The sequence below is a fragment of the Rhamphochromis longiceps genome, linkage group LG20, assembly GCF_057381845.1.
Source record: "Rhamphochromis longiceps isolate RC_006_pf linkage group LG20, R_longiceps_female_GT1.1, whole genome shotgun sequence".
NCBI classification, from domain to species: domain Eukaryota; kingdom Metazoa; phylum Chordata; class Actinopteri; order Cichliformes; family Cichlidae; genus Rhamphochromis; species Rhamphochromis longiceps.
In genome coordinates, this window is record NC_140576.1 from 14,602,032 (window position 1) to 14,674,120 (window position 72,089).

The window sequence follows — 72,089 nt, forward strand, 5'->3', positions numbered from 1 at the left end:
CATCTCTTATTCAGCCTTGTAGGAGTTAGAACTTTTTATTTTCTTACTTTGAGTTAGCAGCAAAGATTTACACTGATCCCACGCTTAACCTAGCCAGCAACAGCCAGCAGCCGGTTAGGGATATCTTAGCTTGCATTCCCTATACAACTGAAAGTTATTCTTACTCTGTTAAATAACCTATAAATCATTAGTAAAATATTAACTAACAGGCCAGTGATTAACCATTTATAAAGGGTCTCTTATTAGTTTCAATAGGAAATGTATTCTTTTTTAATATTTATTTTAATTTGTACAGAAATCTAGCTTACATGCTAACAGGCTAGCCTGGCCTTTTGTCAAGCTAAGGTAAATGACTGCCGTTTGTCGATTTCGCTCAGCTGGCCCACTTCAATCAAGTTTGTAAAACTATACATTGTTTAAAAGCATACTTTAAATATAGTAACATTTTTATGACGATATCCAGAGCAATAGAGAAAAACTTAGCTTCTGTATTATTAATAGTGGAAGGGTGGCTTCTTGAATAACTACTGCTGCAGACTTCACCATCAGAGTCCAGAAAAATTGGTTTCATGCTCTTACTGTGATTTATAAAAAAAAAAAAACAACAACAAAGTGTAGGTTAATGGATTAGTCACTTTGATGTGTCTTAGTTTGTATTTATTTATGGTTTGTCCTTGTCCCCTAGCTGGTTGTGGTAAATGACGGGTTTTCCCTTTAACATTGTAGCCTCTTTACCTTACAAAATAAAGCACCTCGGAGTTTATTGCTAGTTTATGAATAAAACGAATAGAGATAGTTGATAACCAGACAGGACAATTTAATTTTTGAAAATCCAACCTTGTTTTAAACAAGAGTGAAAGAGCTCTAATATTTTCATCGGGGCTCAAGATCCTCTGCAGCTACAGGGAACTTGTATGCAAACCCCAGTCTGTGCCTTAGCACATCACATGTACAGGTCTGTGTACTTTCATCTGCAAACCAGGTGAACTGCACAAACCAGCAGGCTTTTGATACGGTCCACCAAGAAGTATGTCAGGTTAACGCCACTAAGCCTGAGGCTATTAAAAAACAATGAACACAAGTGCTTGACAGTTTATTCATGCATATATACACTGTGCTGTTATACATTAGCAGTTGTTTAAATGATGTGCATGCTTCTCAGCTAAACAGTTGGGATGCATTGTTGTTCTCTCTAAACATGTTCCCAAATTCACAGCTGATACCTGAGGGAGTTTGTGTAAATGCGAGTACAGTAACTTCATGTTTTTACCAGACTACAGGACAGGATGTTGTGTCAAAAGTCTTTCCACCAATACCCGCCCTGCGTTCTTCTCCTCCCTCATTCATTTCCTCCTTCAGTGCCTCGCCACAATGAGTCATGAGTCTTGGCATTACCGATTCAACCCTCTCTACCATACCCTCTCTCCTCCATTTTCTGTAGCCTTCTTTTTTCCCCTCCAGTGCCTCTTGGCCTCATAACTGTCATGGAAACATGCAGAAATAAAACACAGCGGTCCCATCACCATCTTTGAAATGCCAAATCGATGCCAGCTGAAGAGCTCTACCAAGTTGCAAAGCACATAGGGACTGAAGTGCTATGTGGCAATGTTGCCATGGTATTGTGAGTTGCTGTGGTTGTCACGCTGGTGAATCTGTTAAGCGACAAATACAAACTAAAGAGGGAACTCCTGTTGGGCTCTGTGTACGTCATATGACAGCAGTGAAATCATAGTTCTCATATAGTATCAGCAGATTATGAATCACGTAGGATGTCGATTTAATCAACAGGAGTGAGTCACAGTTTTCTCTCAGACCGTCTGGAAGTAAACTGAATTTCAGTAAATTCCAACATGAATTATGAAACTTTGTTGGGATGCCGTATGACTTGAATCATTTTATTTATTTAAAACACTGGAAAACCGACAGAAGGAAAATCCTCATTTTCAGTGGTTCCATGTGACTAAATACAACAACAAAATCAAACAGCAGTATAAGGAAACTGTATCAAGTTGGTACAATTTTCACTATAAGTGACTGAGTGGGGTCATGCACAATCACATCATTCTGTGTTGCTGCAGGCTGACAAACACCTGCCTCCTTCCAAAGCTTTTTCAGCATCATAGGTTTGATTTTATTTAAATTTTCCAGTTTTAACCACCAAATGTTTTGCGTGATACCTTGACTAAAAGAACTAGGGTGTCGACAGTTATTGAGTTTTTCTACAGCAAATATTCTTAACATTATACACCTGCCCACGTGATGTTTTCCTTATGTTTTCCTTTCCTTTCCTTTGGTGTTAAATTGATTAGCATACCATCATTTAATAAAAATCATGCATGAGGAAGGATTCCTGTATAACACATGGTGATGTTGTAGGCATTTATTTGTTTGTTAAAAGGTAAAAAATGCAAAATTGCACGCACTGACACTAAGACAAATCAATAAATATAACAGAGACAATTTAATGGTTTGATAGCTGTTAGCATTCTTCTAAAAACTGGCTAAGTAAAGTTATTCATGAAGGATACTTAAAGCTTTGTTAAAGCACATTCCCGATACATGGTGCATATTAAATGATGTTTTTACATGCATCTTTATTATCTTTTTGATGAGATACTAAACTGTATCAGATCAACTGAAAGGGATCAGTCTTCATGTTCTGTCCACACTCAAAAAAGTATTTACACCCAAAATACTGACTTTAAATATAAGTGGATTACTTTTCCATGTGAGATTGTTACATAAGGACCGTGTAAAATGTTAAATTTAACGGAATCTGGTCCAAAAAACAAAAAAAACTTTCTTTGTAAAAATGATGTTTACAGCTTTCCTGTAATCACTTTAAAACTGCTCCTCAGTTTCACTCCTACTCCCTTTGAGTAGCTATAATTTGATCAGTGTCCTCTTCATCAGAGTGGGCTGATTTTAGCACTGCTCTTTCTTCAATCACATGACACCTGAAACAAAGAGGATTCTTCTATTTCCGCTTTGTGTAGTCTTCCACTGAGATAAATGAGACAAAGGCACAGAATGTCAGCATCAGCAGATACCTGTTTGCAATAAAACCTCACAGAGAGGGTGATCATAAGGCTTCCATCTCTTCCCATATTGGTAAAGCACTGTAATTGCAACACGTTTATCTGATTTTGAGTTTTATATACTTAACGAAAAGATGGTTTCAGTCTACGCCTGTCATTCACACCGTCCACCTAAGCCAGATGTAATGATGCTTTCATCATCACCAGCACATGCTTGAAGTTTTTTTCACCATCCGTCATTAAAACATCAACAACCTGAGACTGACCATGTGTCTGCCAGCTAATCACATGCCTTTGAGGCAGCTGATTTTCTGGTTTGACTGGGACTAAGGCATTCACCGGGATGAATGAGAACACAGAGAGGTGGACCTTCACACCAACACTTACAACATATCAAAGGACCCGTTGCTGTCACATCAACCCGCAGCTCTCACAAGGTGTGTCTAAGTGTGTCACAAGCTACTTTGGTGTGTGGGCGTGTGTGGGCAGGTACAGAGTCTGTCATGTTGATGGGTGTAACACTCTCGCCCCTATGTGCCTCTTGACCTTAAAGGACACACAGGGTGGAGGAGAAACTTACTCATCCTGCAAGATCTTAAAAGATGGACAAATTACAGGGTGAACTTGTGACTTGTCACCGAAATGCATTAAGTACAGTTACACCACTAAAAGCATTAAAAGTCAAATTTAACAACTGCGTAACTCTTTTGGGTTTTGGATTTTTGGCTTTTTCAGAATTTTAACTGAAGGATTTGTCTTCACTCTTAATGCACACCAGTCCTTCCTGACAGGATACCCTGCACTCGCCCTGCACTTTGAACCACCCTTTGTGTTTTCAGGGAACATTGTTTTCCAATTGAACCTTCTATACCATAAATTGTTAAACAGGACCCTTCCTGTCAGACTGCACAAACCTGTTTGTTTCACTTGAGTTCCCTCTGGAAAAGTCGGGGGGTGGGGGGGTCTTAACACAACTAAAGAAAGGGGCCTCTGAAGTTTGCAGCACAAGCCTGCTAAGCAATAAATGTTTAAGTATGTCAGCTGTATGTTTTAACCAGTGTTTGCAGACCGATTCGATAGGTATGCACAGTAAGAAACTAGTGACAAAGTGCACAGACTCATCAAAGGATGCAGATCAAGAGAGTCTGAGGGTCAGGCAGGGAAACCACCAATGTAACAATATTAACAATGTTTCAGTTCTACTTAGGTGAACCACAATATAAAGTGTCAGGACTGTAGGACATACTGCAAACCTTCACACAATAATCTGTTGCACAATTAAACCAGTATTTTCCATGTTATAACTTGTAATAATAGATATAACGCTAACTCTAACCCACAAATCCTGACTTTGGCAAAAACTTGTCAGAGTCATTTTTCTTGGAAAAAGTGTCAACACATGCAGTTTTCTTCACAGTAATGTAATGGCAACAAGCATGCATGCTATGTAGTTTGTAATGTGCATGTAATGCTAATCCTTCATTAGAAAGCAACCAGTTAGTACAAGATTTAAATGTTAAAGTTGTCCTCTTCTGCCATTTGTTTGTTTCAGAATATGACCAAAGTTTTAAATATTGATACATGCTCAGGATTCACTCATTTGTGCATGGTAGAACTGGTGCACATGGTAAAATGCACAAATGTAGATTGATTCGTAGCTATGAAATCGTTTACCTCAGTGTGGAGGAGTTGGGGATTTGCCCCTTCCTGAGCTTGGTTCTTTTTTTTTAATCCCCCTGTCGTCAAGTACCAGATCAGTGGATAACACGAAGAGAATGGATGGAAGGATGGATGAACCTCCAATCTTCTGATATGAGGATGAGCTACATTACCAACAAAGCTGCAGTTCCCTCATAATCCAGTATGTCACCTTGATTAAAGTAATTAATGTTGATGTTAATGTTAATGATGTTAATTTTGCACCAATTTTAGTTGAATAGTTAAGGCTGAAGAAATGTGGAGTTATGCTATCCCCAATCAAACGACCTCTTAAAGAGGTCCATTAATCTTTGTCATTCACAGTGCAGTTGCAACACAAAATAATTTATTTGCCACACATAGGCATAAAGGCATAAGCGTGCTGCGTTGTGTGCCAAACGCAAATAGGAACAAAAACCACACCTACTGCTGGTTAGAGGTTGGAGCAAGCCAAATATCATTGATAAATACCCTGTCTAACAGGTGTGAAAAGGCTGAATGAGTGGGGAGCATGTAAATACAACATGAAAGAGTCCCATCAGACACAATACGTTCTTTATGCATTGCTGATTTTTTTTTTAATGAAATTTGAAACTCAGATGGTGATCAGGGCCTTTAGGTCATGGAAGGACTAGAAAAAAATAAAATAGTGAGCAACTATAAAAATAGATAACTGGGATTAGGATTTTGCCCATTCTGTTTGTTATTCTCCCCTTTTGGGTTGATATTAAAATGGGAGAAGGAACGAGGGACTGGCAGCAGTAGGTGCATGTAGCCTACGACAAGCTACATCTGTTGTGTAGTTAGCCAGAGTGAAACAGGTTAGTGCTGTAGCTTTCAGTGTATACAGGTGCAGTAGAAGCACTGCTCTGCTCCCTCACAGTAAATCCTTCTACAGCCCCAGAATCATCCTCCATACCAGGCTTTGACCTATTATTTCAAGCGTGCCAGTCATTCCTTCTCAAACACGAGTTTGGATTCCGAGTTCTGTTTGTGATTCCTGCATGACAACTCGGTGGTTACCAGGGTAATGCTCAGGCAGGTAATCACTAACACCTGTTGAAAGCTGAAAACAGGCTGACTCTTAAATTCTTCTTCAAATAGATGCACAGTGAAAATTTAACCAGAATTAAAACTAAGCCCTCCACCACACACACACACACACACACACCCTGTCCAGTGCACCAGCAGGTCTGTCCAGATTTGGATATGGTGGATAGTCAAAATAGTGTATAAACAGTACTAACACAAAAATAGCATACAAACGGAGATACGATAGATTGCCTTCTTTTTTACTATCCAATAAGCAAACAAACAAAACAGGTTTAAGAAACAGATTAAGTGATATGTTTTTGGGCCATATTTGGCATCATGCAGTATTACAGTGTAATAACATAACTAGTTTTAAAAAAAGAATTCTGGGTTTCTTTGACATTGGTTGTATATCATTATTGTCATTTTGTGCACGTAGTCAGTTTTTGTGTCTTTGTAGCTGCTTTAAGCCTCTTTGAAGTTAGCTGCTTCTTTTTGTCGTCAATCATTGTCTTTGTAGTTATTTTGTGTCATTTTGTAGCTCTCTTGAGTTTCTTTTTGCATCTCTTTCTTATCATTTTGCTCATCTGTAGGTTTTTTTAGTCATCATTTTTTCCTGTTTTCAGTTGTTTGCATGCCTTGGTTAAAACCCCATTAGTCACAACTGTGATTACAGGGAAAGTGTAGTGCTCTATTACAGATATGAAATATGAACATTCCTACTGGCAAAGAAAATACATGTTGGTAATTCAGTAACTTTATACTAGCCCTTGAGTTTTTAGGCTTAAACATCTATTGAGACACTACTGATGTGCCTCACTGCACAGCAGAACATACTCCTGTGTTATTTTTATAACTCTCTCACAGCCGTTTGAACAAATTAAATAAAGCTTGGACAGAAAAACTGAGGAGGAGAAGGGGAGGAGAGAAGTAAGAAACCCAACATGTTCCATGGAAAAACCTGGTCCTACTCAACTCAGTGGCCTTGTGCCCAGTTTACTATTGCCCACAGAAAACTGGATGGCTTATTTGAGTTTCTGTCTCTTTCGCTCTTCTTCCTCCCTTTTTGAACAGCAGAATTTCCTGATTTATAAAACAAAGGCTTAATTTTATTTGCAGCGTGTGTGTAGAAACCTTTTCCTCTTATTTATATCAGTCGGATATGCATCTGTCTGCTGTTTCTATCCACACACACACACGCTTGCACACACACAGACCACATGTTCCTCTGATGTGTGTCCTCGTGTGATCTCTGTATTGCCCCACCCACCACCCTTACCCCCACCCAACGCCACACCCACAATCGCTATGGCAACGGGGTTTACCACAGCGTAGTGATGACTTTGTCAGATGTATATGTGACTGCCATGGAAATAGTGTGGTTGCCATGGGTACGGAGATACACAGAAGCATACAATGTGTAATTGCACACTGTATGGAACTTGGGTATTTGTGGAAACTGCAGCATGTGTCACAGACAGTTGCAGTCTCCCGTGTTCCTGTCAATTTACTGGACTCATTCACGTAGACCTCATGCTAATGTACCGAGGGTCATTCCTTAAGCCTGACTGTTCACTGCTTCTTTTTTTTTTTAGAAAAATCGAAACTGAGAGATAAACCCAAACAGTCCCCACAGACTGTGGAACAATGCAAAAATAAATAAACTTTGACAGGGCTGCAAAATGGAAACGGAAGTCTATGGATGCTTTTTTCTTTTCTTTTCTTTCTTTCTTTCTTTCTTTTTTTTTGCAAGGACCCAATTAAGAATCCCTCGGGGTTTTTTGTTTTTTTTCCAAACTAAGTGTAAGTAGCCAAAACTGCTTGTGATAAATCTGTTTCCAATCATAGTGCTGCTTACAATAGTCTCCCTTGTTTTTACTTGTGTGGTTTCAGTTACTCACATGGAATGGACAGATTTGTAAGTCAGACATGAAGATTTTCAGTGATTAAAGCCAATGAATGATCTGTCTTTTGTAACAGTCAAGAGTAGCGAGCAGGCTTCAGTCAAAGCTGTAAACCTCGTTCTCTGAGGGTAAGAGTGTGGGCACGTGGTCTGTCTATATGATGGAAACAGTATAAAGGAAGGATAGCTAAGTGTTATGCAACTTGGTATTATTACCTTTTCATAGGACCTTTTTGTTAATCCGTTTTTTATTTATCTATATTTTAAGCTAAGTTTGAAATTGTCACACAGTCGCACCAATGTGTCAAGGCATTTAAGCCTTCACTTATCAAATTTAATGTTTTGTATATAATATATAAAGATAAATAATGTATAAGCACAGGGACTTTTTATATTATATTCAATTTATTTACTGGCTATGATCAGGGTCTAGTGTAAATTAAGAGAAGAGACCAACAAGCTGTGGTGTTTGTGAAGGAGGGGGGAGGTAATTCAGGAAATTCACTAAAACCTGCAGGGTTATATATAGTTGTCAAAATGCCTTTGAACAACTGTTATATATAATCAAGTCATCTATAAAGCTTTAAATGGTACATTTTAATTCATTTTTATATTGGCAAATATCAGAGGAGAAGTGTGGGAAGAAAAACAAAAGAAAACAGACAGCAGCTGAATCTCTTTTTCATTTCACTTACTTTTATTTTGATATGTCTCTCTGAAATTACACTCCATTTACAACCTTTGGTTTACATATTTACCAGCTGACACAACAACAACTCTGTTTCCGTTTCAGGATGTTTTAGAATAACATGCCGTCCGAGTTTTCACCGACAGAATTATCTAAACTTCCAAGGCTATGACTCAATAAGCTGACTGCATGACTGTGTGATAAAGGATTTTTTTTAGTGTCTGGGTAATTCAAGCTGGAGCCTCCGGCTTTATAACAGCACAATAAAATATCGAATAAAAAATTGTATTATGAGGCAGGATCAAACATTGTACACAGCGTATATAAACACATGATACACCTGATTTAATTCACTCACTGACTACTTCTGTGTCAGTGTCTGTCTGTGTCTTTGGCTCTGCGGCTATAACACAGATACTAAAGCAGGCTGCCCTGGAATACCTCACATTCTTAAAAAAACCAAAGATGCCGCATCAGTTCAGGAGTGCAATGAGGAACATGCTTCATGGTGTTGTGCATTATAAATTCATCATACTTTCAGCAATGCATTATACTTTAACACCTTAGAGAGAAAATTCAGTGCAAACAACCACGAACTGCAGTTTCTACCTTTTATAGACAGACCACACAGCACTCTCTTGTTTAAGACTCTTAGTTGTTGGCATGGCTACAAATATCAGTAAGACTGTTAATGAGGTTTTGATACTTCGGACAGGGAACTATACATGCTGGTTTCACTCGGCTCACCACACAACCTTTATGTGTCCAGTTAAATAACCAAGGCCTATGATGACCAACTATAACTGCTTTGACTACTTCGTAGGGCGCACTCGCTGATAAATTGATTACTTACTTGGATGGAATGAATGGTTTAGCAACAGAAGACACGGCCAAGCCAAAGGTCAGTTTGGTTTGACGACAGCAACAGCTTCATGTTGATGTAGGAGGTGTGATAATGCTACTTTACCTTAGCCACAGAGACCTCAAACATTTGAAACTCGACAGCTTTGTGGCAGTAACTCTGATAACTACCGTTTTTTTTTTTTGGTTATTTTTTGTTTGTTGTTGTTGTTGTTGTTGTTGTTGTTGTTGTTGTTGTTGTTGTTTTTTGGGGGGTGGGGGGCATGGGTTGCTTTTTGTACTTTGCTGCAAATCCTGTACATGTTTTGCTTTGGTACTGAAAGTGCAACTCTCCCTTGCATCATAAACTGAAATATGACCATCTCTATGGAGCCCCAGAACAATGCCTACAGTGTGTCTGAAAGGCCAGAGCTTTACATCCAAAAAGGCTCAGCGGTGCTGAAAATCAGCGTGGAAAAGGAAAGTAACAGGAAAAACATTGGCGTCAAGCCTGGAAAAGAGACTGTTTTGGGCTCCTGTGGGAATTCTCAGCAAAGGGTATTAGAGCCTGGTAGCGATAAATGACACTTACCCCAACAAGTGGTATTTATCAGGCTGATAAAACTCCAACTGTAGCTCATCCTCATGTCACAGCACAATGACAAAATGTTATAGAGGTTTGGTGAAACCTATGGATGGAAGAACAGGAATGCGTGTTCACATATGAGAAAAGTACGTACAAGTTGGAGTAGTTCGATGCAACACTAATGAACAAAAATAATGTGCTTCCAAGCCAGCCGGGTATCATGTTTCCATCAGTGCCAGTTGGAGCTGGATTTAATGAATACCCGTGATCTCCAGCAGAGTTATTGGAGGGATTAATATTGACTGTACACTTTATCACTGACGGCAAAAGCCAGATGTTACTGTGTGTTGGTAAGTTTTTAGTCCAGTACCGAGGGGGCTTGGAGAAACCAGCCCTCTTTCAGATTCTTGTAACTACTTCTTTTCTACGGCAGTCTAAAAGCGTGCAAATGACTCATCTTGTTTGATGTTGCACTATACTCAGTAATTTCGTGCAAAAAGCAACCTGACCTCAATATCATTTCCTGATTTAAAGTTGCCATGTTGCACAAACAGTTCCACAAACCATACTACCATCCTCCTCAGAAATGCCCTTAAAGGAACACCGTCACTCATACAGAGCGCATCTGAAACATTTGCTAGTTTATGACGTGTCACAGTTACATAGATATCGGTCACTATCTGCAGCTGTCAAAACGCAGATAAAAAAGGAAGCGAGCCGCTACAGTGTGTTTCTAGGGAGACCGTAGCAACACACAAGGAGTGAAACGTCTTCCTCTTCACCTACTTTAGCTCCACCTCTTTCACTTCCGTCTCGCAACCCATCGCGTGATAAATACCAGTATATTCACTTTCAAACTAAAAACCACAGAGGAATGGTTAAACCATTATCCATGTCCTTTGTCTTATGTTTTATCCTGCTGGCTTCATTGATTTATCGCTTTCTTAAGTCTAATATTTACAACAGTGTGACTATGAGTCACTCCAGCAAGTCCATGTCATCACCTACAGTAGCTCTGTGTTGCCTGTCCCCAATGCAAAACAAAAAACCATCCAAAATTTAGTTTTAATGTTAAGTAGTAAAGTGAATTTCAGCAAGCATTATCTGCATCACATAAATCCATTCCTTGAGCCTTCATTAATACGCAACAAGCAAGAATGCAGTTTAATTATAACAGCCTGTTTAGTACAAAGAAAGGGATTAGCGTCAGAACAAGTTGTGTGAGACAAGGATGTACCGGTAACAGCCAAGGATTTTGTGTAACATTACTCTCCAGGCAGCCTTCACTGGGTTGCTGAGCTCAGGTGGATTTTTTTTCACTTACTTTTATGTGAGGTTGGATTAACTGGGTGGGTCTGTCACAGGCGAATGGGTGTATGAGTGGGAAACATGAAAATATACCTAGCATGTCAGAGTCGGGGGTTTTCAGGCGTGCCTTTTCTTGTCTTACTTGTCTTATTTTCTATCCCTTCTTCTGTCATTAAATAAACCATTAAAAAAAAGCTCTGTGTGTGTGTGTGTGTGTGTGTGTGTGTGTGTGTGTGTGTGTGTGTGTGTGTGTGTGTGTGTGTGTGTGTGTGTGTGTGTGTGTGCAGCTTCAGTCCTTGTTTGCTTTGGCCTTAAACTAGGCAGCTGGGTGTGTCTGTGCCTGTGTTTAAACACACAACAAAGTGTATGATATCCTCAGCATGATTGCACTGTTTAACCTGAGCCTACTCTAATGTTTGGCTGCTGATTGAAGCCCTCTTCACGCTGGTGTAATGTGGGTAATTTAGGTTTAAAGACCAAATCAAGGCCACCTAATGTAGATGGCATGGGTGAGAAAGGAGTTACAAAACAATTTGACCGTGTCTTATCTTTTGTACTTTGCAGGCAGCGTCACCTCCATTGAAATGCCCTGATTTTAACCAAAATTAGGACATTTATTAATTAGGACATTTATTTCCTATGCTCATTTCTCTAATCATGCATGTTGCATGCATTTCCAACATTTGCATAGTGTAGAAGCTTTAAAGCAGGCACTAGGTTGTCTGCCAGTATGAGAAGCTGGATCGTGATTAGATCAGTCTAACAGACACGAGACAGATAGGCTACATTTATCCACTACACAAAGCTGTCTAAAGTACAAAATATTTGCCCCAAATTGAATCAAATTAAAAGTAATTGAATACTTTTTTCAAACTAAAAAAGGCCTGAAGAGCTTTAGAGAGACCTGCAGTCTGTAACGGCTGGTCATGAGTTTTTCCTTAGAAAAGTGAAACAAAGGACATCCTCACACTTCTCATTATTTGTAGCACAATATTGTTATCAAACGCTAGTTTAACAATACCTTGAGCAGAATATTGTTAAACTAGCGTTTGATATTGTTATCAAACGCTAGTTTAACAATATTGTTCAATCAGGCTTCTTTTTTGCAAGTTTGAGACAATGGCTTGTGTTCATGAATGATAATTGCCATGGAAGCAAGACTCTTAATTTACCTGGGGATAATGTAGCCTACTTTTTAGGCTTAATTAAATCAGCTTTTATTTGTTTAGCTGTCATTAAACTAATCTAAGAGGAAAGACTAGCCTGAAATGTTTCTGTTTTCTTTTACCTTCCTTTGTAAATTCCTAAAAGTTACCTACATACAATACACAACTTTACTACAGTCACAAAGCCACAAACACTGGACACATAATGTTTGGATTATGACTTACTATGTAATACACTGTAACACTGTAACTAAATCAAGAGTTTGAAAAAATAAGGTACTGTCAGCTGTTTGGTTGACTTTATACTGTTATGATAGTGTTCTTTATGTGTCTCTATAAACAGTTCATTAATAAAAAAATATTTAAGTCAGTGCTATTAAATATGATCTGTACAGATGAGACTATCTTACACATACATTAGTTTACAAATTTAGTTTATATGTTTTTGTAATTGTATTTTGCAAAATACATAATCTAAAATACACAGATTCATAATGTAAATGGAAGGGTCGGTGTAGCTAACAGGAAGAAAAATAAAACATATTAAGATTTATATAAAGACCAGCGGTGACCTTGAGCAGGAATATAAAAGTAAAGGCTCATTATGATTAAGTATGCTTGAAAGAGTAAGACTGGTCCTGGATTAAAAAGCTAAAAACTTCAAACAGCAAATAGAAAACATCTAAAGCTAAAAGTGCCTTAAAAAAGACGCAAGTGCTGACTCTGTGAATTTTTCCTGTGGTTAAGACTGCAAAGGAATGTAGAGTGGGCCTGTGATGATCCATGGGGGGAAAAGGCAAGATGCTCGATTGTGACAATGTGGATGTGCAGTCTTCTAAAACTACAAAGATTGAGTATCAGGTTGCTGAGGCATTCTTTGTGACAGGCGCTCCTCCCTGACAGAGCAGATAACAGCTAAAAGAGAAAAAACATGACAAAAAGGTCAAGGAGAGCTCGGAGTCTGTTCACCATAAAAGCACAAAGCTGCAGAGGGGCATTCAGGGGAAACAGAGAGTGAGGCTTTATTTCAGGTATGTGCTTCAAAGTCAGCAGCAAATAATTCAGTCCAAAACATAACTATTGCATAACTCTGAGGACGATTGTGTTTGCTTGATGCAGTGTGAGGAATTTAACATGACTGTATGGAAAGCTAAAGACTTTCCAAGTGACAGCTGGAAAATCGGACATTTAATAGGTGATTTTACAGTTTTTTCTGATTGCTTAAGCACATTTTTTGTAACTATTGGCTAATTTTGCAAAACTCTTCACACAAATAAGAAAACCTGTCACCCAATAATCAAAACATTGTAGTTCTCTTGCAAAAGCAAACACAGCTAGATTAACTCTTCACACCTTCGTAAAAATGGTGTTTCCATATCAAACAGTACACACAAGCCATCATCTACTAAGCACACAATGCGCCAACTGCACACTGATGGTATGAATACAAAACACATCTGGCTTTTGCTTTCTCTGTGCACAAGGTAGGCTATGTCAGTTTGAGCTCATACTTCTGTCATAGATCCATAAGCATAGAGGGATCCAAACTTCAAGTACTGGTGTTTATTCACACACATCAAAACAAACACAAGTGTTCATTTCCAAGTATAGGATTATTTGCAATCGCCATAATGACTATATGGGTTACTTGGTCTGCAGTGAACATGCTTCCTCTGCCCCAGCATCTGGTCATCTAGCAATTCTGTAAAGTAACAATTTCAGTATTTTTACATCAATGGTATTGGTGTGTTTCTCATTGGCATATGGCAGTGCTACAAATCTTTGTGCGAAGTGACTGTACTAACCGATTCTCATTTCAAGATGTCCTTATGATGCTTGCTACAGTGTAGCGGCTCGAGTTAGGCTGGACCCGTTGGCCAGCTACCCTCAGGGTCATTCCACGGTTGATTACATGGTCCACTATTGTAGCTCTGATGTCATCAGCAATTCTATTTCTTACTCTTCCTTCCCTTCCTCTCCCCCCCTCCTCATCTTCCTCTCCCCCCTCCTCGTCTTCCTCTTGCTCCTCCTTGTCCTTGTCGTCCTCTTCATCCTACTTCTTCACCTCCACGTCCTCTTCCTCGGCCTCCTCTACTTCTCACTCTTTCTGCTCCCTCCATTGTACTCCGCACACACAGCTTACCTGTATTATAGTGCTTAGGCTGATTGCAAAGTGAACTAATTATCTAAAAAAGTTTTCACATGTGAAAGTGTGCCAGACAGTTGGCAAATTAGTGTTAATGATAGCTATACATGTGTATACTTTTGCTAGGAGTGTGTTGGAAATTTGGTAATTTAGTGTTGTGCAGTGAATTGTGCCTACAGTTTTGCAAAGTGTGTGTTACAAAATTGCAAACTGAGTGCAAAGCAGTTTTTGTGCTTTTAGTTTTGCAAACTCAGTGAGTGGTTTTGCTATAAGTCTGAATAGTTTTAGAGATTGTGCTACAGGAATCACAGTTAGGGTTTAAGCATTCAGAAAAAACTGTAATTCACTTTGTGATACATAATATATACCGCCTGGTATAATAAAGGCGATCGGCGACATAAACAGAGGGGAGAATGGTAATCCGACAGCTACTGTCCTCATGCTAAGGTGTGTCACTTTGTCATAGGTATAGTAAGAAGATGAACACCAGCAATCTGTGTGTGCAGCGGTAGCTGTCTCAAACCGTAAGCGTTAGGCCTTCGGAGTGTTTGCCGCAAAGAGCTGAATGATTTTTTTTACCCTCTATGATCCCGGCTTTATCATTCAAACATCGGAATTCAGTCAGTATTTGGAAAACACTGCCGGCACTTTCCCAGGCATTAAAAAACGTACAGCATTCATCTCCAAAAACATAACTTGAAATGTGGTTATGCAATTACACTTTTAACACCTTCCAAAGTAAGCCAAATTGTACGTTGGCACGATGAGCGGAGAACAATAAAAGAGAAACACAATGGCGCAGTTAAACAGCAGGCACTCACGGAAGGGAAATAAAGCTTACGTGACTCACTCCCTCATGGCTACTTTTTGGTGAGGAAGAGAAAAAAGAACTGGCAGGGAAAAAAAATCAAGTGAACATCTCCAAATCTAAGCCTCAAATCTGCATCTGTGCTTCCTGTCCTGACCACGAATGACTCATAAAGGGCTATTATATGTGGAACGGATAATGTTCTGAGCCTGCCCTCTGCACCAATGTTTGCACACTTTGGCAGTGGGCTTATGCACCAATTAAAGTGAGCCCCCAAACTAAATCTAAACGTTAGAATGGACACAGTAAGCTGAATGAGCGTGCTCCAAAATTCTCCCAAATATGCAAATAAACCAAGTTTACTGGCAATTGACTGTTTACACTCTACCTCTCTGTGCAGTAGCTGGGAACAGCATACAAGGAGCCCAAAGAGGCACCAAAGAGTCTTTGTTCAAAATTTGGTTTACTGCAGAGAGGGGAACTTGCCCGTGTGAAAGGCAGGTATGATGGCAGAGGATCGGAATGCAGCAAAATGGGCAAATGGAGCAAAGGAAGACAAGAAATGGGTGTAAATGTTGCCAGGAATGGAAGGGCGTTACTGCTGAAGGGTGAAGGAGTGCAGATAAGGAAAGGAAGGCGATTTGCAGAACGGCAGGAGAGATTGGTATGGCAACAAGACGCTGGTGAGTGATGGGCATGGAAGGTGGAAAGAAAAGCTTTCTTAGATAACAAGTACTAGAAGAAACAACTGCCTTCCACCAAGGTCAAGCAAAGTATAGTCATTTTAAAAGTGAAGTATAGTCATTTTAAAATAGCATGTTGTTGTTAGCTTGGGAACAAATAGAATTAAAGGTGTAATTGGGCATTTAGGGTTATACACCCTACCTCTGAAAGACTTCATGTGAAAAACAGAATAACTGGGTTGGGGATGTAACATCAGGAATGCCCATCTGTTGCAGTCCTAATGAATGTGCAGACATTTAATCACATTTTATTTAATTCACACTTCCTTTTACATTGGTAAGAATTTAAAAAAAGCTATCCTAGTTGGTTTAATCTTTGGCTTAAAGTAAGCACTCCTCCATATCTCCGTCCATATTTACCACAGATATGAGAGTGGTTTCAATCGTCACGTCTACCACTCTGCAAAGTAGGAGTGGCATGGGCGGCGGGGGTGGGGGGCTGTGTCAAAATGCTGGATTTTTTTTTTCGTTTGAAGTAAAGGGGCTGCCACAGAGTGCCACAAGCAGAAAGTAGTTAAAAGAGAGCAGCAGAGTAGGAAGTGTGGTAGGCAGAGAGAGCGAGAGCGAGCACTAAGCACGTCACAAACTGTCTCTCATGCAAACAGTGAGGTGGATAATACAAGCATGGGATTATGGGATAAGCACTGGGAGTGGAATAAAGTAAAAGTGTGATAGAAAAAAAGCGAGTCTGAGCCAAACAAGACCGTCAGTGTGGAGGAAGAGCCTGATTTATGGGTTTCGGGGAAGAATGTGAGGTGTCCAATTCCTCACTTGCCTTCTGTCTGCAACCCATAATCCTGCTCTGAGAAGCTTGCTGAAAAGGAGGTACTGTATCCTGAAGGGACTTGCCAAATTAACTTTCTGCCTACAGGGTCAAAGCTTCGGACAGAAAAGCACAGGTACCTTTGAAAACTGTTTTTTTGGGATCTCTAGGATGTATTTGCCCTTGAAGGCCTGTGTTGGTGGAGTGCATTCATGTCATAATTGCACAACATAAAGTGAGATTTTAGGTGATTAAACACGTTTATGTCACTGACAAATTAGGATTTGTCAGGTTTTATTAGCGGATTCTGCCTTTAATAATCAAACAAAAGCACCAACGACAGTCTGTTACTCATGTAATTGATTCTATTGTCCTGATTATTATTGTTTTTGTTTTCATATTATGTTTTGTCAATTATTACATAAATATGAGCTACCACACCTGGTTCAGTTACTTAGTTACTCTTTTACTCAGACATGTGGAGTGAATCATGAGTGGCCTGACCCAGAATGAGAGTGGCTGTCAGGGAGTGGTCTGTACGATGTGCTAGAGAGCACATAGTGTTAGGGGATGTCAGTTTGTTACAACAAGCAAACTGTCTTTGAAGTCAGTCCCATTCTTTTAACTTCACATGTGCAAATCCCACACTCAAGCATGCATGCACCTAAGGTCACATGCACACACACAACAGTGCTTGACCAGACTAATACAAGAAAGCAATGTTGTCCTCTTCTCCGCCCAGTTAGTCGAGGTCTGCGTGTATAACCTGCCACATCCGGTCACACTGGCTGAAATTAGACACACCCACACATTTAGGTTTGTTGCTATTCTGCATGAATTGTGTCAACACTGAATTACCAGCAACAGAAAATATGTGGCTGCGCATGTTTTTGGGACCTTTTCTAGAACCCTGTCGGGACAGTCCTGATGTAAGACTTCATTTTGTGGGTCCTAGGGTTAGGGGCGTGGCCTGAACAGAAATTAGTTTAAGCGACTCCATGTTCATGACACTGTTATGTTAAGTTAAGCATTAACATTTAAATTAGCCTTAAAGACCCAAAAGTCTGTGCTAACAAGGACAGCTCCTGTGTTTGTGAATGTGTATATTAATTGAGAGTCAGAGAAATGATTTTCCCTTTGCTTTCTTGAAGACTTGTGTTGGCAAAAAATGTGGTTTCTACAATTTCCATTAGATTTTTACAGTAGTTATTGCCAATAATAATTAAATAAATAACAAAATATCACAGACCAAAACTCCCTCTTGTGTCACACTGTTGATTTCAAACTAAATTTACTGTGGGTTCATGTCTGGGGAGCGATCATGTTGTCCATCACAGCACATTTGATTCAATCTTCAGGGGTGATGTAGCACTGGATACCTTTGTTAACGGGATCAGTGTTGAGGCAGAAATTTCAAATAACAAAAGAGTCTTCGAAGATTTACAGCCAGGAAAAAGACACCACCAACACTCTGGTCCATTATTAAATGGTTTTTGTTACAAAACTTTAAATGCAGTTAATGCTCTTATTATTTTACAAGTAAAAAATATCATGATTTAAGGCTCCTCAGAGTCACCAGCTAAGCTCCCACATTTTTATTATCATCAGTGCAGTCAGAATAAAGTTAGTGGAGAAGTGAAGTGAGTGAAGTCTCACTGCTCTCATACATATCAAGACAACCAGAACCAACCAGCACAAAATACAGCATAAAGACGGGAAATACACACAGTGTAACGTTGAAACAAAACAATGATGCAAAAGGGATATCTAAGCATGAACAAAAAGAACAGAAGGGGAAATAAATGACAACTGAAAAAGAGCGAAATTAGACCATATACACAGGTGAACTTGGTGAGGCAGACACGCACAAAACAGGAAAACCGGAGGACATACAAACAGCTGAGGTAAATGAATAAAGTCAGTACCAAAATAAATGTAAGGCGAAAACAGGGAAGTCAGGGAAACGGACACGCAGACAAAACAGAAGGAGACAAAAACACGGAAACTCAGGGACACAAAACTCAAACACTAGACAGGAAACAAAGACAAATGATGAACGCTGAATATTTATGTTTGTGTCAGACAGATGAAATCCCTGTTTGTTTGGTTTTAGAAGTAAAACTATGTTTTAAAGTATTAGGCGATACGGTCTCTCAATCACACCACCACACAGTACTGACCCACACATATAGTTCTTACACACACACACACACTGGACATTCTGGACATTGTTTTCACTTCATCACTTAAATCACTTTAAGCATATTTTCACTGCACAAGACATAATGTGGATTGCACAACACTGGTCACTATATTCTTCATTTCCGGTTAATACTTGTACAGCTGCTGTTATTGTGTATATATTTATTTATATTTCTTCATACATTCTTATATAGTTCTATATTGTGTATTGTGTATTTTGTTGTACAGTTATTTTATTTTCAACTTTAATTTATATATTTTATCTTATTCTTTCCCAGTTAAATTTACCCTTCATTCTAATTTGTGTTGTACAGTTATTTCATTTTTAACCTTAATTTATATTTTATTCCTTCCTAGTTAAATTGACCCTTTTTAATTTTTCATATTTATTTCCTATCTTATTCATAGCCTTTTTTTTTCTTTAGGTCATGAGCAGTTGTCCAAGCATTTCACTGCATATCGTACTGTGTATGACTGTGTACGTGACAAATAAAATTTGAATTTGAATTTGAATTTTTAAATCGTTATATTTTGTGTGGTGTTCATTTCTGCTAAGCAACTCTTGGTGTTTTCTTATTGGGCCCAGTCTGATGGAAAACTAACTGTAATGTCTGAAGAAATAAACAAGTTCCTGTGAGCTTACTGATGTGCAAGGAAGACTTTGTATTAGTATCAGCGCTCAGCGCTTTGATGATACTTCTATCCTATCTGTGCTGTCTTGCATACCAAAGATGTGCAACACACTGTATTCATGGTTCAGATTTCCTGATACCAAGTTGAGTGACGTGAAGGAAGGGGAGTGGAATTTTGTTTAGAGTCAGCATCAGTGCATGCAGCTAAGAGTTTGAGGGGCCACACAAGAGGCTGGATTAGTTGTGTAATAGAATTATGTAACTTTCATGAGTCTCCATCCAGGCCTTGAAATCAGCAGCTGATTTGCACAGTCTCGCTTGCATTCGTTGGATTTCAAGTTACTGACACAAGTAATCATCCCATCTACAAAAATAATAAGGACTATGCAGCGATGAAAAGATAAACAGTGTGTGTGTGTGTGTGTGTGTGTGTGTGTGTGTGTGTGTGTGTGTGTGTGTGTGTGTGTGTGTGTGTGTGTGTGTGTGTGTGTGTGCGCGCACTTCTGTGTGTCAGAGGGTTTGTGAGGCGCTGTGTACACAGTCACATGACAACTGCTGATGCTTCAATACCCATTGTGATCCTTCCACTGACAGTGTAAATTATTGATATGGGTCTACACCTGGCCTGTGTTCACACCCTCAGACTCTGCCATGATAACACAAAAGCGCATTTCGCAACTTTGCATTTCAGCCTTATCTGAAAAAATATTAGCGTTTGTTAAGGTGACGTATACATAAACTAAACATGACTGTTGCAACGGTGTTTGGCAACCATCAACACCGTGACTGTAAAATAGCTCAAAATCGGATCTTTTTCGGATTCCAGTTGTGAGACTTTTATAGCGAGGTTTGTATTAATTCATATAAAAGCAGGATGGTTAACAAATGTCAAGATACATGCTCAGTAGTCAAGGTAAGAAAATGACAGAAAGTTCAAAAATATTCAAATAAATAGAGCCATATTGGACAGTTTCTATTGCATTTTAATACTTGCTGGTTTTTAATGTAACAAAGTCAAAAGCATCAGTATGCCAAAAGCTGGTGAATCCATATTTAGTGCTGCAGGTGACAATTCTTTTGTTCACCGGCCATAAAAAGCCATATTCATACCATGGATACTATTCCTACTTTTTATTCTATTGCATAAGTAGTGAGTCATCTCTTATTTTGGGATACATGCACACACGCACACACACACAAACAAGCTTTAGCATTAGCCAGTTGGCTCATGAAAATAGATGCAAAGTCAAGCTCCTTTGTGCGTTCTTTATACTAGATCCCCACATTGGTTGTAAATAGTAAAGGTTGGGGGATCTTACAACCTTTCACAACAGTAAGTGTGATGGAAAAATCATTTCTTGATCTTGTTATTAGAAGCAGAAACTTTACCGAAGTTTCACTTCTTCACTTGTTCACTTCTTAGTGAACTAGTTGTGCACCTCTGGACCACCTCTAGTATCAACTGCAGTTTTTATTTAATCGGTGTATTCATTCTTACCCTAGAAGTCCCATTTTAACTTGCACTTGGATCTCATCCACTGGGTCTTTTTTTCTGCCGACAATAAAGTCACAGACTAATAGGCAGGGAAGGAGCGACTGTTGTGTGGGTGTGGCCACAAAACTTCTTTCACTTAATGTGTGCTTGGTGGCGTTTGCCACAATTCAAATGTATTTTTCTGTTTTTTTTCTCCCTCAGATGTCTTATTATTTGGATGAGACTAATCACTAACGATGAACCTAGACACAAAACATAATGTGTGCATTTGGAGCAAGCTGAAATCATGAGCGGGTCCTAAAAAGTGAGAGAACAGGACCCTGAAAGTGATCCAAGCTTGGTAATAGCACCTCAAAGGAGAATGAGCATGTTAGTATGAGCTGATAAATTTAAATTTGACTCGAAATGTAATGTAGTTTTCATGACTCTAGCTGGAAGTTCAGGTTTGCTGCCCTGCTGTAAAATGATTCTGTGACTCTCCAATGCCTCCCTGAGGGTATTGAGTGATGGATAGGCATTTAACTTGCATCGCTGATTTTTTTTTCAGGAGGATCTTTGCCTGCAGGAACATTCTTCAACCAGTATTATATAAACTGCAGGTACCCTGTGTAATTTAATGCTTGTGGGTTTGTTTGTTGTTTTTGTCTTTTCTTTTCTTTGTACAGCTTTACAGCAACGATGGCTGGTTACAGACCTGCTTCAGGAACAGATGAGTGTGGAAGTCTGGCAGCATCTGCATGAATTCCGACAGGGTAGTGACACACTTACTGACAGCAAGGTTTGATCACAATTGTTACGCTAGTATTTAGTACCCTTATATGACAGTCTGAAGTCATTGGTTGAAAATAGTGGGAGGATGCGCCCCTCTGCTATTCTGAGTCATTGAATCAAAGATCTCTACCATGTAAAATACAAATTTTATTTGTCACATACACCATATATTGAACATGTAGTGAAATGCTTGTGTCCGAACTGCAGACATAACTGCGGCATTGCAGGGCTTTGGCCAACACTTACTGGATACCAGGTGGGAATCAAACTTGCGACTCCTGCTCCAAAGGTGTGTAGTCCCACCATCCAGCTGCAAGACAGACCGTCCCAGGGTGGGACCGAGCCACCAACCTGTCGTTTAACAGCCGAACACGCTAACTGATTGTGCCACAGAGACCACCACATTTGAAGGGATGGTGCATTTCAGAGAAGTTTCAAAGAACTATCCGAAATATGATGTCACCTATTGTCAGGAAGAGGCCATCCAGTAAGTTTGTGCTTCAGTTTTAGTGAGTGAAACTCTAACCCGTCACTTAACCTGTGTGTTGCAGTTGTACATTTCATAGATGTAGCTTGCTAACCAAGCTTCCTACCATTAGCTGACAAATTAGAAATCCACCTTCTCGTTCAACTATGGTAACTTTCAGCTGGAAAAAGAAAAACTTAAACATGCAGAGTCACGTTTAAGCTCATTTGATATATGTCCATATTTTAAATACAGTGTGTGGATTTGTGATTCAACAATTGCAAGAAAAAAATCTTACGTCAGAGATGTGGGCTCTATGGGGCTGATAAACCCATTAAATTACAATATTACCTCCATCTCCTTCGACCAATCTCCTTCTAACAATTTATCACACTCCTGATTTTTGTCCAAGGTGTGCCGCAATACACCTCATAGATCTACTGAGTCTACTTCCCTTTCTAGGCACAGAGAGTTCAGCTCACTTTTAGTTTCAAAGAAAAATGTGAACCAGGTAAACGGGTTAAGCAGCAGAGTATTGCTTCAGGGAAAATACACAGAGATCAGACTGGGAGAAATTGCTGCTGACTGCAAAAGATGAAGTGTTTACTCTAACTGGACACAGTGAAGAGAAAAGAACTAAAGAAAAAGCAGAAAGAAGAAGAAGAAGTGCTTGACAAAGAGTTGTAAAAGAGTTCCCAAAAGCTTTAAGCAAAGTGAGGTAAAGGTAGCAGAGTCAGCTATAATAGAACAGGGAGGGGTACGCCAGACCTGTTATTTCCTACGTACTCAGTATGCTGCATTGCGATAGCAGTTGGGCTTTTTTAAAAGTCGGCATGTGGTATTCCAGAGTTTATTTTCTCTATAAGGCATTGTTTTGGACACCAGTCACAACGCCTTTAATGTTGCTTGCTCCCCTGGTGCTGATAAGAATGCCAATTCCTGACAGCCACACACTTACACACTTACACACTTTCAATTTCCCACAGATGTAGTTTCTGTTCTCCACTGGATGTCTCTCTCTCTGTCTCTCTCTTACACACACACACACACACACACACACACACACACACACACACACACACACACACACACACACACACACACACACACACACACAGAGAGAGAGAGAGAAACCCCATACAAACAAGGAGTGAAGGCAAACTTTAGACAGTAAAGGGCAGAAAAGCCACACTGAGGAGAGGGAAGCAAAGGCGAGGAAAGATCAAAGTAGGGTAGACAGTCATGTCCCTCACCTGATTCTTAACCTGCAGCATCTACCTGTGCAGCAAACACCTGCACCACACTGCCCCCTTCTGCCCCATCTGGTGCTTTGAAAAACAAAAAGACAGTGAAAAGTTCAATAAACCGGCATGTCTGCACATCAAAAGCAGACATTCATCCACCATGTAGCCTATATTATAATGCCCTGTTAGATTCAGCATAGCGGTAAAAGAAAGAGCAGCTATTGTGTGGCCTAGCTGTGTGTATTTGCATGCATTCAGACAGTTATGTAATGCAGTAATGGGGTGATTTGAGCACTGGGGGAACGAGATCCTGGGGATGTTAAGTCTATCTACAAGAGAATAGGCGGTATGTTTGCAGCAGCGAGCAACATTTCCTATTTTGTACAGAAGCTGACAGCTTGTCCATTTTTGTCAATGAATCACCTGCTACGTCCTGTTTCCATGGAGACCGGCACATCCCCACCCGTCCCATTTGGCTACGACTAAGCAGTAACTGCTCAGTCGCTCTGGTCAATCATTGATGGGTAAGGGCTGTTTGTCTAATCTTCAAAGTGTGCATAAGGAAAATTAAAAACCAAATAACTTTCACATAATGTCACACTTGAACAATCACTCATAATCACATTACTGGTATTTGGAGTCAAACTGGGAGTCTTTAAACCACTAACCACATGCAAAAACACCAGTCATCACGAAAAACTGCAGTGACCTGATATTAGAAGTCATTTTTTTAAGGAGTTTGGGGCTGTTGGGTGATTTACTGTAACTATGTCATCATTTATGTCATCATGTAGCACTGTTATTCTTTTTTCAACAAGCAATACATTTGTGATAGCGTCCAGGTTTCTATCCAAACACAGCAAAAGAAAGTCTTAAATATGGTGTCTTGACTCACGTTACCTTGATGATACAATATATATAAAATCACATAATGTGCTAGTTAAAGTTTGGAAAATTATGTTGAAAAAAGTAAATCTGGCCTCCCCCCCCCCCCCCAAGTAATCATTCGATAAGCATCCCAGATATTGCAATGTGATTAGCATTCAGTGGAAACAAAGCTTTAATTTACCCACTGTCCGTTTCTGCTTTTTATGTACTAAAACCTTTTTCTTCGAGATTTTTCTTCAGGAATTCCCCTGAACCAAACTGAGAATTTAATGAGTATTCCCGTCTCCCAGATGCCCCAGCAGTGTTGTGTTAGAAGTCATAAAGCCTTGTCCTTGTGGAGACACGTTCTTATCAGTCCTTTTGTTGTGTTTATGTACAAACAGCACATTCCTGTCAGAGAGACAGGCGTGGAGAACAGGATCCGAGCTCAGCTCCCAGGCTGTAAGGTCAGAGGGGAAGGGATAAAGAAGCAGAGGGAGAAAAAAGGAAACACACCAGAGCCAAGAAATTATTAGACGGCTCACAATATTGCACTGAAATGAAGACGGAGTAATGAGGGAGGAACCGAGGGAGTAACACACGGGGGTGGATGGAAGATAGGCCATGGGGAGGAAAGGAAGCATTTACTGTATGGTATACAAGTGAAAGGCAAAAGGGAGTAAACACTAAGATGATGCCAGAATTACAAATAGCTGATAAAGGAGGACAACGGGAAGAGGATGGCGTTAGTAAAAGAAAAGAGACAAAACAGAACAACCAAAAGAAAGACTTCCTAAAAAAAACGGGAGAGTTTAAAGTTTAGGGAACTGAGACAGTTTCAGGACGGAAATGAAGGAGGGAGGCTCCAGCTCTGCTGACTTCTGCGTGTTTGGACTCGTTTAGGTCATCATCCACCACTCCCTGGTCAAATGTCAACACAGAAAGCAAACTCCACACCTACAACATACATGTGGAAGAAGACACACGGGCGACTAAAAAACACAAAAGGATCCACACATAGAAAAAATGTTTATGCATGACAACTGTGCACACATGAACACGCACGCAACCATATCCATATATATAGTTGTGTGCATTATATAAGCAATTGAGGGCTCCCAATAAGCATTTTAAATTTGATTACATAATTTGACACATAATCTGACATTTGATTGTCTGTGGGGGAAAGCAGCACTTCTGGGAGTTCTGTGTCTACTAAGAGGCACAGCTGGAATCCCACACTACCTCATACTGTGACTGAAAGTTGGAACAGCTGTGCGGCCTAGCTGCACCTTTCACTGGGGCTGAGTGAATACACAACACTGCTTCAAGAGAGGGAGAGTAATATTCTAACAGCAGGAGTGACCAACAATGTGACCAACAATGCCAGTGCTGCTTCGCCCCTGCTATGTTTTCCAGTATTCTTATGAGCATCCATGGTTAAAGCACAGTGTTTCTTTAGGATAAGCAGCTGCTGTCGGTTTTATACCACATCTGGACCCATGAAATAGAGCCAGCAGGTGTGTATTCACCATGAACAAATGTGACAGCCCAGTTGGAATGCTATCAAGCTCAGCAAACTAGTTTCAAATTTCTGCACCGGATACAAACTCCAACTTCCCCACCCCACTTTTTCTGAAAGACCCTTGAATGCCTTAAATCTCTAATGCTGTGCAGCACAACCACTGTTATGCTGTTCCTGACAACGGATTAAGAAAAGCCCTGTATTACTGTTTGTAGTTCATACAGTATGAAATGCCACCCCTCATCTCCTAAATGCCAGCCATTTAAATCACCAACCTACTGACTGGAAGTTAGACCATTAAAAAGAATAGCTGTGGCATCACCGTAGTTTGTCTTCCTGCACTGAAAAAAATGACGAGATTTTAATTCACTGTAATGAATGCGTCGCGTTCCTACCAAGTCACACTGAAAAAGTCTGCATTCAGTGGCGCTGTCAAATTCTATTGCACCACAAAGTGTTTCTATGGCTCTACCAAAGAGAGGTCAGCAAATGGTCTGACTTTCTGACCTGCCAACATGTGGCTGCCAGACAGACAAATTCCTCTAAGACGGTCTGAGAGGCACTGAGGAGGCCGGAGATTGCCGTTTTTCATTTTCATACTGGTGCACTGCGGCTCGTGAACATATGCGATATTTATCGACTCTCCCTGCCTTTCACTCCAGCTTTCTTTCATTCCACTGCTCCCACTTTACCTCTCACTGTCCCTCTATGTGTGCGAGTGTGGTGTGAGCAAATGTTTGCTTGTAAATTACAGAACTGACAAAGACCACAGCGAGAGGAAGAGCGTGGAAAAGAAATTTTTTTCCATTTTTCTCATCTGGGATGAATTAAAATCACGTATGGACACGGTGAGGTGGCACAGAAAAATAATGGATGGAAAAACTAGCAAAAAAGGAGTGGAAAGCAGGAAGATGTAATAGTTCCCAGACGCGCATTATGGTCATTGTGATGGTGGTTTGGAGAGGAGGGGATCTAGAGGGTTTCCTTGGTACGGGAATACCCCCTCTTTAGTGGGATTTCCCAAAGGCAGCTTCCTTCCCTGCTTTACTGTATGGTCTATGAGCCAAGAGGTAATTATACGGGAGGAATGAGTCACTGTGCCTGAAATAGATTCAACCCACAAAAAAAACGTTAAAAGATGGGACAGATATATGAAGGATTTCAGGACCAATGGAATCAAGGGAACCGATTTAATCTCCACGGACTTCTGACCGTTGAAAGCATGTGACTGGATGGAAAGAAGCGGTTTCCGAGAAATTGGCAGTTTCTGCTCTAACACTGAGTATTTTGCTGTCAGATGATAATAAGTTGCAATAATTCAGCTCATTGCTAGACTTTCAGTAAGAAAGCATGTGTAACATTTTTTTTTAGACAAATGAAAATGTCAATATTTGTTTTTTTCCAACCTGATTATGGGGACTTGAGAAAACAATTTCCAACAGCCAAGATTCACATACTCTGATAGCACTGGGTTTGAGGGTTTAACAGTTACACCTCCTATCTAGACCTCATAGGGTTAAAACACCATCATCAGTGTGATTACTAGCTTACAGTCTGGTGGCCATGGCTAAGTTTATAAACTTTGGATAGATCCTGTGGTCACAGGGGTTATTTTTAAGTATATGATTGGTTGGGGAATTGAACTGACTCACAATTCACCACTTAGGTGACTTACTCGAGAGATCCTATCAGAGGTTAAGTTTGTGTTTTGGACCATGTAATAGATTGGAAACTGCAAGGATGTTAAGCCCAGTCTCAAAGAAACATGTATAACAGAAACATAGTGAAACAAATAATACATTAAAAGAGCTGTACAATGGGAAGACCCCAGTAGTCTATGCTGGTACCAAACTTGAGACATTGCTGTGGCAGTGTGTTTGGATTATTATCATGCTGAAAAATGAACCTGCTGCCAATGAGACACTTTCCATGTGACATTTTGATGTGTTCATAAGTCCATCAATTTTGGCAGTATTCCCAAAACTACTGGTTGAATGCAGCCCCAAGCCATGACAGAGCCTAGAGATGGCTGTAGACACCCACACTTCTACCTCTCTACTGATTTCCATATATATTAAGAATTAATTAATTAGATTATTCATATTTAGATTCATCACTCCATGGGAGCAAATGATTTCTGTTTGCAATAGGCTGCAAGTAACAAAGTACCTAAAGATAAGTTACAGTTACCAGCAAGGTGTGCAGCCACAATGCTGCTTCCTCCCTTGAGTGAGGTGCCTTTTTACTCTTGAATGGTTGATTTTCATCAGGTAGCTGTAGCTCAGGAGGTATAGCAGGTCACCTTCTAATCAGAAGGTTGGTGGTTTGATACCTCTCTGCTCCAGTAGGTATGTCATATATGCTATTAACCCCAGGTTGCTCTCTGATGCATCCACTGGAGTAAGAATGCATATGAATGTTTGCTAAAAAGCATATAAAAAAAGTGCTTTGGGTGAATGAGGCAAGTTGTGTAAACCACTTTGAGTGCCAAGCTATGCTTGAGTCAAGAACCTGTCCCTTTACCATATGCCAGCACTAATTGGCTTAACAAACAAAAAGCTTTCCTCTGAAAACGTTCAGGTACAAGGACAAGCAGCCAGAGTTCAAAGAACAACTTTGAAAGGGAGCCTGAAGTATTGCTCTATCCCACTCAAAAAACAAGGTCTGGCTGCTTGGAAGTAAAATCTAAAGACATGAGGATGGTTCAAGGCTTTCGCACAGTACTGTACTTTTATGTGATGGGTAACCCATTGTTGTCCGGCATGGACGCAACCTATGTCCGTAATTGGCTCCACATTAAGAAGCCTGAGCTGTGAATAGGAACACTTGCCCCTCACACACATCTCAGTCAATGCCTGATTCATCTCTGAGTCAAACTGGGCCAGTTTGAACATTCTTTGAAACCAGACAGTGGTCATTCTTTCTCTCCCCCTTCTTTTCATTCTTGTTATCCTTGACTGAGACTGAGAGCTCTTTAGAGAACTTTTTCCACCCTGTGTCCGTCCACTCAAATGAACCCATTGTGTCTGAAAACATGCAGCCCAGCAGCTCAGACACAGAGGGGAGCAGGGGGCAAAAGCTCTGAAGAATTGGACTTTGGCTACTGCAGTGTGTTCTTGCATGCGTTTGTGAAATGTGGTGTTTCATCTCTACCAGGCATTTGCCAGGAGACTAATATATGGGCCCATGATGAGTACCCAACGGGGGATGTAAAATAACAGCCTGAGCTGTGCACTTTCTCAAAGTGAACTCTCCAAATTTGTTTCCCTTCACCATGGTAACACAGTAAGGATCCAGTTTGAAACTTTCTTTCCCTGGGAGCGCTGAGACGGAGGCATTCTGGGAGCAATTACTGAGCAGGAATGTGGAGTCCGATCGGGAAAAGGAGACACAGCGGTTGGGAATGCCACAGTGTGTGTAAGATGGAAAATGAAAGAGTGAAAGAAAAGTCAGCTAAATGGTATACACTGTATCAATCTCTGTGTGTGTGTGTGTGTGTGTGTGTGTGTGTGTGTGTGTGTGTGTGTGTGTGTGTGCCAGATAACTAAATGATCACACCCTTAATACTTAAACAATGCTCAGCTGTATAGCTGTAACCCTCCATGAGCCTTTCCTGCACCAATCTTTCAAATCCTTGTTCTGTAAAGTTGGAAACCAAACAATGAAAATATTATTTTCCTATTCAAAGCTTTTCCTCCTATGCAAGCACATGTGGTAAATTAACCTTTCCCCTCATCTATGCAGTATCTCAGACATTCCTTTACAGTATCTTATCCGTCGCTCAGCACACTACCTTCCTTTACGTCTAAATCACTCACCCCAATATATGGTCTACTCCGACAAATTAAGCAGACTGTATTTGTAGGATTTGCTCATGTAATCCAAGTATAGGTTCCATTTTGTTAAGGGAAGCTTATGCAATTAACCCCCTAAAATTCAGATTCACTCTCTGATGGAATGACATAAAGTCGACTCTGTTAACAATTTATTCAAAAGAGTGAATCTTTAATTGAGAGGATCTATTGATTTTGCGAGTGACTGCGCAGGAAAGCATTCCTTCTCTTAGCGATTGATTAAATCATTGATATGTTCAGAGAAATGAGTGAGTGAAGGAGTATCCCTGTGAATCTGATAATGTCAGTGAGTGACTCAAGAGATAAACTTACACACAATCTCTCTTCCCCTGAGGCTAAACTTAATATAGACACAGAAATGCACAAGTCACAAGTTCCAATTGTTTCAACAGACTTTCCCAATAAACACAGTCTTAAACTGTTAGTCGTCCCATATAAGCGGGAGTGGCTTAAGCAACTTGAGTAAAACAGTTTCTTTTTTAATACTTTCATTTAATACATTTTAAAACATTCAGCTCCAACATTCATTGAATTCAAGACGTCTGAATTGAGTCAAAGCAACATAACTTTGGATTGATTTGTGTTGTTTGCTCACTTTGTTTTACTTTTGAGTTTCTGTTCAGTGAATTGGACTATAACTATTCTTGCTAAGATGTGTGCAAAGACGCCAAACAAAGTAACTGTGGAGAACTAGAAGAGCTATTAGCTCATTAGCTTCTAGACAAAGCAAGGTTAGCTTAACCTCACCAGCTTACTCTATCCCAGGGAATGGAAGACTGAAAAAGGCATTAGCTGATGGAAAAGAGAATAAAAGTTGTTGAGGAGTTTATTATGTGTTATTTTTCTAGTTTTTGGCTAGAGGAAGGTTAGCTTAACCTTGCTACCTTATTTTATCATGAAAACTGAAAGCCTGAAAAGGCTGCTACCTTATATAAAATAATACGAAAGTTGAGGTATAGCGATAAGCAAGACAGCAAACAAGACAAATAATGAGAAATAGAGCCCAGTAGGACTGTTATCTTTCGGACACTGAAAAAGCTGCTAGCAGAAAAAAACAAGATTAAACTCAATTATTGCAGTTCAATGCAATACTAAGCTAAATCTCTTTATGCTTAATGTACATATAAGAGAGCTGTGTTGATCTCGTGTCGTCATTGCCTTTATCTACACCTAGTTTAACTGTAGCTGGCAATTTGACTTTGAATAGTCGGACCAAATGTAGTTATGTATGAACCCCTCAGACATTTATCTATGATTGTAATTTTTGTTGCTTTGAGCCATAAAATCTATTTTACATAATACTTCCCCTTCATTTGTTTGTGATATGTTCTTGAGTTATATAATTTCATAACACACTTCCTGAAAAAGTATCCTTGTTTGTCATTTGAGTCACAAGAGTCGTAATTCTTAGTTCTTAATTTAATTATAGTTCTGCTGTCACAGCACAGCCCAGGGATGGATAGAGAGGAGACCACATATGAATTGCAACCAAAAATAAGTTTATTTTACAGAGCGAAAGCAAAAACCAACATAAACAAACCAAACATGGCAAAACCAAACAAGCTGGGGACCAAGAGAAAATGATGGGGTAGTACAGCTTTGCATCAGGGGGGTTAGACCTGATCAGATGAATGCTTCCACCACAAACCCCTTAGCAATGAAAAGCACTGAGAAAAGATTATTTACAGTTAAATCTGGAGTTCTACACTAAGTCACCAAGTAACCTTTTTAGCTTTATAACATCAGCTGGTTGCAAAACTGTACATGCAGTGTAACAGAAAAAGTCTTTCCTGACACACAAACTTCACAAATGTCTGAGGTTCATCCAGCGTGAACATCCATAACCATGTAAGCAGGTATATCAAGTATAACAGATTGGATAAGGACTCAATTAAGATTATAATATACACTCACAACCATTTTATTAGGTACACCTGAATAGTATTGAATTGGACAAGGTGTTGGGAACGTTCCTCAGAGATTTTGGTCAATATTAACATGATAGTATCACATAGTTGCTGCAGATTTGTTGGTTTACATGATGTGACTCTCTCTGGGTACACTATAGTCATAAAAGGACAGACATGGTCACCAACAATATTCGATAGGCTGTAGCATTTACATGATGGTCAGTTAGTACTGAGGAGCCCAAAGTGTGCCCACATCATTTCATTACCAGCAGCAGCCTGAACTGCTGATATAAGGCAGAATGGATCCATGCGTTCCTGTTGTATACACCAAACTCTGACCCTTCCATTCAAATGTTGAAGCAGAAAGTGGGACTCATCAGACTAGGCAACATTTTTTTCAGTCTTTTATTGCCCAGTTTTGATAAGCCAATGTGAGTTGTACTCTCCTCAAACTCGAATAGGACCCAGCATGGTCTTCTGCTGCTGTAGGCCATCTGCCACATATTGTATGTTCAGACATGCTCCTCTGCATACCTTGACTGTGACCGCAACTTTGTAGTGTGCCTGATAAAGCAGTCGGTGAATATATATATATATATATATATATATATATATATATATATATATATATATATATATATATATATATATATATATATACATATATATATATATATATATATATATATATATATATATATATATATATATAAACACCCAGCACGCCCCTGCGGACGGTTTATCCTTCAAGTTCGGGTCCTCTACCAGAGGCCTGGGAGCTTGAGGGTCCTGCGCAGTATCTTAGCTGTTCCCAGGACTGCGCTCTTCTGGACAGAGATCTCCGATGTTGTTCCCGGGATCTGCTGGAGCCACTCGCCTAGCTTGGGAGTCACCGCACCTAGTGCTCCGAGTACCACGGGGATATATATATATACACAAACAAATAAGTAGGAAAGAACTGTGTGCATCAAGACTCAAATTCATGACTGCTTGACACTTCATAGGAAAATAAAGATATAAATTTATGTTTAAAGGATCAACATAAAAAGAAAGTATGCATGCCTTGATGTCATTGAAACTCCCATGCAACCCGTGGTAATGACCAATACTGCTATTACATGTCTGTCTCTCCTTTTGGATAGTTTTGGCTCCAATTCCGAATCAAGCCTGTACCAAACCTGGCAGGCAACTAACCTCAAACTGGATTACAAAGTCCCAGAGGCTTTATCTAAAGTTCAATTTAGCCAATACAACAAAGTTCTAGACGGGGTGTGCCCTTTAAGGTAAAATATCTGAAAACACGGCAAAGCACTGAATGAATACCTATCTTATTTAATACACCCGCACTGTCACGGCAGGGTTGCATCCACACAGACTTCACCGGGTCAGATAACCAGAGAGACTAAACTTTACCTTCATCAGTTCAACAAAAGCAATAAGGACATATAGGAAGGAAGGGAGAGTGATAAAGAACTGCTCGAATCCTGTTTTTTTCTTTTTTTGCCCAGTTTATCCTTTGTTATTTTCAGTTCTCCACTCTGACAACCACATACCAAATCTCTGTCCTGATCTAAACCAGACCATTGACCCCTGACCTCCCTTTTTGTCTGTGGATCTGTTCACTCCTTCTCTCTGGTAAACCTGGAGCCTTTCAGTAAAGACAACACCCTTATTTAACCTGTGACACCCATGTGTTAAATTAGCTTTCCAGCTGTCAGACTTGACTCACATTCTACTTCACAAAAACACTCAATCCCTCTCTTTTTGTTTGCATCTTCCTCTAACATATTCTCTCTTCAGTTTATTTCATATTAAACACGTACAAAATTCTTCTGTCTTATCTTGGCCACCTGCAGACTTCCCGCCTCCATACAGACTCTAACAATTACATCTAGAGCTTCTTGGAATCAAGCAAAGTCATTCCTTTAATCATGAGCAATTCCTCAAAAACACCCTCTTCCATTGTGTCTGCTCTTGTCATTTTCACGACATGGGAACAATGGCAAAGACATTTCCCGACATCTGATCTTGTGCGATTAGTGCTTTAGTGGTGTCTGAGTCAACCTCTGCACCTGGTGGGCATGTTGCACACACCTGTAAATTGTCTACACACAAGTGCTTACCATGTGAGTCTTTATGAGCTTCTTAACGGCTCACTCACACTAGAGTAAAAATATCACAGCAACTTCTGTGCGACAAAGAAAATCTGTGGTTTCCTGGTGATTGCATCCATTTTTTATTTTTTATTTTTGCATTGAAATAGTTATAGTAACAACTTTTGGTCACAAAGTGATTCTACGGCAGTAAACCTGTCTCCAAACCACTGTGGTCTGACTCAGACTGACTGCAATCACTCTCAGACAGATTGGCGAAGGTTTTTTCAATGCTTTTCCTATGTAAGTGCTTTCTATCTAACATTTATACGCCAATCGATGCATCAGAGAGCAACTAGGGGTTAGTATCTTGCCCAAGGACATTTGGCGTGCAGACTAGAGCGACGGGATTGAACCACCAATCTTCTGATCAGTAGGTGACCTTCTCTATATCCTGAGCTCCAGCCACCCCAAGCAGGTATCTATGTAATTTTGCAGCTAAATCACCATCCTGCAGCAACTTTCACTGTTTATGAAGGAAGTTCAGTTTCACATCTATGACGTTTTGGCTGAACACTAAATGTAAGCAGTAAATGTCAATTTCTGTCTAATGTTAATTTGTGTGTATCACCACAGTTAGTCACCATGTTATCACAAACAGATTACATGTTTGTGCCATGTAATCTATTGAATGGAGCCAGTTTGACTCCATTCAATAGCAAACTTATCACAGACTGATGCCAGGCTGAATCCTTATCCCTTCTTATTGAAGGGATAAGGATTCAAAGTCACTGAAGACTGAAACCACTGTGGTCACGTTTTCCCTAGTGTGACTGTACTGTTATGCTTCTGTGTGGCATCTTGCCACAGGCTGTTTTTAGGTATTCTCTGTGATTCTCTGCTCATTCATGTTATTTGCATATTCAGGAATGACTGCTGAGTAGAAGTACACCATGAGGGTCATAAGAAGGTTTTAATGGTGTGGGTTAGGGGTTAACAATGTTATCTAACAGCAAGGGAGTCCTTGTTTTCAAACCTGGGAGCTATGTGTTGCTTGCATGTCCTCTCTGCCACTGAACAAAAACCACTCTAGGTTAATTATTGCTATATTTACCCAGAAACACTACTAAAAGAAATGCTTGTATCTCATTTTCTGGTTATAAAATTCTGTAATTGTTGGGCTTTTTTGCCCCCTAATTAGTTTTCTGAAGTGGTCACAACATGGGCTCTCCCTTGCTTGTTGTTGCAGTAAGAGTTAATCTGTGAGACATCATGAATGAAGGTCCTTGTGTCAGTAGTTTTAATGGGAGTTCCACAGAAATTCCTCAGTGATGGTTTGTCCTCCTAATGAATAAGGTGCTGAGTGATAAAGTGCAGCCAAGGTCAGATGTTTGACAAGTCCTTGGCCCGGCCAGTGCATTAGACCTCTTGGCGGTCTTCCTTTGCTTCTGTCAGGCCTGCTCTGATTTAGCACTTTCTGTGGGTGTTCTGGACCCTGAGGCCAGAACAGGGAAATTATGGTCCAGCAGAACAAAATCCCTACAGTCCCTCTGATCTGCTCAAGCCAGCCAAGCTAATTTTTACCCCAGTGAAGTTTCAACTCAACATCAGATGATCATGAGTCAAACTCAGGCATTTAACAACAAACACAACCCTTGTGACCAAAGAGAGTGCCGTCTAAACAGAAAAGCGATGACCTTTCAGGTCACTTTCACACTGCCAGATTAAATGCCATATATGAGCATGCACATGTGACACTTTTCCCATCTACATACAGTATTTAACAAGAGTGAGAGCAGAGCCATTGCAGAACATTGATCATAAGGCAAGTATGACTAGCTTATGAATTCCCAGACTCCATCACAGTCAACTGCATTATTACACAAGGCTGATAAGGGTGTTGAAGTAGCGTAAACAGAGGCTGAGCATTGCTCAACCCATTTCCAGTTAACTTTTCTAAAAAAGTGTCACTCTTTCCTGAGCATTTTAGGATGGAAACAAACAAGTCTGAACAATAATTTGCTTTGATTTTAAATCCTTATAATGATTTCTTGCTGTACATAATAGTTAATATTGAATGGAAAACATAGTTGTAAACACAGCTATGAAAATGATCAAAGTGTATGCACAAAAATGGAGAGGAGGTGATTGCACCAGTTTATGCCCAGTCTATGCAATTTTGAAAAAGTTTCACTTATTTTTTAAATTAAAATATGTACAGATATATTTACATAAACTCTGATGTGCCCTTTGAAGTTTGTCAGGTTAGCGTGCAAGTAGGAGGGGAACTTGCGTGATGACTATCAGGGCAGTAATGGGCAAAGATTCTTGGCACTGGGCCAGGACCTCTGAGCTTTCGCCCTAACTGGCATCAGCCAAACATTGTGACTAAGGATAAGGGTTCAACATCAAACAGTTGGATGGGCACTTTCCCGTTCATATTTCACAATCATCAGTCAGGTAAACCAATGATGTCATAATGTGATTTTTATTTGTTGTGCAATAGATATCAGACCCAGAAATCAGACTAGTATTATCTGTGCCTTCCCCTTATCATAATACGGGTGGTTTTCCTAACACCATGACAATGTTTATTTTACGTGAAATCAATGCTTTATTGTGAGCAAAGAGTAACATTTAGATCCTGCAAGAAAAAAAGAAAAACACCTGAAGTAGAGGTGTGGTGCCATTTGTTCAAGTCGTGGAGTGTGTCCATGTGATGGAGTTAGTTCACAAAGATTTCAGGTTTATATTGTGTAAAAGTTTGAAATTAAATTAATTCACATTTATATAAAACCATGCTGATTCTTTTTTAGCCTCCTTTCATTTTTCTACATTGACGCACTGTTTTCACAAAACTAACACTACAATCCTGCAGCAGCTTTTTGAAGCCATTAGCGGTTTGCTAAGTCATTACCAAATCTGGCCATAGATATCTTCATGGCAGCTTTTACTACTCAATTTCTGTTTATACATTTCTTACATGAAACGGTCTACTCTTAAAGTGACAAGTGCATTTCAATTGATTAAGCTTACTGTAATTATTTTATATGCTCCCTTAGAAAAAAAAGTGATGAAGAGTGGCTCCTGATCTGCTAGCGCTACATCTAAATTAAAGATGTTTATGGATCATCAAGATTTGTGAAACAACAGGAGGTCGCACATTTTCAATATTTAAACTGTTCTTTTAATTTTCTGAGGTTAGCTAAGGTGTTAGGTACCACTGTCATGTCAGGATGTTAAGATGCTGGAATGATGACTTTTTAGCTTAGCAACTAGCTTGAATGACAGAGAGAGTGTTAACAAGCTAGCATGATTCTTTTTATTTCACGCTTAGAAATTTACTGACCTAGTTAAAGCCCAATTTATTTTTAAATGGTCTTTGTTATATAAAAAGCAAAAAAAAAGCATGTTTTTGGATATTCAAATATTTAGTGAGCACAAATATCAGCAGCTGCTAAATGTAATAATGGTCCTCTGTTGATCTCTACAAGACCTCCAAAAAATGTGTTTTCACATTTTTTTATATACATTTTAAGCAAATAAGAAATATGTTAAGTGGTGATATTCTAAAGTGTTAATTTCCATATTATTTCATGTTCAGTGGAGCTAGTTTTTTCCACTACTTCCAGTGTCAGTGCTATGCTAACCTGGCACCAGCTTCATACTTACACTGAACTACTCGTTTAAGATAGGATTTACAAAAAGGCTACAAGGCCACATTTTTATACCGGAAAGAGCTGCAGCTGAGGCAAATTTTCACCAACTGGTGAAATTCTAAAATGTTCATATTCTGTTTCCGTTCTCAAGTTTAGCTAATTTTGTCCTGTGCTGTACTTGCGTTATGTGTTCAAAATAAAGTGTAAAACCCACATTGTTGTTGTTGTTGTTGTGTCAGGCTTAAGGTAACCCCTGTTATTCACCTTACAAATAATGTACACATACTATGGTCAGCTATTATCCTCAAACCTTAATCTTTGTTTTCTCTGCTGGGTGTGGCAGCCATTAGATTCAGACAAAGCACAATCATTCTCCACCACTACAAGACAAACAAAATCGTGGGAAAAAACAAAACAAAAAAAACAGTCATCCATAAAATGATCCTAGCTAGTTTTGCATATTTACTAATTACTAATTTCAGAAGAAATTGAATTTCTTAAATCTATTTGTAGATCAGAAACATGTTTTTTGTCTACTCTCTTTTCTCTTGCTTGATTTGTGTCTGTTCTTCAGTTTCTACTGACTGCCCTCAAAATATCTCAGAGACTTACAGGTAAGCTTAAATACATGTTTGTGAAGCAGCTTCTTATGAAGCCACTTTATTGCAATGCTTACGACAAATCCATTTGTTTACCGGCTCATCTGCAGAGCAAGAGTATTTCTGATTTTGTCAGGGGCCCTTTATCCTTTAATATCCTGCTGCATATTCCTTCCTAAAAAAACCCCCCCCAAAAAAACAGAAAAATGTGGAGCAACAATAATACTGAACAACAAAACCTTAAGCAGGATCTTTATCTGGGAACAAGTCGATGATGATACAGACGACTGTGCGTAGGAAGATAACTTTGAGTATTAAAAATGATTAATTGTTCTGCAAAACAGAAATCTGACAGTGACGCATATTATAAAATGCATATCTGTACAGTTTATGTAAAACTGTGAAGAAAACAAAGAAAAGAAGTTATTCCTTGTTTTAAGACCACCAAGTAGAGGAATGTGTCTGGAATGTTCTTGTGTTAAAAAGCTGCAGGGGGGCCCCTGAAGTATGTTTACTGGTGTAGAAAAGTCATTGTTCTTACATATCTACTAACCAGACTGCAGAATTGTTCCTTTGTTTGACCATATCCTTTATGGGAGGGGGGCAATCAGGCACACATCCGGCTAAGCAGGACAGATAACATGCTGGAGTACACATAACATCTGGAGTTAACACCTTGAAAACTTTTTTCTTATTTAACTGATGTTTTTTATTCAGGTTTAAACACCAAAGATCATGGGTTGTGTTTGTGGTATGTTAGATTTGGAAATGTACTTTCACATCAAACCAACAGACACCTGGAATGGTATAAAAATACCTTTAACAATAATTAGCTGGATCCCAAATAATGCTTTTATAAAATACTATGATTGCAGATGTTTATTGAGAGTTTTGTTTATGGTAAATCAGTAAGAGTGCTGACAAACACAAAAGATTACATTTTTAAACGACAGCTAATGCACTTCTGCATTAGCTGTCGTGTCTTCCTCATGTAGGTATGAAATGACCTGATCTCATCAGCTCTGATGACTAGAGCAGTGATGACATCATTTGAGCATGTGATCACTCACTGAATCTGTGGGTCACTTTTGGGTGTGTCACTCCTATAGGGTGGAGATTATGATGAGTCTAACGTGGAGCCAAAAGGAGGTATAGCTGTTTATGTAACTCAGTACTGTTAATCCTATTACTGTTGGAACCATTGTTAATAAACATTGAGTGCAAAGGCCTAATATTATTTTAGGCATTCCTTAACTGTCAGTGTGGGTTTTATTCTCTTTAAAGGTTTTGTTAGTAAAATTAACAAGCAGAACTAATCTTAGACTTTACTGTTGTGTCAGTAAAGTCCAAAATTAAGGCCACTCTAGTCTCATATAGGGAAAAAAAGGTTTTATAATTCTACCAAATATCAAGTTACTGAATACCACAGAGTCAAGATTTACTAACTTAGGGAGCCTTCAAGGACAAAGGCAGGTTCTGAGCAGTAAGTATGGCTGAGGCCAGTGGAAAAAAAGGGAGGTGACACAGGCTAGGAGGAGTGGTCAGAGGGGCGGACCTGAGGGCCCACAAGGTTTATATAGTTTAAAACTTTCCCTCTCCTCCTGCCTTGTGTCTGTGAGCTCCAATTTCTGCCTGCCCAGGCTGTGCCTCTGTCTCTCTTACTGACAGTCTCTCTCACTGAGTCTCACACTATAGCGACAATGCAAACCTCCAGACATAGTACATACTCTGTGCGCTCCTCCTCTAGTAGCAGGGCTCCTGCTATGTCCATCACTCGCACCTCTGCTCCGCTCTACAAATCCAGCAGCATTCATGGTGGGGCCGGTGGGACCAAAATCAGCGTCTCCTCCAGCTACCGCAGTGGGCTGGGATCCAGCATGGCAGCTGGCTCTGGAGCAGGAGGCTTCTCCAGCAACATCCAGGTGAGCGGGAACAGCGCCGACATCATGGGCAATGAGAAGTTTGCCATGCAGAACCTGAATGACCGCCTGGCCAGTTACCTGGAGACGGTGAGGAACCTGGAGCAGGCCAACCTCAAGCTGGAGATTAAGATCAAGGAGGCCCTGGAGAAGAGCGGACCCGACTTCAGAGACTACAGCAAGTACCAGGCCATCCTGGATGACCTGCGGAAGAAGGTGAGGAGGGAAATGGGGTTGGGAGGGATGACGAGGGTAGACAGGGGAATGTGACCGTTTATGTGTTAATAAAAAAAGAACGAGAGATGAAAGAAGATGAACATGAAAAGCAGAATGAGATGTGCTGTGATAAACATTTTAAGATGTTGTGAGTGTACCTGATTGGTTATGTATTTTTGACTAAATATATCCCCATTAGTTCTCAGGGTCTCGTATAGTTTGTAGAATCCTAACAAAGTGGATTCCTGCTAGTGCTTGGCATAGCGCCACTGCTGCTTTGAGCTGGGGGCTGAGGGTTGGACCGGAAACAGTATGGAGGAGGAATGCTGGATCATCAGGGGTCACAGACACAGGAAACCAGAGAGAGAATCCTGCGACTACTTATAAACCCCATACTTCCCATCCTTAACTACCCTTTCCCTCCTTGTTTAGTCTTCTTAAATTGAGAGTGTGACTGTAACAATTTCACTCTGCGTTCATCCAACAGAAAATGAGAGATAAAAGGGAAACTTATTAGACACAGAAGGATCTATCAGCATTTTATAAGTGACTGAATGTTAACTCATGCTTAAATGACAAATGCTATGAAGTCAGTTCAGCTGTAATTTCCACACAGTTTCAAGATTTCAAAGTAAAGGTACTACTCATGCAGCAAAAACATGTTAATCATTTATTCGAGATTTCTTGGTATTGCGTGCCACAGAAAAAAACAGCAGGATCCCTGAAGCACAAAATCCTGACATTCTACATTCAAAACTGCTATTTGACAGCATTAAGTCAGACTTGCCACATGGAACATTCTGGACTTTCGACTGTAGCATAGCGTATCTCTGCATCTTATCACTGTGGGGAAACATATTTGTAGTCTAATCTTTGTAACAGGATACTAGCATCAAGGTCGGAAAATTTCTTTTTTGAATAAGCGGCTTTTCCCCCAATCCTTTACTTCTCAAAACATTACATAAGATCAAACGCTGTCTGGAATTGGGTTTTGTTTGCTCTACTAACAACTGAGGACCTCAGCTTAGCCAAACAGATAAAGGTCGAACACACCTAATATTTCGTCTGCAATGATGCAAAGAAATCACCCATAACCTCAGAAAAAAACCCAAAAAATTCTCACAGAGATTTAACAGAGTCTAAAAATAAATTTAGTTCTGACATGAAAAGTCGACTACCCTCAGAATCACAGACTTGCATGTGAAGTGAACAAACACACACACAAACACACCGGCACAGCCATAGTCACCACCATCCTCATGCAAATTGTCTGCCGACAAGATCCTGTTTCTTAGCACCAACAGCCTGGCAGCCACTGATTGGCGCATTCTGCATACCTCCCTTGCCATCCATCCCAGCCTTTATCTGTCATATCTCTCAGCTAGAACAAATATTCTAACCATTTAGTTTTTGAAGCAGCTGCCACTATTCACATTTATACACACAGACAGTGACACTTATCCTCTAACAGTAAACCCCAATAAACTTTTATAGTTTTCTATGAAAACTTAAAACTAAAAAGCACACATAGCATGAGTAGAAAATTATTTTTATCTATATATAACATCAGGCTAGTTTTGAACTACGCTTTTTGAGTTTGATTGAGCAAAGATGTTTGTTTGCTAATAGCATAGCGATAGCCAGCAGCTGGTTGACTTAGCCAAGCAGCACTGAAAAACGCAAAATAAAAAAAGAATACCTAGCTTAGTCATTAACTTGGTATAATAATCTTTTTTTCCCTTTACATGAAGTCTTACCAAAGCTAAAAGGTTCTGAGGTACAGCTGTTTTCAGGCTTTATGCTAGGCTAACTGGCTGTTAGCCATAGCTTAGCATTTAGCAAACAAATGTAATTCTAGTCTTCAGCTTCTCATCTAACTTTTCAAAGTACAATATATGATAATATTAAATATAATATTCAAATTTTTATACACTACCAGTTCAAACTACAGGTAACTTCTGGTGATTCTAATAGTATGAAAAATACATTCTTAAGCAATATTACAAAACTACGCTAATAAAATATATACAATAGTCATTGTCTCTCTTTGTTGATTCTTTTGTAATTGCTCGCTCTACTGTTAGCTGCTTCATGTTTCAACTTTGCAGTTGAAATAAAGTTTTTCTTTTGTTATCCGATTCTAGGTGTTTGATGCCACTATCGACAATGCTCGTCTGGTTCTCAACATTGACAACGCTCGCCTGGCAGCTGATGACTTCCGAGTGAAGTAAGACCCGCCTGCTTTACCGCTGACATTGTAAAACACTGAAATAGACAACTGCTGGCACACCCTCTTTTAGTGCAGGATGGGTTGTAGGACGAATCTAGTGTGAAGATCTAAAGGAGGAGTCAGTCATCAGTCATGTAGTCGTAAATTGTCACCTTTGAATCACAACTGCTGGAGTTGTGTCATAAATTATGTGTAGTTGCAAACAGAGCTGACCATAAAGTTAACAGTATTATACGCTGACCAAATAATGATGTACACTGACATTTTCTAAACATACACAGTTCACACAAACACATAAATAATCATGAGCAACTCAAGACAAAGTACGGCAACTCTCTAAATAAGTGTAGCAAAATATTTAACAAAAATTTACAGGTAGACTAAGTTCATTAAGCCTCTGTGAATGTGAGCAGCTGCGCCAAACTCTGACGTTATCCTGACTGCTTTGCCCTGTCCTGTTTAGATATGAGTCCGAGCTGGCCATTCGCCAGTCTGTGGAGGCCGACATTGTTGGTCTGAGGAAAGTCATCGATGATACCAACTTGACCCGCATGAACCTGGAGAGTGAGATCGAAGCACTGAAGGAGGAGCTCATCCATCTCAAGAAAAACCATGAAAATGTGAGTTTGATTACTTTAACTTATTTCAAAAACAAAATTTCAAATATAAAATATTTAATTCAGGTCTATAGGCTATATTTGTGCTGCTTTCAACATAGTCGAACTCAGAAAGATACATAATTATATACATATTATTTGCAGATCTGTTCATCTCATTAATCCTTCTCATTGAAACCATATGTGCTTAAGTTCCATCCACATGCAGTGAAAGCCACGACTACAGCCTACACCTCCTTGAGTGGGATGTTGTGGAAAACAGTCTTTAGAAAACTTTGCTGGGAATGCAGAGGTTGCTTAAGAAATCTGAAATATCTGTATGTGAGATCTGTGGGAAGCCTCATCGTAAAAATGGTTCCCAGCCACAATTGGCAACAGAGAAAGCTCCAAAGATTTCAAATGACTATGATTTGAGTGCATAAGCCAAAACACAACCATTTGTTTACTGAGGGAAATATTAAATTAAGTGTTAAGGGACTCAGGCACAGACCTGTATATTTGCCTGACCGAAGCGTGTGATTATGGTTGGATAGAGGCTAAGGGTCACCGCTGGGTCATGACTCAGTTCAAGCAGTAGAATGAAAAAGAATTAAGAAGTATTCTATAGACCTGGAAGTAGTTAGGTAAGGTAAACAATAAGAGTGACTTTCTATTGACTTTCTTTTTTTCTTTAGGAAGTTATCGAGCTTCGTAACCAGATCGCCCAGTCTGGAGTCCACGTGGATGTCGACGCTCCTAAAGGCCAGGATCTGGCTCAGATCATGGCAGAAATCAGGGCCAAGTATGAGAAGATGGCAAAGAAGAACCAGGAAGAACTGAAAGCATGGCATGAATCTCAGGTAAACCATTAGCAAAAACAAATCAAGTTAAAAAATGTAAATAAATAAACTCTTGACTAACTTGTCTTTTAACCTCAATCAGATAACAGAAGTGCAGACACAGGTGACCCAGAACACAGAGGCCCTGAAGGGTGCCCAGACAGAGGTGCACGAACTGCGCAGACAGATACAAACGCTGGAGATTGAACTGGAATCACAGAAGAGTCTGGTGAGCAGTCTGCCCCTCATTTACCTCTAAACACGCTTATCTGAACTCTCCACATTGCCCAACTCAGCACTCTCACTTCAAGTCTCTCGGGTGTATTCTGTTGACACAAGCGTTGCACTCCGGTGATTTGTCTCTATGGAGCTGTCATCACTAATCTGAGTCCACTGTAAAAATGTAACCCCTTCTTGTCACTTACAGAAAGCCTCTCTGGAGGGCACGCTAAGGGACACGGAGCTCCGTTACAACATGGAGATAGAGTCTTTAAACACCATCATCCTGGGCCTGGAGGCAGAGCTCACACAGCTGCGAAGCAAAATCCAGTTGCAGACACAGGATTACGAGGCCCTGCTCAATACAAAGATGAAGCTGGAGGCTGAGATCGCAACATACCGACAGCTGCTGGACGGTGGAGACTTCAAGTGCGTAGGATAGTTTTCCTATCATTTAGAAGTCTAAAAGTAGAAACTACCTGGAAGTTAACTGAGTATTAATGTTTTTACTTAGGCTCCAGGATGCTCTGGAAGAGCAGAAAACAACAGTGACCAAGACCAAAAAAGTGATGACCGTCACACAGACGCTGGTGGACGGCAAGGTGGTGTCCTCCAGCACAGAGACAAAGAACCTCTGAATACAAGGAGCAAGCAGCTGATTCTCTCACTAGTCACTGTCACAGCATTATAACACTAGCATACAACTGGTCAAATTTTACCTCTTTGCTTCTTAGTGATAGAGCACTAACAACAATAAGACCCTTCAGCCGTCTCTACCAATAGTTTGACTTCCTGGGTATACAGCTCTCCCACAGGCTGCTAAAAAAAACTGGATCAAAAGAAAACAAAGTCATTTTTTATTTATTTCATCATGAGTTATTTATGTGTTTGTTTGTCGACATGCAGATGTTTACAAAAGTTTCAAATTGGAGAACTTTTTCAAAAAAACAAAAAGATTCAAGACGTTATTTCAAAGTCATAAAATTCTCAGAAAAAATGAAATTATTTTTATATTTCATCATCTTTTTTGTTTTCTTTCTGTCCAGTTATGTCTGCCTGCTTTGCTGTTATGTTCAGACATTTCAATAAAGTCCATCTGAAATTATACTTGCTATCACGGTGTCTTGTTCATTCAGAAATCGCTCGAGATACAGATTTGTTTAGTCTGCTGAGCAGACAAGTAAACAGGAATCCCAAACCCCTGTTCCCATTAACACACACTGAAGCAGCTTAAAAATATTAATAACATAAAAAGGGGGATGGAAATAGGAGATAAGAATAACATAACAACATTGTTCGCATAATTGAGCTCCAGGCTCTTTCAAAGCGTTCACTGAACCCCTCAGCTGAATTGTACTGACAGACTTTTACAACATTTACCATTTGAAGTTATACAGCTTGGACTGTTTAGAGTATTTAGGGTTTAACACTTCACGGGCAATAAATTACTGCAGTAACAACCAAACTTGAGCTAATTATTCAGCTGATGGTAGCATAGTGAAATAACTAGCAAACCTAAGTAAGAGTCTGATGGAGACTGACCTTCGCTCCTGTTATTCATCATATACCTGTACACTGGATTAATATCGCTGCCTTTTGAAGTACTATTATGAATCCAAATGTAAGATAATTCCTACTTTTACAACTTAGTGTCTGACTTTTCTTGTGATATAATTATAGATACTGTGTGTGAGTGCACCACAACTTTCCCTCTCTGTCACGGTTTGTGCCTTTTATGAATCACCAAAGTAAGAATATCCCCACACCTGTGAAAGTTGGTGCCAGTACTTACGTTCTGAAACCAACCCATTGTAGTAGCCCTTGTTCTAGGTCTAAGCATCTACTGCTTCAGATGAGCGTCTGGTCTTTTTAATGTACCAATTGCTTTTGACTTTTCTCTGGAAACATACAAGCACCAAGTCTCTCCCAGAAAGGACTATTTAGTTCACTTACCATTCTTTGACTTTCCAGCTTTTAATTGATGCTGTTTATGAGTACCACGTCAACTAAGCTAGGTTTTAATGCACACTGCAGCCTATAGACTCACTGCATCTCAGACAGTACAAACCAAATCCCAACAAAAGGAGAGAAAGAAAGAAACTATGGCATTTTAAGGAAATGGTCACTTATTTTGATTTTGACGCCAGCAGAAAAATTGTCTCAAAAGAAGTTGGGACAGGGATAACACAAGACCAGAAGAGTAAGTGGGAGTAAAAAGGAAAAGCTGTGCAACATAAAGTTGTGAAAAATTGTGCTAGAGGGAGAGTAAGGGTTAGAGATGCTGCGATTCTCAAGAAGAGGATGGACCAAGATTAAAATGCACTACAATGATGGGATGAGAAAAGTACAGAGAAGAAATGAACCGCTCACGATCCAACACACATCAAATCATATGAAATCCTATGTTTAAAAAGAAATTTCTGTAATTCCTAAACAATTAATGAAATATTTAAATCCTTTGAATTAAAGTTGAAAGTCTGCCCCTCAATCTTATCTTGGTTGTTTGATTTAAAATCCACTGTGGAGGTTTAAAAAACATTGTCGGGTCACCGAAACACTAAACGACCTAACTGTAAATGTGAAATAAGTTGCTAACTTAATGCCAACTGCTAACTTAACCAAGCCTTTAAAATCATTTTTCATGCATGTGTGAAAATGGAAACTCACTTCTCAGTTTATTTCTATCTCGATATACAGCTCTGTTATATTAAACTGCATAGTTAGCAATTAGCATTAAGGCTTATGGATATTGGCATGGCAATCACTTTGCAGGGTTAAAAACTCTAATAGCCTACACTGAAAAAACGGGAATTGGCAGGCTTTTGAATTTGCACAAATGAATTTAGTTAATGCTACACAAGCTTTTCATGTTTCTCTTATTTACATGATTAAATAAAGTACCATTTACTTGATTATAAACAATACTGAGACTACTCATTTTTCTTGCATTGATTTAAAGTGACTAAATTAGAATACTAAAACCATTGTAATCATGTTTGACCACAACCGGAAATGATGCAATATATTCAAAGACAACAACTAAATATGATTGGATAATACGACCTAGAGTCTTATCCAATAAGACAACAACATAATTTAAGGAGAGCGCAATTGACCGCCAGATTCTGGAAGACTGTTTAGCCACATGCAACCTTTGGCACCGAGTCAGGCATACTGAGAAGGTAAGTAATTTAAATACATTTGTTTTAGTTTGGTACGTTTTCACAGAATTGTTGCAGTGCATGCTATATAAAAAGTAATCTGTAATGCATCTACATGTTGTTTTTACAGTGCTAGCTAAAGTTGGTATTAGCTTTGTGGCTAAAGCTGAAAAATAGTAACAAATTGCACATAGTCGGAAGAAAGCAGCTGTTGTCGGTCAGATATGGAATTTATGCATGTGACAGAGAGCACTGACGTTTTTGATGGCTTAGCAAGTTAAAACGTCACTGAGAGAGCACAATAGTGTTTGTGTTACTGGTGCTAGTTATTATGGCTACATTGGCTAATTAGTCTGGCTGTAACCGTCAGAGTTTAAGAACCTGGGAGCCCCACAGTGCTATACCTTAATTCTTGCTGCTGACACGCACTCAAGTTATAATAAGGATCCTGCCACCTTAGACGTGGGTTTAAGAACCTGGGCCCATAAATGCCAAGTCATCTTTCCATTTAGTCATTGTTTTAGATGAAGTGTCACTTACTTGACTATTCTATCGGTCATGCCCAAATAATACAGCAGATATCTACAAGGAGATAAGTTTGTTCAACAGACTATGTCTTATTAAGTGATGTATTGTGAATTTTCCAACATCGTCCTAACAAAAATTAGGATCCCCCCCCCCTTTTTTTTTCTACTTTGTGTAGAACATATGTGAGCTCATTTATACATTATGTATAAATGAGGGAAAGATTGGTACTTTAAAGAAACCATTGAATCTCTTCTGGACTGGAATACCGTTTTTCAATTAAAATTAATGTTTTTTGTGATGGTGAAATTGTTACCTTTATGATTACAGAAGTCAAAACATCAGATGATGATAGCTTACCATCTAAACTCCCCATCTCTTGGCAAGTCTGAATTAGAGGTCTCAGCTGTATCGGCCTTTCTAGTGGATTTGCTTAAAGAGGAGATAGCTTAAGTCATTAGGTATATATTCCCTGACATTCTAGAGGTCAACCTTGCACAGTATGTGACATTAAAGGGCATAACTTATAGAAATGGAATGGTACTGGCCCAAAGGGCAGCAGGTGGATTGCCAGAATACTGAAAAACCATATCTGCATTGTACCACAGCATATTCTACATTGTCAGAGAGCTTGGTGGCTGGTACAGAGAGCACGACAGAGCTTTTGAGCTCCGCCCAGTATCCATAAGAATATTCACTCTCGCCTCACTCTGTGAACTCCTTGATACTTATCCATTGGTTGACTATGAGATTGGATCAGTCCACATTGTGACTTTAAAAAGGCATATAGAAATAAAAGGTGTTCATATAAGTGTAATAGGTTCAGTCGCATGTATTTCATTAGATAAATTCTTTTTTTTATGTCTGATCTTTGTAACTTTGACTATTGGGTATGGATAGCTTTATGAAAACTAAACTGAAATGATTCTTTCTGAATGTCTGATATGTAATTCTTTGTTGCCTACAGAGTCCTATGGGGAGTCCTATGGTCCTAAAGACTGTTTTGGCTGACGGAACCTGTCGAAGGCTCACTCTCTAATGGAGCGCCTGAATCAACTGAGGATCTCACCGTTGAAGTCAAGAGACAGTGTTGTCTTCAGGGCAGTTTCAGACTTCAGTTTATGGATTCCTTGTTTGGGAATGAGTTTCTTAACCTTACCTCAGTTTCAGAAGTAGCAGACAAAGGGACTCTTAAAGCTATTGACATGTCAAAGCCCACAACATGGACATAAAAAAGAGTAACAGAGTTGGTGAAACTCAAGATGGAAAAGACTTTTTCATACAGAAGACATGAAGGTGTTCGTGATGCACCAATGGTGGAGGCTTTCATGGCAAGATGGCCTGCTCTATTTGATTTCCATGAGGTAAGGTTTGCCTCATACACGGTGTTCTTGTGGTATTAGCCTAAAATGGTTAAGGCAAAGCCCATTGACAGCCCATTTCTTCAGCATGAGTGATTGCAGCCTTCTTCCAGGTATTAAACCTTTGAAGCTCATTCCTCTGTGCTCATGTTTTCAGATCAACGCTGAGTTTAAGAGAATTGCCACCATCCCCCCTTAAACAAAGTTCCTGGCTCAGCTGGCTCTCCACTTGGACAACCTGGTGAAGTTGGTCAACAGAAGAGGAGAGCTTGGACTAATACTGAAAAGAATTGTGGCATAAATGGATAATGTAAGTGATAAATCCTGAACATTCACTTAACATGGTAAATGGCCTGCATTTGTATAGCGCTTCACACTACATTCAGTCATTCACCCATTCACACACACTGGCGATGGCAAGCTACATTGTAGCCACAGCTGCCCTGGTGCACACTGACAGAGGCGCCACCGGGCCCTCTGACCACCACCAGTAGGCAAACACGGGGTTAGTATCTTGCCCAAGGATATTTGGCATGCAGCCAGGAGGCAGCCTGGGATCGAACCACCGACCTTCAGATTAGTGGCTGACCTGCTCTGCCACCTGAGCTACAGCCACCCATAATCCTCTTTGGATGAAACTTTATTATTGTGGAAGATTTCAAATGTTTCCATGATAAATTCTCTCATTTTGTATTTTTACATCTGCTTCTTTTTTTAACCTTCACTTTGTCAACTTATTATTAATTGCCAGTAAACCTATTATTAATTTGTGTGCCTTTACTTTAAAAACATTCATGTAAAGTACACTATTAAAACTTAAATGAAGGACAAGGGCTGAATGAAGATGCTAATTACATACATTTCATTTCAGTGTGAAGATGTTGATGCTGAGTGTGTCAAGGGAGTGTGTATCTACATGGGTGAAGACCCTGGCATGCTTATCCGGGAGTATGTGGTATGTACTTGTCTTTTTCTTTTCTTTTTTTTTTTCTTTTTTTCAGACTTTCCACAGTTTGTCATATTACTTACTTGGCATGAAATGACTAACATGGCTTCTTTTTTACAGGGCATGGAACAACGTGCCATCAGTGAGACTGTTGAAGACACCACTGTTTGAATTTATCTTCTTAAAGAGCAAGCTTCAGCAGATGAACAAGAGTTGTCCTTGCAGGCATCAGGGTGGCGAAGACTTTGGATAATGTAGCATTTGCTGTGATAATGCTATTTGGACTAATGTATGCATTAAACCTTGCCTACCCTGCGGACCTTTGCTACAACTTTGACGTTTTCCAGAAGGTTTTCATGGAACTGGATGGAGCTAAACTCTCTAAAGTTCTTGCTTTCAAAAACCATCTGTTTCATTGAGAAGTCAAAGACTGCACTTCTGCAATTCTTTGCAGTTTTTCATTTTGTGTTCAGTAACGTTATACTGCTTATGTTTTTATTGCTTTCCCCTCATGTGACTGCAATGCAGGATGATTTTTCCTTTTGGTATCATGTTCTAAGAAATTTTTACTGACGATTTTTAGCAATATGTTCTAAGTCAACCTTAATGTCCTGCTTAATGAAGATTAAAATTCATGTAGGTGTTTGGTATTAGTTATGTAACAATGTCATTTAAGGCTCAACTTAGTTGAAATCTTGTACAGGTAAATACTTGTACAGAAGCTGAAACTGTTGTCAAATAACACACAAGTTATATTTGTGTAAATCTGTTTATTCATAAAAGCGTGTTGCTTTTTTTCAGGTAGTCTTAATTTAGTTTACATTTTCAATTGTGTAATTAATACAAATGTTATATGTAAGAGATGACAGGATCATCTATAAGCACTTTCTTTTATTTGCTGCTAAGGTCAGTTTTTTGTGAAATATTTGCAAATATATTCTCAAACTAACTTTTTCTTTTAGTTATTTCTACAGGCTATCTTTAAAAATGTGTTAACAAGTTTATATGGATGTGATTTTGGACTTGTTCATGGAAGAATTGCTGCTTTCACTGCTGTTACAGTTTAATAAAGGTGAACTGTTCAGTAGCACTCACAGTCTTTGCCTTTTTTGTCAATAATGATCAGTTAATATTTCAATTGAAAAAATTAAGTAGGATTTAAAGCCATAATTTGTGTTGCAGGAACATAATTGCAATGTGTTTACATTACATAATATCATTGCATACCACTGGCAAATAAAAATAAGTTGGTGTTAAACATTAAAATATATTGACATTATGCAATACATTGATATTATGATAACAGATTAATATTAGTACATCAAACATGATTTTTTAAAGTAATCTGATGTAAATAAAATACTTTGATTTGGCAAGCATTAATTACTTGAGGGAAAGTGGAAAATTAAGTCAGTCATACTTATTCATATTATGTGGGACCGATGTACACAATAAAATCAAGTAAATTGAAAGAACTTTTTTTTTTCAGTGTATTAATAGCCAACACTATGACCAAATAACCCTGCATAGTAAAACCAACCAGTTTTGATTGATTATTTATTCTTGACACAGTAAACATATAGTCTGCCTTGCAAATTTGGAAGGCTTATATTATTATTAATAGTCTTACTAGTCGTATTTTAAATTCTGTGCAGTGTTTTAGCTTGTGCCTTATCAAATCCGCCTGTTCTTCCTACATTTCCTGGATTATTTTTCTTTGGCGCATAATGAAGCATGCCACAGCCAACACAAGCTAATACATTGGTACCAGTCATGTTTGTGAAACTGATATCCTCAACTTGCGAGGTTGTGCGTGCGCGTTTGTTTTGTAGTCATGGTGACACCTGCTGTAGTGAGATCTACCACATGGTTTCAAGTGCTTGGGCCAGGTGTTTTTTCTGCCAATAAAATAAGATTGTGTTAGTAAAACAGCGTCACAGCCATTCAAGAAAAAAAGATTAAGCTTTCAAGTTTCAGATTAGGTGTAATCTGACCCATCCAGAAGGGCTCATGTTCCTTTACCAGTATACTCCCCTCTCCCACAGTGTTTTTCATGCTCAATTTGTAACTACACTATACTTGTTTGTAATACATGTATCTTTTGGGGGGTGGGTGTTAGGTGCAATCCAATGGTGTGTAACAAATATATATTTCTATTTATTTATAGTACTGCAGGGGGCATCTATAGTAAAGAGAACATTTTTAAACAGATTTGTTGCCCCCTCTCAAAAAAAAAATAAAATAAAATAGAACATGTCCAGCCTCACTGTGTCCACTGTGAGTCATATCAGGTTATCAGTTTATTTCCACACTATCAAAATGAAAATGTCAGTACACTTTTTACCTGTGAAGTGAGTGGGTGGAGGACAAAGAAGGTCAAAGGTAACAATTTAATATAGATAGGAGAGGAGTTTCAGGAAGAAATATTGCTTTTCAGAGTTGTATATAAGGCCTCAGACTCCACCTTCATACTCCACCCTGCTGCCACTCTCCTCGGTGCCATTTCTCACTCTGATTGATCAGCACACTTCCTTTACCAATGGAGCTTAGACGCCAGTCTTCTCAAAATTATGGTTTAAGTTCACTTGGAGGTCCCAGATCCCTACGGATGGAAACCTACGCCCACAGTGTGACTGGAGGGGCAGGCGGCCGTGGAACCAAGATTTCCAGTGCCAGCTATGGTTCGCGTGTTGGCAGCGGTTTTGGCGGAGGATACGACTACCAGTCCTTGTCCTCTGGATCGACTTCTGGCGCCATGGGCATTGGAAACGAGAAGCATGCCATGCAGTGCCTGAATGACCGCCTGGCGAACTATCTGGAGACGGTGAGGAATCTGGAGAAGGCCAATGCAGTGCTGGAGGTCAAGATCAGAGAGGCCACCGAGAATAGAGGCCCCTTGGAAGGGAGGGACTACAGCAAGTACTACGTTATCATCGAAGGCCTCAGGGCCCAGGTGAGCCAACGAAACATTTAATCTAGATGATAGTCTAGGCATCTAAGGGCTCTAGAGTAATAAAATTTTTCACAGAATCTGAAATGTCCTCAAAATAAATGGTCTGAAATTAGTTGATTAAGTATCCGGTCTTTAAGTCTGCCGTCATTAGCTGTGCCAGGGCCCAAACTCTGCTGCAGGTACGTAATTCACACAATCACTGCAGCATCACTGAGAGTTAAAAACTATCTAAATTCTTTCATCTGTAATAAAATGATCAGCGTTCTGCTCTACCAGGTGTAACAATTAAGTTTAACATCCAGGTATCCATGAAAACCAAATTTATGACATTTAACAGAGTTAGAAGTTAGCAGGAAGTTAGCTCGCTAGTTTCCATCTAAATATAATATACCACGTCCTGACTGAGAGATTTCCAAAACAAATTAAAATGTACAGTTTTGCTATCACTTCCTACGGAGCCCCGCAGGGCACATGGGAGAAAAAAAATGAAGACAGACTTTTGCAAGATCTCGCAAAACTTTTGCGAGATCACGCAAAACTAACTCGGGATCTCGCAAAAGTTTTGCGAGATCACGCAAAACTAACTCGGGATCTCGCAAAACTTTTGCGAGATCACGCAAAACTAACTCGGGATCTCGCAAAAGTTTTGCTGGTATTATACAGCTAATATATATATTGTTTAGTATTAAGCTTTGCTTGTTCCATATTCAGTTTTTTAGCAAAACTTGTTTGAGTCCATAAAAAGAGTAAAAATAAGATTCATTCTTATATCTGGAGGAAGATTTTTTTTTCAATAAATATTAACGTTAGCTCGCGACTTTGTTCCAGTTTTGAATTTTGGCCCACCGTGTATTTGAATTTGACACCCCTGCACTAGCTGGTATATAAGGATGTGCTACGTAATTGCTAGCGACACAGCTATGTTAGCATATTATAAACAGTGAAGCTGGAGGATGAATGCTAACTTTTTTCCACTCGATAAAAGTTAACGTGAGGGTTCCCGGTGGTTAGGGACAAATGCATTCGCATGGCATGGACCAAACTTCATTCAGGAGAACAACTGAGACAATCCATCCTCAACACGAGGTTAGTTATTAATATACTACTGCATGGGCTGGGCTGTAGTTAGATCGTAAGGTTTTAAAATCTGAGCTTTAAAATGAATAGCGGTAATAAAAACCGAGAGAGGCCGACAGTGATTACCGACTGTTTTTAGGGGCTTGTTGAGATGAAATATAACAAGAAACAAAGCATTAAAACATGTTAAAACACAACAGCCTTATTAAACGCAGAGTACTTTGGGCCTGGAATCAGGTTTTATCAGGTCATCACTTAAAGACCGGATTGGTTTAGGTAGCTATGGTATACTAGTTCTCACAAATGATTCTTAAGTTGTAGTTTTCTTGCATTTCAGTTTTTTCAGAATGTTAAACGAACCCAGAACTACAACAACTACAACTCTTTTCTTGTAAATGCCACATACTATTGTTCAATCGAGTCACTGTTAACACATAAACTTTATTATTATAGTGTCCTAGATATCGCTTGAATACCTGATTTCACAACATTTATTACCTGTGGGCTCCTATCGCTAAGCAGTATCAACCATTTGCAACTCATCAAATTGAAAGTCACAGTTTGCTTTCCACCAAAACGATCTCTTCATACAGTTATGTCACCAAAAATACCATTGCTGTTTTTTAGATTCTTGACATGACCAGGGCAAATGCCCAGTATGCTATCAGTCTTGACAACGCAAGTCTGGCTTCAGATGACTTCCGAACCAAGTGAGTGTCGAGATTTTTGTGCAAAATGAAGGTAATCTCTTCACCAGCATGAGCAGATCTAGCATTCACTCCGTCTCCATAGGTATGAGTATGAGTTGTCCATGAGGCAGACAGTGGAGGCTGATGTTTCAAGACTGAGGAAGATCCTGGATGACACCAATGTTACTCGCTTGCACCTGGAGAGTGAAATCGAGTCCCTCAAGGAGGAGTTGATCAGCCTGAAGAAGAACCACGAGAGAGTATGCAATCATTGTAAAGTTCGGCAGAGCAGTTCAAAGAGAAAAACCTATCTGATAACCCCAATACAGTACAGTGCACCTTTAAAACAAATTTTTCCTTAACCACTTAGCACAGGAAAATCCTATTAACCAAATGTTCAGGAAATCACTCCCTGACTATTTCCTCCCGAACAGGAAGTTGATGAATTGCGAGTTCAAAACGCACAGGCTGGGGTCCATGTGGATGTTGATGCACCAAAAGGACAGAACCTGGCCAGAATCATGGAGGAAATAAGAGCAAAGTATGAGAAGATAGCGCTACAGAACCAACAGGAGCTTGAAGCGTGGCATAACTCCCAGGTACAGCTAAACTAGGCTGGTGAAAAACATCTTTTTTTTTTCCTTGACTGTGAGTTGAACAGTATTTGTAAATTCTTTATGTATATAATCTTCTATTAAGATCACAGAGGTGCAGGTCAAAGTCACAGAGAGCTCAACAGCCCTGAAGGAGGCCGCAGGTGTAATGACTGAAACTAGGAGGCGGCATCAGGCACTGGAAATTGAGCTCCAGTCTGCACATAGTCTGGTAAGTCTTGGTTACGTCATTAGTTTCCCGTTCTGGGTTGAGATTTGACCCTTCCCTTAGTATAAATACTCATCATTAGGTCTTCTCATAGATTGAGCCTGGTTCACACCTGGCAGTTCCAGAGCATGACAGGCATTACAGCCAAGAAAAAATTTAAGTTGATCCTAGCTCTGTTCAAAAACAATAAATTTCACCAATCAGCACATCGAAAATTCACTAATTGCATTTTTTCACAGGTTGTCAGAAGTGCTGGTACATAATTTTGTATGCAAGTTTTTATTTCTAGGCTAAATCATGAAGCTAACTCTAGCTTTGTGTTCCTGTTTAACACATATCAATTGCCCAGACTAACCTAATGCAAGATAGCCACAAAATTTTTACAATGGTGCTTTTCCTTAATCTCTTCACAGAAAGCGTCCCTGGAGGCTGCCCTTCATGACATTGAGAGGCGTTACAATTTAGAGCTGGAAAAATACAATGAGATAATCCTGAGACTGCAGGAGGAACTGGCACAGATCCGCAGCAGCATCCAGCAAAACACGAATGAGTACGAGGCCCTCCTCAACATCAAGGTGAAGCTGGAGGCTGAGATTGCAGAGTACAGAAGGCTGCTGGATGGTGAAGGAGACTTAAAGTGAGTATTAAGGTGAAGCAGCAGAAAGTATGGATGCAACATACGCTCAATGAGACAGAAGCCTTCTTCATCTCGGGGGAGCATTTGCAAATTTGATTTAAAGCAGCCTCATGCAAACATGGAGCAGCAATGATATGGAAAGCAGATGTCACTGACCTGTGTCTATGTAATCCTATTACCATCATTTAAATTTCAACTGCTCAATTTCATCATGTCAAAGAAAAGATCACTCAAAGGTGGAAAATATATTTCTGTTCTGTCTCCGTATGACTAACCTTTTTATATTTCTTCATTTTACCAGCCTTGAAGATGCAGTTGACCTAAAGAAAATCCAAGTGGTGACGGTCACTCAGACTGTGGTGGACGGCAAAGTGGTGTCAGAGAGCAAGGAGAGCAAGGAGATCGGATCCACTGAAAATCTGACATTTAGTTAAAAACAACTGAAAGAAAAACAACTATGAAAAAAATTAAATGGCAACATTTTATTTTGATTGCTTTCTGTCAATGTCTTCAGCGTTTCTTTTAAAGGCAAAATAAGCATATCAACCATTGCTTTGACTGATATTCATAGAAACCCATTGATTAAACTGATAAGACTTATGTATTATTTCATTATTCTGTTAAATTATTAGTTCAGAGGAGCCAGTGTAGCTCAGCGGGTGAGCAGATGACAGTATGCCACATGGCTGGAGTACAGCAGCCTAGCTTTTTGTTGCCTGTTTTCTGCTTGCTTGTCTTTACTGCTCCATTGTCAAATAAAGGCAAAAATGCCCCAAAATAATCTTTAAAAAACAAATTAATAGTTCAACAGTTTAGAGAATATGTCTACTGCTTCTTTGTCAAGAGATATAATGCCTTTAACTATGTGTTAAAGGAAGCTATAACAAACTTTCAGCTTAGGTTAGCATAAAAAAACAGCCTGACCAAGCACCAGCACCTCCATACTTCACTAGGTTGACATGTTAAATCATTTATACATACATTAAACCAAAACTTTCGACTCAAATTTCAGATTAACAGGAGGTCATGTGCTGGACTACTTTTTTCCTGGGAGGAGTTACCTCTCTAAATCTCTATGGGCCTGTGCTAATGTAGCTTTATAGTAAAATATTGGTTTTAAAATATACTGACAAGCAATATTTACAATTGTGAAATTTCAAAATATATGTTCAACATACATTTGAGGGGGAAAAAAAGGTTCACTGCCATTCACATACACCAATGGCTGTCTGGCATCCAGCCATCAACTTCCCACACATCAGAGTCTGCAGGAAATTCTTTCAGCTTCTGAGAAATTCACTTTGTGACCTGCAGTTCTTTAACCTTGTCCAGTTATAGGCAGAAGGCAGCCATTCCCATGCCATGTCCAAGCAGCTCAGTGAAGTCCTCTGTCCCGGTTTATTTACATTCGCATCAGTCTAATTCCTGAAGCTGCTGTGGTACAAACTGTTCTCCTCTGGAATCAGCTGATTCACTGCATCAGTTTATGTTAACGACTTCTGGTGCGTTGCCGATAGAAATGTGAGTTGCAACAGATTTTATAATTGGTTAGGAATGTTTTTGAACTGCTGTGGTTCATTACACACAAATCACAAATCAGTGCCCCGTTCATCATCGCAATGTCACATTTTTGCACTGCAGCATTCCACAGACGGCACCATTAATCTTCCTGCCAGATTTATATCCAGATTGCTTTCTCAACTGCAGCTGTCAACAAGGCAGAATCTTCAGATTTGTGCTAGTTGCCAGTCCCCCGAAGCTGTTGTGGTGCAAAGTGTGTGTGGCAGCATGGCTGCTGTGAGAAGCTCCTTGTGCCAGTCTTACCAACTGTTGTAAAAGTGTCCTCCCGGACAGTCTGAGCCTTTGTTAGAGGGCCTGCTAACCTCTGCAGCCAGGGAATTCATGGCCTAGCTGAAAGAAGTTTAGCAGACAAACCAGAGAGCGCTAAGGAATTCCAGAAAACCCATTGAAAATTAGGGGCTGGGAAGAGTGGGAGAAATGCACCAGACCTGCACCTCCTGTTTTCTAGCCTGCAATCCTTCAGTCGGACCCCAAGATAGCAGCAGAAAAATACACCAACAGTTCACTTTAATGAATCATGTTCACTAAAAAAAGAAAGACCTTGGACAGAATACATGAAAAATACTATTTTCACTTTGCAAACGTTAGAATTCAAATCACAAAAGCATTAATTTCATTCATTCACACTGACACTGAGATTCGTGGGAAAGGCCTTGAAGTTCAGGGTGCTGAGGCGGCACCAAGTTATCTTGTGATATTCTAACATAACTCTACAAAGTGTGTTAGTCTTGCAACTGCCAGACCCCACTGCAGAATTAACAGCCAAAACTGAACTGGTCAGAGAAAAATATATCAAGAAACATCGGAGGGGAAAAACAACCCTTTTTGGCACAACACCGGCTTACACACAGTATTTTAACACAGATGCAAAAAGGGTGCACATGTCAGGCACAAAGCACGTGAGCAAATTCATATGAAAGTAAGGAAAGTCTTTCATCTACAAAGTTAGCCAGGATCTGTTCAGCTGTGTGCAAATACTTAATTATGTATTGTGACTGCTGCATCTTATCTAATATGTATATTTTACTCAGCACAGAAGCCAAAAGTACCCTTTTCCAAAAAAGGTAGGGCTGTGAAACTGCTGCTTGATTATAATGTTAAACTATGTGGTGGCGGCTCAGAATATGCCAAAGCGTTACTTTGGTGTATGCAGGTTAAAATAGTGCAGATGCAACTTGGTGCTCAGAAGTTTAGGTGATAAACTTCCTCCTGAGGGGCACTGATGTGTTCAAAACGTCTGTGAGGACATTTAGTGAGTGATAGGTAATGGCTGATAGCTCATTTAGAAAAATGCAACATTTCTACTGGTGTCAAATATGCAACATCATGTAGTGTTTCATGTTTTAACCCCTTTATTTACTTATTTGGCTTTCACATTTTGTTTAATTCAGACAATCCTGGCTTATTTTTTTCAGTCTTGCACAAAAGGAGTAGTAAGTGATGTTTCAGTTTAACATGGAAACCAGTCTCCAGCTGGACATTAGAAAGAATTCCGGTTTAAGGAATTTCTACACTCCATACTTTCTTTACAGTCCATAGTAGGTGCCTTTTGAAACATTCTTAATAGCATTATTCTGAAGAAATCGAAGTCCTGTGGTGGAGAATGCCCAACATAACATAGCACTCCACCCTCTGGTCTAAATATGGTCACTTCCAGTTCTAGAAAGATTAAGATAGCATCGTTTATCAAATTAAAGTAGAAGCATCAGAATGTGCAGTTCACAAATAGGTGGCATAATCAGTGGCTACAACCTTGCTGTGTCGTTTGGAGGTGGGCGTGCACGAAGTTAAAGCATAGGTTCGCATGTAAAAGCACGATATTAAAAAACACTACTGAAGTCTGATGACCCTCAGCTGATCTTTAGAAGGCACTTTTTCACAGGGAGAGTAACAGTCCAATAAAACAAACCGAATACAGTAACACTAGAATTGTATTTACGGCATGTCAGTATTCTATTTTGACAGGTTCGAGTTTATAACTTTCCTTCCAAAAGCAATAAAATGCAATATGAAACTTGTTTCACAAGACAGACAAAAATGTTACACATCACTATAGCTGACCAAAGAAGACACATACTCCAGTCTATATAGGTGGTGATACTGAGATGTTGCAAACACAGAAAAATGTGATTAAGGTGTACATGTTTGAGACAGACACTGTGTTGCAGTCACATTGCATCATACACAGTGTAGAAATTTATGAACTCCTGCTTCTCCTTCAAGTTTTTCAAATGAACAAAAAAAGGACTTGAAAAGGTTATCAGCAGCTATTAAGAGTTAAGATAAACAGTTTATGCTGGCACGCAGGACTTCATTCAGGACTTACACCAGGCTGTATGAGTCACTTACAACAGGTCAGCAAAAAGTTCAGCCTCTTCTCTTTTTTCGCAGTACAACAGTTAGCAGGATTAACATGGACAGGGTATAAATCAGCTCCTGCTTTTACACACAAACACACATTCTTGGTGTTTCTCTCTACCCTGCACATCTGTGGGGTGTGCCGAGTGTGAGTCAGCCAGTCATCCACTGCTCCCAGTTTGCTGAGCCTCCTCCCACTGGGAGCTAAAGATGGGGGAGAAATGAGGGACCGTGGTGGAAAAAAGGAAAGGGTGTGTCTGAGTGAGCCTGTGCAGAGGGAAAAAAAATGGAAGACCTGAAAACAGTAGGACTACAGTAATGGATCGTCCATGCAAGATCCAGAGAGCAGATTGGCCACAGGATAATCAAACTTCCTCTAACCCTCCAAACCACGGTCAGTAAGCAGATTAGGTAATAAGCTAAGATCATTTTAATTTCTGTCTTTCTACTCTTGCGAACTGCCTGTGTGCAAATGTATTTTGCGAGATCGAGGCCAAGTTCTACAGAGAGGTGACAGAAAAGACTAGCCAGGGGAATGTGGGATTGTGGGAAAAGAAAAGCGATTATGAGGAATAAGGAGTGAAGGTTAAAATGAGTGATAGGTAAAAAGTGAGAAAAGAGGAGTGTGGGAGAGCTGAGGCTAAGGGGGAGGTGCAAAGGGCAGGTTAAGTAAGAACAAAACTGGGAGGTAAGCCAAGATCCAAGCTCCATTTACTCTCCCCCACTTTCATTTTCCAGTCCTTATTGTGGGGGGAGTGGACTCGAGCTGGAAACCCAAGGCTCGCCTCCCAAACTGGAGAGCAGAATTGGCTGAACTTGTTTAGTGACTCATTTGTCTGGTTTCCATGGAAACTAACCAAAAGAACTTGGTGACCAGAAAGTTGGAAGCTGTACACCCAAAGGAGTAAGATGATTGCCGCCTATCCGCTGCTAAAAATACAGCGGTGAGGCTCTCTGGTGGGGATGAATCCAGCCTGAAGCAGCTCCTCCAGAGAAACGCTATATAGCTGAGTTCATCAAGTTTTTTTTCACTCAGATCTTGTTATCTCAGGTTCCATTAACCTCGGCATTCCTTAAATGAGTAACCAACTCACATTCCAGAGGAAGGGGTAAATGATTGCGGGCCATCGCTGTTCTGAGATTAAAGTTAGTATTGTTTCAAAGAGGATAAACTAAAATACATTTGGCTCTTGTATTGCCAGAGTGTATCTGGAGGAAAATGAGACAAAAGAACTTTGAATGAATTCTGTGAAAACAGACATTTTCATTTTTCCCTCAACAAAAATCAGTGATAAGCAAACAGCAGGTCACAAGTTAAAGGTGTAAATATACCATGTGAATTTTTAAGCAGCCCTCGGTGGTGAGCGGGAGCTATTAAAGGGTCTCACTGTGGCCACAGACCCAGCTCCACCCAAACTTTTCACTCCAACCTCGCTCACACACCCTCCCTGCCGCAACCTCCATGGTGGCCCGTAGTTTTATAGTGTGAGTGACAGAACGTACCATTCTACATTTTCACCATAGACATGAATAAACGCCTCACCGAGAAGTTACACAAACTATTGTATCCTGTTCCAACCACTCACTGGTTAGACACACATGAATATGACATTTCAGGGCCAAGAAATAAGACTTATCTACTTGAGGGGGTTGATATGAGTAACTTTTTGTTCTGCCAAAACACACACACTAGCTAAGAGTTTGAGTTTTTCTTTCACCCTGCTGCACAGACCAGAAATGGCCTACTAAAGGTTCCAGTAAGTTCCTGATAATCACCAACCACTAGTTACAATTTTATTGTTAGTATTCAATTTATTAACAGAAAGGTAATAAAAATAGCAGTAGAGATCTCTGAGTGCTTTGTGGGGTTTTCTGTTTCTTTGTTTCTTTGTTTTTTTGTCATGTGAAAGGACAAATTACTTAATTTCTTTATTTCTTTCACTGTCTGAGCCCAGTGAAACCTGACGGGTTTCTTTGGTGTAATAAATGGTCATAAACTCTGTCGTCGCTAATTAATGCCGATGTATCAGGATATCTGCTGTAAAACAGGTTATTGGGGATGTTTGTACTTTAACCTATAACGAAACTAAAATAAAGACTGAAAGCTTATCAATATCTTCTCCAAGTGCTGTCACTCACTGGCTTCACCTGGTAGTATTAGTTATACAGAATGGCAAATAAACTGTATTTCCACCATGGGAAAAGGAAGTAGGCCACTGTTGTTGTGATTTGGCGCTGTATAAATAAAACTGAATTGAATTTGATACCAAACCATGACTTATTTTATATGTATGCACACTGTCTCCTAGTAGCTTTCCATCTTTTTGCTAGCAAATGTCATGGCACTGCTGTGTGGCAAGCTGGGAGCAGGACTCACAAGATTGGACTCAAAAAACAGAAAGATTTAACAAAATATAATGAAAGAGCAGAACAGGTGTGAATTGGCTAGAAGCTAGACGTGGCCAAATAGCCAGCAGCACACACAACATGAGGGAGGACGTGATGAGTAACAGAAGCACGCCGGGTGTTTAAATACTCAGGGAAGACTAGAGGGCTGAGAGGACACACCTGGGGAACACGGAGAGCTCAGACAGACAAGGCTGATTAGGACACAGAGAAGAATCTAGGACAATACTGGACATTAAAGGGACGAACAATCAAACAAGACACTAAGAACCATAGGTAGCAAACTCAGAAGCACTAGGAAACAACATACTCAAGAACATGAACAAAAACTATCTCTTAAGTCCAGAGAAAACTCAAAATACTGGGTCAAAGATCCAATTTATGATTTAGCTACATCTGTGTATATGTTATCTAAAAGTCATAAACAAAAAGTGCTTGTTGGTCAAGGATTGTCAGAAAAAGCTGTGGGGATGTAAGCGTAAATACTAAAGTGAGCTTTTTAGCTTCATGTTGTCCCTACATTACTTCGCCAATACATTTACTCAGATTTTTTGTTTGCTTGTTTTGTTTTTAGAAATATAAGCCTCGAGTCATTTCCTTGATCAATCAGTGAATATATCACTTATATCACTGAATTATAAATCCATCTAATAAAAGCACAAATAAATGAATTGTACAACCTACCAAGACCACATGCAATCTCTGAGTTAGACAATTATAAACAAATACACAGACTTCACTTTAAAATGACATAAAAAGTAAATTAAACATGATAGTGTCTCTCTATATTTATGAAATACAGGGAATAAAATATGCATTTTTATATTGTTCATTTAATAAGTGTTCTCTGTCAGCAATCCATCCCTAACAACAAACTACAGAGATTAGAAATCACTCTTCACAGGATGGATCTCTCACATGGTTAACAAACAAATCTTGTTTTTAATGAGAACAAAAAGTCCCACTGTGAGATAATTACAGAACTAGAGTAATGTCATTATTCATTTTTATGAAGAGGAAACTCAAACTACCATCAGATTTTGCTGATTTGTTTTTACAGAGACCTATTTGTTTCCTTATTAATGATCTTTACTTAACCCCAAATAATTCACTTAGTGTCCAACACCATTCAAGAGAGCGTGGGCTCTAATTATGGCAATTGTTTGGGAGAATGTTTTTTGATGGCAGGAATTCCATCACAGGAAGGGAGAGCCTGCATTTAAAAGGGTCCGCTGACCGTCTGTCATAACAATATGCCCAGGAAGAGTGACGCGCAAACACACGCACGGTTCAAAGCCACAAATACTGGCACGCCTGCATTCTTCTTTCTCCTGAACTTTGCTCATGTGCAAATGGCCTGAGTAACATAATCCGCACACAGCTTTGGTTTCTTTCACTGTATGAAATCTAAACCAAAGTAAATGAGACAGAGAGAGAGAGTCGAAAGCGATGGGAACTAATCTGCTGAGGCTTTTCTGTGTGGGATTTAAGAGATGACCAGAACTGACTCAGACCTAACATGAGTCATTGGTTAATATCTAACAGTTTCCCACATGATATCTCTAAAGCACATTTGTTTTTTGTTTGTTTAGTGCATCTCCCAGTAGAGGATATGACAGTTTTATTAAAAACTGCGTGCGTGGGTTGAGGAAGCTGTTCACTTCTCACAACAACTACCCATCATGCTGTTATTTCTAAACAAAGAGATGAGCTGTAAAGAAACGTTTGAGAGCTTCAATCCAAAAAAGTAAGAGTCAAGAGTAACTTTTTTATAACTTTATCAAAAATCAAAATCTCAAATTTAGCTACCACAAGACTGTTCACATCCCTAAATCAGTTTCTGTTCTAGAAGTCCCTTTGGGAACCCAGCCTATGTAGATCGAGTCCCGCGAAGACTACAACCTAAAAAGAACGATCGGGCAGAGATGAAACAAACACATAAATCCTTATAAAATATGATCTCAAAATATATCAAGCATATAAACATTTACAACAATAATATGGAACAAACACAGCAGTGCTATCATCCAAAAAATAATAATAATACTGACATTTATTTTCAGGTACATTCTGGTGTTGATACTTTCAGTTTTTGAATTTTTAACTTTTACTGTTCTTTGAACTTTTTGCTAGAATAAAATTAGTCTCAGCACAGTAGTAACAGACAATGCAGTTGTCTGTGAATTGTGCTACATTTGTATAGTGTAAGCGTATTTATTGCTTTAACTGCACTATGAAGGAAAAAAGTTTAATACCGTGAATATTATTTGATGTCTGTGAAGGTTTTCAGTCATCCAGGTCATCATAGTCTAAGGAACTTGGAAAGAAAAATGTCGGGACTTCTTTGAGTGTCCTTGAAGACATTTCACCTCTCATCCGAGAAGCTTCTTTGGTTCTAAGACAGACTGGTGGAAAGTCCCAGATTTTAAGCCCTATGGGATCGTCCCCAAGAGGGTCATGGACCCCCTATTGATCCTCCACCTCACAGGTGTCGAACTCTAGGCCCCGAGGGTCGGTGTCCTGCAGGTTTTAGATGCGTCCTTGATCCAACACAGCTGATTTAAATGGCTAATTTACCTCCCCAACATGTCTTGAAGTTCTCCAGAGGCCTGGTAATGAACTAGTCATTTGATTCAGGTGTGTTGACATAGGGTGAGATCTAAAACCTGTGGAACACCGGCCCTCAAGGCCTGGAGTTCGACACCCCTGCTCTACCTAATCACACAAGCCAAGGAAACATGTGTAGGTCACAATCAGCCAAGGTTTTGGGTGAATCTATCCCCACCCTATCATGTGATTTCCTGAGGTCAAATGTCCCAGGATGTGAGTGGGGGTTAAGGTGTCTGGGAAGGGATCTCAAAACTGGATTATAGATGGCAGACAGCTGGTGTCATAAGCCCCCGCCTCTGTTCAAACATGGTCGTTCACAGTGGACATAGATGGCTTCTTTCACTCCTCTTTCAAACCATCTGTCTTCTCTGTCCAAAATGTAAACATTGGCATCCTCGAAAGAGCGACCTTTGTCCTTTAGATGCAGATGGATCTTTTCTGCCACTACCTGCATTCCTAATATTTCACAGGTGGTTCAGGTGCTTAAATAGCCCTGTATTTCCTGTGATACATGTGTGCCACTCCAAATGATCGCATTTAGCCCCCTTACTGAAAATTGGCTCTGACACTGGACCCATCGAAAGGATAATGAAAGCAAAGGGGAAGCCAATGGCCATAGTCTATAGTAAAGAATGAGAGAGACAGACATCTCCATTATAATATTCCATTATAGTTTGTGTTATGATATATAGATTCTTCTTTCTAGATTCTTCAAACCTGATGGAAGGAGGAAGGAGTGTGAAGGAAATCACACTTACAGACTCAGATGTCCCTACACATCACATAAGCATTTAAAGATGCCTGGCCATGGAGAACAGAAAACAGGAACACATGTCAAGCTGCTCTCCTGTTCTAGAAGCCGTACTGATAACAGAAACAAGCCAATCACATATGTGGCACATTTCTCTCCATATGTCACTATCTGAAACCCAGACATTGAAGGATGTGGCAGATCTTAAAAGAGTAAGACAGCATACTCGCTATGCAAGGTATTTCTCCTAAGCTTAAACAGAGGCGCTTTGTAGGTCCTTGGTGTCAGACAGCTAGGATAAGAAAACTCTCCTTAGGAGGGATGTAGCACCACCTACGAGGGGAAACCCTGCATCACAAACTCAAGAAAGTGTGACAAAAATACTAAAGTCTAAATATTTTCTGAATCAAAGATATATGAGGAAAGGTAGGCGTGTGCATTTCTGCTAAAAAAAAAAAAGCACTGATATCATTTTCTTTGAAATAGCCACTGCATTAGGGAGAATTTGTTGCCCAATTCTGGTTTTCGTTGCTATTTTAGCCTACTTTATGTTATAGCTCATTGCCAAGTGTTTTGCTTCAGCTTCAGTTCTGCTTTATGAATATTAATAAATCTCTGAATGCATCTGTTTTGTTGTAATCAATCCAATAGTTGCTAAGTTTCAGTCTAAACTAAACCAGCCAACCATCCAACAGAATGACGTTCAAGAAACAAACAAAATAAATCCCTGAACAAATACAGCAAAGCTAAATAAAGAGAAGAGTCATGATATGGAAATCAAAATGTAAAATGGCAGTTGGAAAGCATATGCAGATGATCTTCTTTATTTTATTGACCATAAAGCTATCTACTGCCTCACAGATACCCAACAAAGAAAGCCCAGCTCCTATATGAGTACGTCAGACCACACAGTAAGCAGCATTACGAGTCCATGGAGAGAAGAGTGGGTCTGAGTGAAAACACTCCAAGCTGTCTGTTGTTTTTTTGTCCTGGGTCTTAAAGGAAGCCGTGTGCATTCCTTTAACTTAAAGCTGTTTTCTCCAGACCCGTCTCCCTGCCTGTAAAATCTCAGATAAGAATAAAAAAAACGCTGAGGCCATCACTGTTTACCCATGATGTCTCCATCACAGTGGCTTATGGATTTACAGTTGCAGGCCAAAGGTTAGGTTTGCGCACTGCACTGTTTATTTGGTTGCCTTGGTTACGCAGACAGAGAGAAACCTATCACTCTGAATGATAAACAGTAAAAAAAACATTGACATCAGGGTTTGTTTATCTTTTGCAAAGAGAATAGTTATAAGCTGAACAACTGAGGAAGTGTGGAGACATTAATAAATTGGCAGCAGCAGAATTATGAAACAGTTTTTTGTTTGCTTCACATGCGTCACTGATATGTTGGCCTTTGTCTGTTATCTCTTTGCGTAAGCAGTTCAGTGTTGGACGTGACTGCTAGAGCGGGGCCTTCAGCTTGCCCCAAAAGTTAAGCAGATGCACCATAACTGTTCCAAATCTTGCACTGAAGCTCCTGGATTCTGTTAAATCACGTTAAGCAATTTTGTCATTAAAATAGATAAAGGATTGCTTTCTATTCCATTTCTGTTTTCTAAGAAAGAAAAAAAGGACGCAGAAAAAAGTCCAATCATTTATCGGCATGATTTACCTCATTTGTGTACTCTTCATTCTTTTCACTTTTAGCGTGAGAGTCTTTGATGTATTTTGCTGCTTTTCACGGTTTCTCTACTCCTCCTGTTTCCTGATGTGAAGATAGATTTGATCAAGTTGATGACAGCTCTGCATGTAAGTACAATAAAAACCTCCCAGTGAGTATTAAACCTTCTAAAACCACAGATTGACTCCAAACATCTGAAGGTCAGGCCAAAATTTCTTTGTTATAAATCTGCCACGACGAGCTTAGCGTCACTGATTTGGTCACACTACAAACAAGCTAGTGCTTGCCGTTGGGCAGGCCTGGGGTGCTGAGTTTGTGATTTATGTATCATATATTTCTTTATATTTCTCAACAAGCCTTCTTCTCTGGTTATGAAGTCCTTACTGATGAGTGAAGCCAGCAACAAATAATTATTTCACGGTTTTCATTCCACTGTCAATTCTGAGGGAAACTTTATAGAAGATTGGGTTAATATGAGATTTAGAAAACAATATTTTTAAAACTGATCTGTTATATTTATTTGTAATTTTATATTTTTTTATCTCTGACTCTACTAGAGCAGCTTTGTATTGTTGATGGCTCAAAAAAAATACTTATTTTTCTGAAACTGGATGTTGATCCAGCCCTCATCTTCTCTCAAAGCAACCATTTCTTTAAATCAAATGTCTTCTGACTGGCTGTTTCTCGCAAACACAGGACCTGAACAGCTTCTTGGTTGTGTCTTTTGTTCCGTCTCTCTTGTCCTTAACTAATCGCGGCAGATGTCTGCCCCTCCCTGAGTCTCGTTCTGTCGGAGGTTTCTTCCTGTTAAACATGAGTTTTTCCCTCCCACTGTTACCAAGTGCTTGCCTATAGGGCATCATCTGATTGTTGGGGTTTTCTCTCTAGTATTGCAGGGTCTTCACCTTACTGTGATTTTGCTATATATAAATAAAAATGAAATGAGTTGAATTGTATTGAACTGTATGAAGGATATCCACTCTTTATCAAGTAAGGTTATGAGCAGAAAAACCTCAACCCTAAGCAGTCTGAAGGCTGACGTTCTGGCTTACGGTGACCTGAAGCTTTATTTAAAACATAATAGTTCCACCTTAAGTGAGAGGAATGAAATGGGACATATAAAAAAACTGAAAGTCCCAAGTTTTCCTCTCCGTTGTATTGAATTGTTCATGATGGCCCATCTACAGTGTTAACAAGCCAAATATTGTCTGTCATCACGTCAGCACTTCCCGTAACATCACAAAGAGCAGAGGCAGGACAAAACTATCACAGTGTTGTGCACATCAGTCATGCAGCAAAGCTTCTTAACTCCAGTGAGGCTTTAAGTCCTGACAGAGGAATCATCCAAACACTTCAGCTTTAGGTGACCTGCATGGGTCTAAGTCAGCTGGGTCAGGTATTAGGTAATCTATCAACATCTCGAGGTAAATGTCCACCCTTTTCCCTATTCTTTAGCACATCCTCTCAGGTGGAAGTACTATCCCCAAGGGAGCCACTTGTAGTAATGGCTAAAAGACAGGAAGTGCCACAGTCTGTTCCTTTGCACCGTATGGGCTAGACAAGACTTGCTGGTTTTCAACAAGTGCTCCGGAGCAGCCAAAAAGAGCTGTTCCCAGATCAACAGCGCACCAGTGAATTACAGGAGTGGGTGTCGAAAACATCTATTAAATATCAGCACTTCACTGCTCTTTGTGTAACAACGTCAAAGGAGTGCAAGACAACCCCAGAAAATCAGGTGCTTTCCAAAGACCTTACAGATAGACATGAAAAAGCAAATAAAATTCTTAAGACATCATGCCGCAAGGGGTACAGGGATTTACTATTTTCTAAATCTTAATTTAATCATTAGGCTCTAAGCTATTTCCTTGATCCAAATCTCCAAAAATAGCCCCACTCAGACAGCCAGTGCATGCCAGAGAGTTTTGCAAGTGGCAGGTCAAGCAGCAGTAATGCAGCTCAGTGCTGAGTCTACAGAGTTCTCCATCGCAGCTGGCTTATTTGGCCTCCAATTACTGTGATATGACCAAAAAAGGGCTTTCACTGCTCACTGCTGCTCGGAATCCGGCCTTTATCTCTCACCCACATGGGGTTGCAAGATGCTGCCAAAGGTGAACAAGGGATTCCTGGAACGTATGACAAATGGGACAACTCAGGTCATTAACACTGGCTGCTTGAATTCCAGTACATGGACCTTGAAATGCAGTTCAGGAAGTGGTGTGATCTTTCGGATGTCTTAAACACAGATAGTAATTAGTAACTAATCTAACGGATATAGCCCTTGTATATGGGGGGGATGTGAAAAGACTCATTTTATCTGTCCTGGCAAACATTCACCAGCATGGATGGCCTTGACATGACAGCTACAGTAGACATCAGTAACACATAAAAACTTTATGCTCAGCTCAGTCCTTTCTCTGATCTTTTGCTCTGTAAACACTCACAAACTGAAATTACAGCAGGCAGCTTGATCACCGCCTCTTAAGGAGCATCAAACTTCTGGTCTTGGCTCAGATGCAGGGCTCTTACATAAGCGGGGGGAAAGAGCACTCTGATCTTCCTGAGTATTTTGTGCTTCTGGACACACAAGTGATTGAGGCTATGTAAGGGAGACTCCCGCAGTGATCTCATTTTAAAGACATCTTACTTTTTATTTTTTCCTTCGGTCAAACTAACACATAAATGTGTCCCTAAAATGTTTCTCCTGACTTCACCTAATCTGGCATGCTGCTGGAGATTGGCTGATCTCTGCACACAAACACTTCATCATTCTCCTCTGTATTCAGCTTAGAAAGGCTAAGTTCACAACAAGCATCCTTATAAGAGCAGAAATGGAGTCCAGTTGAGCAGTGCATCCCACTGGGAGAGATTCAATGGAATAACTATTTAGTCTGACGCAAAATGTGAAACAGATATGACTTTTCTGCTTACTGGCTTTATGAACACTGGCATTAACTTTCTGACCTCTTTTAAACTATTACAAGAAGGAACAGTCATGAGAAAGGTGATGATTAGCTTTAGCTTTCTTTGTAAAAATTTGACACATCCACATTTTCCTGACAGGATCCTGATTTCTTTTCCGATCCTTTTCCACCTTATAGCTCCAAACGTTAAAGTTTAAATTAAATTCTGCATCTCAAAACCTCTATGTTGTACGGAGCCCCGCAGGGGACATGGGAGAAAAAAAAATTAAGACGGACTTTTGCGGGATCTCGCAAAACAAACTCGGGATCTCGCAAAAGTTTTGCGAGATCTTGCAAAAGTCCGTCTTAATTTTTTTTCTCTCATGTCCCCTGTGGGGCTCCATAATGTTGGCATTTTGGTTATAAAATGTTTGTTTGAGGCGAAAAGTGACCGAATTTGTGCGTAAGAGTAGAGTTTTTAGCTGAGACTCGCAAGCTTGGTTAGTAAGCTGCACTCATAAAGCGTATGAGTGCATCACAAAAGTACTGAGTCCAGCTTTAAGTGAGATTGACAAAGTTGGAGTCTGAAATTTAAAAAAGGCTCAGTTTTCATCTAAAAATTCTTATATTGTCAACTAACCTAAAAAAACACATCTTATGCCAGGTTATATATAATTTCCATGGTGAGCAAAACTCCACTGACATCTTAACCATGCTAACTATGACTCTTTGTATGTGTGTGTATGTGCCTTGCTTAATCTAATTTAGTAAGGATGCTTTTTATAACAGAATTCTTATGACATAAATTTTTACCAGATACAAACTAATTCAATTGCTTGTGAGCTCAAAACAGCCTCAGAAGCAATGAGTCAACAAGTAGTTTTGTTTTTGTCTGTGCACCATGTTTCAAATATCAAACATAGCTTGGTTACAATTCAGAATATAGAGTGTTATCCAAGACGTTAATTTTGCATCACCTTAGTGAGGGTTATAGAGCTTAACTTAGACCTGATATCATGACGTAATTACCATGTCAACCTTTTTACAATCTCTTCATCCGTGAATAGGATTATCCTGAAAACATTTCTTTGCATTCAGCCACTCCTTCTATAATAAAGCCCTAATACCCATAGCTTTCTCTTATCCTGTGAACTGTCAAGACAAAAAGACATTTGTCTTAGCTCAATCTCACAGGACCTCCCCCACCCTCCAACAGACAATCCATCAAATCTCAGAGACACACAGACAGATAATACCAAACAAACTTTTAGCTGAGATCTGAGCCCTGAGCAAAGTCTGGGCATGTCACATAGCAACACAGTGGCAATCAATAAGATATATCAAAGAAAATAAGTAGGGTCTCACTTTTGTGTCTCATGGCAGCAGGCTAAAGATTCAGATTGTGAGTAGTTTATTTTTACCCAGTGATAATAAAAATGGCTTCACTGATGTGCACCTGCCTCGGGGAGGGTTTCAGTTTGTCATCGACTGAAGCGTTAACAAGAAAGTTTGTGAAATCTCTACACAGAGATGATGTCAGCTTGTATAACTCAACGCCTTCCTCCCAGTTACATCACCGTATCATAAT

General features: G+C 39.6%; 2 protein-coding genes and 1 pseudogene across 3 annotated transcripts; all 3 read left to right on the forward strand.

The window, feature by feature from the left end:
• The first annotated feature begins 39,623 nt into the window (after positions 1-39,623).
• On the forward strand, positions 39,624-45,162 carry krt18a.1 (keratin 18a, tandem duplicate 1). Its single transcript, XM_085394966.1, has 7 exons — positions 39,624-40,171; positions 42,316-42,398; positions 42,865-43,021; positions 43,693-43,857; positions 43,940-44,065; positions 44,264-44,484; positions 44,570-45,162. The coding sequence occupies exons 1-7, from the start codon at positions 39,737-39,739 to the stop codon at positions 44,691-44,693; spliced, it is 1,311 nt and encodes a 436-aa protein (XP_085251092.1). The 5' UTR covers positions 39,624-39,736; the 3' UTR covers positions 44,694-45,162.
• Positions 45,163-48,963: 3,801 nt separating this feature from the next.
• LOC146645084 (uncharacterized) lies at positions 48,964-50,847 on the forward strand (annotated as a pseudogene). The gene is made up of 4 exons (XR_014909175.1): positions 48,964-49,105; positions 49,260-49,412; positions 49,974-50,057; positions 50,169-50,847. The product of XR_014909175.1 is annotated as an uncharacterized LOC146645084 (transcript).
• A 1,740-nt stretch (positions 50,848-52,587) lies between these two features.
• Positions 52,588-59,779, forward strand: LOC146645085 (keratin, type I cytoskeletal 18-like). Its single transcript, XM_085394967.1, has 7 exons — positions 52,588-53,001; positions 54,706-54,788; positions 54,871-55,027; positions 55,202-55,366; positions 55,467-55,592; positions 56,003-56,226; positions 56,528-59,779. The coding sequence occupies exons 1-7, from the start codon at positions 52,588-52,590 to the stop codon at positions 56,658-56,660; spliced, it is 1,302 nt and encodes a 433-aa protein (XP_085251093.1). The 3' UTR covers positions 56,661-59,779.
• Positions 59,780-72,089: the final 12,310 nt, after the last annotated feature.

Bases quoted from the DNA above. Each gene is read 5' to 3' on its own strand.
- LOC146645085 (XM_085394967.1), top strand. From the start codon at position 52,588: ATGGAGCTTAGACGCCAGTCTTCTCAAAATTATGGTTTAAGTTCACTT. The intron at 53,002-54,705 runs GTGAGCCAACGA...GCTGTTTTTTAG, and splicing joins TCGAAGGCCTCAGGGCCCAG to ATTCTTGACATGACCAGGGC. The intron at 54,789-54,870 runs GTGAGTGTCGAG...CCGTCTCCATAG, and splicing joins TCAGATGACTTCCGAACCAA to GTATGAGTATGAGTTGTCCA.
- krt18a.1 (XM_085394966.1), top strand. From the start codon at position 39,737: ATGCAAACCTCCAGACATAGTACATACTCTGTGCGCTCCTCCTCTAGT. The intron at 43,858-43,939 runs GTAAACCATTAG...AACCTCAATCAG, and splicing joins AAGCATGGCATGAATCTCAG to ATAACAGAAGTGCAGACACA. The intron at 44,066-44,263 runs GTGAGCAGTCTG...TGTCACTTACAG, and splicing joins TGGAATCACAGAAGAGTCTG to AAAGCCTCTCTGGAGGGCAC.